Source organism: Lolium perenne, chromosome 7, assembly GCF_019359855.2.
Source record: "Lolium perenne isolate Kyuss_39 chromosome 7, Kyuss_2.0, whole genome shotgun sequence".
Taxonomy (NCBI): domain Eukaryota; kingdom Viridiplantae; phylum Streptophyta; class Magnoliopsida; order Poales; family Poaceae; genus Lolium; species Lolium perenne.
The window spans coordinates 272,268,725-272,340,813 of NC_067250.2; the positions used below are offsets into that span (position 1 = coordinate 272,268,725).

The 72,089-nt window shown below is 43.2% G+C and overlaps 1 protein-coding gene and 1 long non-coding RNA gene across 5 annotated transcripts; one reads left to right on the forward strand and one right to left on the reverse strand.

The window, feature by feature from the left end:
• The first annotated feature begins 5,618 nt into the window (after positions 1-5,618).
• LOC127312893 (MADS-box transcription factor 16) lies at positions 5,619-13,403 on the forward strand. The gene is made up of 7 exons (XM_051343435.2): positions 5,619-6,113; positions 6,240-6,306; positions 6,530-6,591; positions 6,711-6,810; positions 7,129-7,170; positions 12,806-12,850; positions 12,932-13,403. The coding sequence occupies exons 1-7, from the start codon at positions 5,926-5,928 to the stop codon at positions 13,115-13,117; spliced, it is 690 nt and encodes a 229-aa protein (XP_051199395.1). The 5' UTR covers positions 5,619-5,925; the 3' UTR covers positions 13,118-13,403.
• Positions 13,404-44,876: 31,473 nt separating this feature from the next.
• On the reverse strand, positions 44,877-51,056 carry LOC127312894 (uncharacterized). 4 transcript variants are annotated; one of them, XR_007858654.2, is made up of 6 exons: positions 49,586-51,056; positions 48,928-49,148; positions 48,643-48,837; positions 48,337-48,511; positions 46,220-47,799; positions 44,877-45,328 (listed from the first exon to the last, which is right to left on the reverse strand). It is a non-coding gene; the product is annotated as an uncharacterized lncRNA (long non-coding RNA). The 4 variants fall into 4 exon arrangements; XR_007858655.2 differs by having other exon boundaries at positions 46,220-47,022; positions 47,595-48,511; XR_007858656.2 differs by having other exon boundaries at positions 46,220-46,312; positions 46,938-48,511.
• Positions 51,057-72,089: the final 21,033 nt, after the last annotated feature.

A 72,089-nucleotide genomic window follows, 5' to 3' on the forward strand; every position in this document is an offset into this window, starting at 1 on the left:
CCACGCGTCAGTGGCTGTTAAAACCCGAAGCGGTACGTTTTAAAGGGAGGCGTTGGATTAGAAGCAAATCGGACGGTCGAGGTTCATCGTCTTCTCCGACGAGAACCCGACGTGCTGGCAGCGAGGGTAGGGGGTCGGAGAGCTCACCGTGGCTCCAGCTAGGGTGGGTAGTGTGCGTGATGACGTTGTGGACGACGGTGAAGCTTCTGGTACCGGCGGCAGCTCCTGGAACGGCTCCAATCGACGACGGCGACCTCCGGGTACTGGCGGCTCCGATCTTCAAATTGGGGCAGCTCCGGCGATGATTGAGTGAGTGGTGGGGTGGTGGAGAGGCAGTGAAGGGTGGTGAGTGAGGTGGTGTGCTCCGTTGCTTCTAGGGAACTCGCTATTTATAGGATTGAGTGAGGGTGGCGGGGCAGTGATGCGGTCGACAATGGCGCGGCTCCTCCGGCAAGCTATCGAGCTAAGCGAGGGCGCAGGGGTGTTCACGACGTCACCACGGTCCTCTGGGTGGCGACAGCTAGGGTAGGTGGTGCCTAACGCGGTCGCATTGTTTCCTTGTCTAGCGGTGTCCGCGGCGGGGTTTCGTCTTCGTCTCCGGCGGCGGCGGTCACGGGTTGGGGTTGAGAGCGTGTCTGGCGGTGTCGCGGTGGCGTGCTGAGGCTTGACGAGCAGCGGGAGGGTCCAGGGCGTGCGTGAGGTGGCCGTGCGGCGCGTGTCCAGGGCGCGTCTGCGGGCATGCACGCGCAACGGCTTCGGCATGGCGTGGCCACCACTGGGCGCGCGTTGTCCGGTGGCTGTCGTGCTCCTCCTTGACCAAGGCTTGCTCTAGGAGGTCCAGTAGGGTGCGGTGGCAAGCAATGGCACGGTGGCCAGGGTTGAGGAAGGAAGGAGGAGAGGGGGAGGTTGTCGGGTTGGTGATATGGCCGGCATGGCCATGTCCTAGGCTTGCTCCTCCTCTCTCTTAGGGTTACTATGCTTCATTTAGAGTTAGAGGGGACCAGGGGACCATTTAGACTAGGTTTGAGGTAGATTAGATGAGGTAGATCACTATTGCAAATAGTGTCAAATAGTTCCATAGTTGCTATTTGTGAATTTTGTCTAAATTTGATTGAATTCAAAAGGTTGGACAATTTGAATTGTGTGTGTTTAGTTGAGTTATATTTGACCAGAGATGATGAGAGGGGGTGGTGGAATTTTCAAATTCAAAGAAGTGCAAAATGGGATAAGTGGAGATTGTTGCACATAACAAAAAGTTGCAACTTTGCATGATCCTAGCATTTGATCCAAAGTGAATTTGGCATGGTTGCCTTTACCAAAGTTGTTAACCTTGATGTGCTCTTGGATGACATGCAAAGAGTTGACAAGGTTTAGTTTGGAAAATTTGAAATATAAGGGCTCAAAGTAGTGACCAGATTGTAATTGGCAGTTTTGACCATAATCACATGTGATCACTAATTGAGTTTGAAATTCATTTGATTTGTGTTTCTTTGATTCCAAAAGTTGTAATAAGTGTTTAGTAACATATTACAACTAATGGTGAAGACCAAAATGGTCTAGGGTAAAGATTTGCAAAAATGGCATAAACCATATGTGAGGGTTTTAGGGTTTTTCTTTTATTTGATTTCTTTCTGTTTTTATTTCTTTGATTGGTGATCTTCACATGATCACCTTAGGGTTTTAGGGTTAAACCCAACACATAATAACAATCATCATGGCATAGCACTCAAATGCACAAGTCCTATGCATGGCACTATATGCAATTGAAAAGTTTTTGTTGGTTTGAAATTTTGATCTCTGGAATTCTTCTTCTCTCATTTATTAAAATTTGGGATGTTACACCTTGAGGGCGGCGTGGAGTGCTAGAGGGTTTTTGCCACCGGAGAGGTCTCCAAAGCCAGGGCTTGCACCATCAAGGACCGAGCTGGCGAGGCGGTCGAGGAAGTGGCCTCGTTCTCTTGCATAGTTGGCGTAGGCGAGGCAGCGCTTGGGCGGAGAGAGTCCGGGGCCAGGTCCCCGGCGTTCGCCACCGCGGAGGAAGCTGGCACGTTGGGTAGGCCGGTGGATTCCTTGACGATAGCATCAGACACCCTGGCCGCAACCTCAAGGCTGCGAACCAAGACATCCACTGAGAGGACCGGCCGGCGCAAGGGCCCGACAAGGGCAATGCGGTCAACCAGCCCCACCGAGGTGGTAACAAAGTTGGCCACCATGAGACCCTTGCTCCCAGGGGAAGTGTCCGCCTTGCGCAGCGGAAGGCGGAAGGAGGCGCGCTCGCCGGAAGAGCCGACAACCAGGTCGTCGAAATAACCTAGCCGAAGCTTGACTTGGACACTTGTGGGCTTGGAGAGGATCCCCCCGAGACGGAGGGGAGACGAGGGGCGTTGGCGAGAACCCTGTCCACCAGGGACCCGACAGGTGCAGCACCATGCGGCTCACCGTGAGGCACCAGTGGTGGAGGCACGCCCAGGAGCTCCATCATATCCTGGTAAGAAGTACCTCCCGGCAGGTCCACCAGTTCATCATCATCTCCAACAGAGGATGTGTCATCGGGAATAGCTTCGAAATCCGGCCCGGAGGAGTTGTCCGAGCCCGCAGCCAAGTCTTCGAAGCCGATGATGCTAACCTTGCTGAAGGTGCCGATGCTGCGGTAGTTCTTGACAACAAGGTTCAAAGGGATGTCGGTGATGGACTCGGCTTTGACGGTGACGAGGATGGCCTGGAAGTCCACCCCGGTGAGGCAGACCGGGTCATTGTTGTGGGGGTTGGTGTATGGCACCGAGGAGTGCGTAATGTGATGCCGCTTCCGATGCTCGGGCGGGAAGTGGTTGATGGAGAGGGCGTCCATGGCCTCGTGCTCGAAGAAGAAGCGCTGATCGGTCTCATCATGCCTCCGGAAGTAGACAGAGGCCTCACGGCCCAGGAAGGGCCCGTTGGCGATGGCGTGCTCACAGTCCCCGTCGGTGGCGAAAACAGTGACACGGGAGCCGGCTGCCTAGGGGAATAGGGTGACGCGATCTGGGCCGCAGCCAATGTCGGCAACCAGGTGGATGAAAGCATCGGGGTCTTCGACAGCAGGGACGGTGGTGGGGTTGATGAAGGCGTAGGCGATGTGGTTGAAATGCCTTAGGTTGACGAAGGGCATGAACACGTCCACATGGTCAGGGCGGACCGGCTCTTGCAGGTACACAAAGTCATCAGCCCTGTCGGAAGAAGGAGCCTCACTTTCCTGGCCAGGGGCGGCCAAGAAATCCGCAGCATCGACGATGGGGAGGAAGTGCTCCTCGTCCTCCACCTCAGCTGGCGGCAGCGGAAGGAAATCATCTGCCGCGGCATCCGGCAGGGCTGCCGCGCCACCGTCGATACCATCCTCGAAAACCAACTCCTCAGGATCCTCTTCCTCTTCACTGTCATCAGCCGCAGGGAACACGGCGAGAGCAGCAGCAGCAACGGCCGTCGGCACAACTAGGCAACAGATCGAGTGGTGGTGGTCATGGCCAAAGCACAGGTTGCAGAACAAGGGGGCCGCAGCATCTCCGGCGGCGTCCATGAGGAACCTGGCAAAGCGGGGAGTAGGGGACTGAGAAGGGGAGGAAGGAGCATAGAAGGAGAAGGGAGGGAGCTTATAGACGTTCTCGCGGTGGCCGGAGTGGCGGCAGCGCCGACAACAGACCAGATCGCGGCACCTGGCGACGAGGTGGTCGGTGGAGAGACAGCGGTGGCAACACCGGGAGAGGTGGCTGAGAGGAGGTGGGGTGTGTTTTGGGCGCGTCGGAGAGGGTTTACAAGGGGAGGAGGCCACCTGAGAGTAGGACGGTGGAGGGGGGTCGTCCATGGCAGCTCGTCATCCAAGAGCTCCTAAAGGGGAAAATCGGCCAGACCGAGGCTGCCCATCCGAAAGGAGGAAGGTTGTAGGAGGCGAGCCGGGGTTAGGGAGAGACGTCGGGCGGGGGGAAGAGGGATAAGGAGGTTGGTCACGGGGAGGGATGCAAGGGTAGGGCACGGGCCATGGCATCGGGCCGGGAGGCGTAGGCAAAATGCCAGGAGAGAGGAGGGATAGGCAGAGCGGCGGGTGGTGGTTTCTTCTGGAAGGGAGGGGAACCGTGGATGGATTAGGGCACACGGTTTCCGCTCATTGACCAAGAGGAGCCAGGGGGCCAGGCCAGACCTGGGCTGCGCCAGTGGGTCAGCAGACCAAGTAATAGAGATGGCAGGGTGTGGCATCCTGGTGGACACGGGAGGGGGAAGAGGCCCAAGAAGCGGCCTAGAGAAAGGCGGAGCATCCGAAGCTAGCGGGACGGAGAACAGAGCAACAAGCTTTCCATGGCGGAGACCATCTAGCGTAGCAAGAAACGAAGCAAGCTCTGGGGAGGCAACGACGAGCCGGAAAATGTTGGGACCGACCTCAAAAACAGCAAGACGCTCGAAAGCGAAGCCTAGCCAAAACTGAAGCATAGCAAAGACTGGGGGAGGAAGAGAAGGGTTGGCGGTGCTCATGGCGCACCGCGATATGCACCGGCGACGGTGCAAACAACGACGAACCAAGGGCGGCCGGAGTACATACCGGAGTGCGGAAGTTTTGGAGGGTAAACTGGAGGATACAGTCTCCAGGGGTGGTGAACGGCGGCGGTAGGGCCTGCGGGTTGAGGGCGAGGGCGTGCGGCGTCCGCGCCGAGAGGAAACCCTACGCATCTGTCGACCGGGAGGGCGCACCAGCATCGAGCTCCAGGAGGGAGGGGTCGCCGGCGGGTGGGAGGTGGCTAGTCCTAGGGTTGGTGAGGTTGAAGGAGACCGCCGACGCTTGGCCGAGCTCGGGGCCGTCCGGGTCACCCGCGTCACCTTGGGGCTCGCGGGAGCTCATCCTCGCTAGTAGAACGTCATAGCGCCGCCCTTACTGCCCTTACCAACATACTTGGTCAAACTTTACGTTGTTTGACTTATGGAAACTTATATGCAGTATACATACCTTATCTAGGAGGGAGTAATGTGGGACTTAGGTAGGATCCCAGTTGACACCCTAGGAGAGAGTACTTAGTGAACAAAGTCGATGTAATGTGGAACTTAGGTAGGATCCCACATGACACCCTAGGGTAGAGTACTTGCTCAAGAACGGCGACTATTTTACGAAAAACTGAATTTCAAGCTTCTTTCCTTAGAAACAAAATGCACTCTAAACCTGAATCTTAAAGCAATTAACTTGACGATCGCAAAACTAATTTTGGACTAATGGAGTTTTCTCCTTTATTTCATAATAGTTGTCGCAGACTCCGATGTATATGTACATAAAATGTATGTAGATATATCCAGAATAGCGATAACTAATATGCATGTAACCCATGAAGTAGACGAGAGAATGTTTTTCTTTGAAAAACAGAATGAGAGAATGCTAGGTAATCCATTGTCTCTTCCTGCATACGCGTTCGTGGAGTCGAGACAGGCAAGCTAGCAAAGCAATGATGATCGCAGTGCCCGAACCGTGCTAACCGTTGTGCCGATCGCTGCCACACCTCCCGCCCCGGCACGCCACAATACCCCCGGGGCAAACGCCTGCACCCGGCGCTCAAAACCACGGCCCGGACGGACGTCGCACAGAAGCAGACGCGCGTCGTCGTCGCGTTCGGGCAGGGCTGCTGCTGCTGGCACGGCGCCCCACGCCTTTCACGGATTCGGCAACCGTCCCCCTCCATTGCCACCCACCACCTCCGTCCTCACCACCCCGAAATGTCCACACAGGCACTCGCCACCACCACCACCTCCCACTCCTCCTTTACTAAACCAGCTGAAGAGAGGAAGCTCGCCTCCTTCTCCTTCCCCATTTCTTCTTCTTCCCCGTCGTCGCGCCGCGCCGGTCGATCTAGCTAGCTAGCCAGCTCGCGCGCGTGCACGATTGCTGGATTGGAGGTGAATTGGGAGGGTGGTGGAGCGATGGGGCGGGGCAAGATCGAGATCAAGCGGATCGAGAACGCGACCAACCGGCAGGTGACCTACTCCAAGCGCCGGTCGGGCATCATGAAGAAGGCCAAGGAGCTCACCGTCCTCTGCGACGCGCAGGTCGCCATCATCATGTTCTCCTCCACCGGCAAGTACCACGAGTTCATCAGCTCAGGCTCCGAGTACGTACAATCTGCGTTCATCCATATCTCTTGGTTAACCAATTCCCTCGCCGCTTGTTTGATTCGCGGTAGCTGTTTGCTAGCTCTCTAAGCTTCTTGTGCTTCTTCTTCCTCCTCTACCTGCAGCATCAAGGGGATCTTTGACCGCTACCAGCAGGCGCTCGGGACCAGCCTGTGGACCGAGCAGTATGAGGTTCGTCCTTCTGCTTGCCTCCATCCGTCTCCGTCTCTTCCGATCTTTGATCTTTTTCTTTAGCTAAAACACTCCCCCTTCCCCTTTTTGCCTGTTAGCTAGCTGTAATCGATTTCTTTCTTTCGGGTGATTCGACATAAGATCTGATATTTTTCCAGTCCTCCATCGCTTCTTTGAATTTGCTGATTCGTGTTGCTTTTGGTTTGGATCGATCTCGTCGCAGAATATGCAGCGCACTCTCAGCCATCTCAAGGACATCAACCGGAACCTGCGCACCGAGATCAGGTCATTCACTTATTTCCCTCTTTTCCTCTTTCTTTTCTGAAAGATTCTTTCAAGGGGATGATCCTTGAACAAGTAAGCTAGAGTGATTTGATGTTGAAAATCCAATATATGTACCGCAGGCAAAGGATGGGTGAAGATCTGGACGTGCTGGAGTTCGATGAGCTGCGCGGCCTTGAGCAAAATGTCGACGCCGCTCTCAAGGAGGTTCGCCAGAGGAAGGTATGCACGCACAAACCCTAGCCAGCCGATTAATTAATTGTACCGGGCTTCGATTCCTAGCTAGATCCTGCTCACTGATCTGCCGTTCATATTTCATGCTCCTCGATAGATCTATATGCGTTGTTCATCTCTAAGACAGAATTAACAAGTGACTGATTTTATTGGTTTCAAAGATATGGTTTGGGTTTTCTTCATCGATTTCATCTCATGTGCATGTACTGGTAACATACGGAGTATAAAATAACATCTTAATTCCTCTTTCTTGCATTCTACAGTTCTATTTCCTATTTCTTGATTCTTGTCGTTTTGATTTTGCAGTATCATGTGATCACCACGCAGACTGAAACCTACAAGAAGAAGGTAAGAGCATCACTTGTCATGTACTGTCATCTCTTCAGAATTTCAGCAGTTTCCATAGCACGGTTAATTCAGGAGCTTCCCAATTTGGTATGTATGCCAGTTCTGCTGCACATACATGTCCATGCATAAAACTAGGATCTTTCCCCAATTCATTTGTCTTTCCTCGTGTTAGCTGCCACTTCTTATAGTTTCTTAATTTGGTTATTTCTCCATGTCACTGTACAAAAACCATGTGTTGACAAATCCACATATATATAGTGTCGTCATTTGATCACATTAATTTGATTTGATGTTCTGTCTAGATATGACCACTGATTGAACTACTCAAAAGTTCCATCAGGATTCTTGCGTTGCCATTACTAGCGAATGACTAACCACTCCATAACCTAGCTCGCTAGCTAGCTTTGGAGCCTTAGACATATATCCATCTCCCAACCCTCAAATGGTTGAAGATTCAACCTAGTGACCGATCGAAGCAAAGATCTGACAGACACAACCACGCCCCAAACGGAAGAATTGCATGCCAATGTACACTGTGCACTACCATGCGTGTTCGTCCTTATTTTACAAACACTCAACTCCTTCACTTCGACAGCTTGAGACTCTACACACATATCTATAGTTCTAGATCCAAATCTCGGGGTAGCTTAGCTATAGTAGTGGAGCCTTCAAAAAAGTCTCGGAGTAGAGTATGCCTGTCATGTGCTTACATGCACGCACACGTACACGAACATGTTGCTGATTAGCAATAGATGCAGTGCTGTGTCTCCTTTGGACAGAAATAAGCTAGAAGTGAGAAAGAGTAAAGGACAATAATCTTCGGGCTATCTCTCATGCATCTACCCGTACGTGTCTCGTGTTACTCTAGGTGATCAGTAGCTGGCTGGCCTAGAGATCGAGGATGCATGAGCATGCATTGCATTGCATGGTTGCTTTATTTGGTCCCCCGGCTATCTGGGAGTAGCATGTCAAACACGGATTTTTATGAGATTGCACACTGGCTTGATACCCCTTCTAGATGAGGACCGGCGATGAGGCTTTATGGTTTGCGGAGCTATGGAAGCAAAAACCTTTAGTTGAAGCTGTTGGCTTTCTTGATCTGAATGCATGGTAGAAAACTTTGGCCTTTCTTTTTCTTTTGTACTGAGATATGATCCTGTCTTCAGCTTTTACGTAGTCCTGTGTGTAATGCTTTATGCCAGTCGTAAATGTGAAGCTATGTTTCATATTGAGGGGAGGACATGTGTACTGTATAGGTTGTGCGTAGTGAATTTGTCTATTTGTTTTTCTTACACGGGGTAGATAACGCTTGGAAATCTGAATTATTTTGATAAGAGCGAATTCCACTTTTTACCTTATAGTTATGCATTTCTGACACATATTACTCCATTTAGTGGAACTTTTACAAAAATGAGTCTTTAAACATGATTTTGCGCCAATTTAGCATTTTATTCGTTTTTGTAAGATATGATTGGCGTATTTCGTCAATGTGGTGCGACAAAATGTGTAAATATCGGAGGTCATCATCTACCATTATGTCCATACTTTTCTTATCCAATTGCTCCATTCCTTGTTCCCGTATTGATATTTTTGGAAGTAGGTAATCACCTCACAGCTTGCCCAATGAATACGCACCAGAAATCGAGGGTTCAAATATTCTAAAATGCATAATGTAGATGATTTTTTATTCAACGGGGCAATTAGTGTCACAAATCACAGAACTACGAGGTAAAAAGTGGAATTCACTCTTTTGATAAACTCTAGCATATTTGATAAACTTAAGGTTTTCTGCATCCACCGATGTAGAATCTTAGATATTTAACCTACCTTTCGGAAAAAGGAAAAAAATAAAGATAAAGTGGATATTATAGTCTAGTCTACTACATCATTATCTTCTGGTTGCCAAGAATTCCATGGCATGGCCATGGATGGCCTAGTATTAGTGCTAGTTGAAAAATTGCTTATGCATATAACATCGAAGACGTTATAAACATTAAAAAAGTGCTTGCACTATGTGATGCTACTATTATATGATGATATTTGATGAATGAATTTATAATTTCTCCAATCATCCATGTAAAGGCAGCTTGTAGGTAGATGAATATATACCAAAATAACCAAGTTAAATTAAATATATTTTACATTATATTTTCTGGAAACTCCTTTCAGAGTCATTTTTTGTGTGGTTAACTTTCTTTGACTTTGACTGTGACCAATGCATCGAAAAAATTGGAGTACCTAGGCAGATCAAAATGACATCATCAAATTTGATTTGAAAAATATTCATGTAAAAAGCTAACAGCTGAAGGTGCATAAGGCCATGCCTATGTACAAAGGCCATATAGTTACGGATGGCATTGTTAGAGAAAGATGCATTGTTGCTCGTTTATGTTCTTTCCGTCAACATTTTTTGTCATACACCATACTAGGCCAGGTTCCACTATCATCAATAACCAAACACATATGGATGCCAGTTACTGCCTACTCCTAGAGTCCAAGTAAAGACCAACATAGAAGTCAAAACTCTTCAAACTAAATTAATGTAAGATGGAACTTTGAAGCATAGTTATTACTTCTGCTTGTGCATGTACTAAGTTAAAACTTATGGACAATTGTAAATTGACCATGACTGATGCTCTAAGAGTTCCTCACAACACTTTCCAGTAGGGAACTAGTAGTAGGCAGTAGCTAAACACATAAGCTACACGCCTAGACATATAGCGAGCCCTTCGATGGACCAACCCTTAGTAGTTAGAACCAATCAGCTTAGTGCTAAAATCAATGGCGTCCCAAAATTGGTGGCCAAATTTCATTGACTTCGTGCATATAAAATGAGAAAAACTAATCAATTTCACTAAGTAAAAATATTATCATTACATTTTTAATGCAAGTATATATCTCCATGACATTTATTATGGAACTTTGAATAAGATAGAGGTATGAAATGTAAGGTAATAATTACAGTTTGGTCACCATGACAACATCAAAAGCACACATACTGTTCAATTGAGGGATTAGATATATTTGAACATACATTAATTTAGCTATTTTTGTTGTGATTTTAGCGTGAAAGTACTCATAATTTTATGTGCCTGTTTGATCGCTGAAGCTAAACTTACACTATTGTGTTACTTCACACCAGGAATGCTCTATATGCCAAAATTTATTTAGTACAAAATATATAAAAGTTTTGCATGTTCTCAAAAAGGGATAATCTACAGCTTGATTATGTGTGATTGTTTACTAATCCGTTTCTTATTTCCATTTCCTTCTATGGAAGTTCATGTGAGACTTATCCTAGTGAGTAGATATATTTCCCCATTTAGCTCTATAATCATCACTAGTAGAAAAAGAGGCTTCCGTTCACCCCCATTAGTCCCGGAAATATTCGAACCGCGACTAAAGGGGGCTTTAGTCGCGGTTCGGGAGGCGACCCGCGACTAATGCTCCATCCGCGACGAAAGGGTACCCCTTTAGTCGCGGTTGGTAACACCAACCGGGACTAAAGGGCTATGGAGGGATGCGGCCGGCGGAAAAACCTTTAGTCGCGGTTGGGGACACCAACCGCGACTAAAGGGTACCCCTTTAGAACCGCGACTAAAGGTTTTTCCGATTTTTTTTACTCCCACGCACCCTCCACCCCCCCCCCCCCCCCCCGTGGATCGCCTTTTTTTGCTTTGTAAAATACAAATGAAAATGATAGAAAATTCAAAAAAATAAAATGTTTTCAGATTCTTGTATGTTATGCAACCTAGTATTGGGGAAAATTAACAAATTTGAATTTTCACTTTTTTTGCAAAAAAGTTTTGGAAAATGGTAAAACCGCAAGAACTTTTGCGTACGACGTCGAAAAAAAACGTATAATATATCAAAATCATCGTGGGAAAAAGTTACATCCGAATTCACCAGGGTTTACCCGGTTAGCCAAATTTTTAGATTCTCAAAATTCCAAATGGAAATACAAAAGCAGGAAGATTTTAGTTTTTTCTGTAAATTATGGATTTTATATTTTTTAATTTTTTTAAAACCTAAAATTAATAATTTCATTCTGCATAAAGATTACTATCATTTTTACCCAATTTTTAGATTTTCAAATTTTTAGATTTTAGGTTTGGCAAAAAAAATATTTAATTAATTAATAAAATTAAAAATAATACAAATTAAAAAGTTAATGTTTATTTATTTATTCAATATTATTATTACATCATTACTAGTATTGGGGAAAATTAACAAATTTGAATTTTCACTTTTTTTGCAAAAAAGTTTTGGAAAATGGTAAAACCGCAAGAACTTTTGCGTACGACGTCGAAAAAAAACGTATAATATATCAAAATCATCGTGGGAAAAAGTTACATCCGAATTCACCAGGGTTTACCCGGTTAGCCAAATTTTTAGATTCTCAAAATTCCAAATGGAAATACAAAAGCAGGAAGATTTTAGTTTTTTCTGTAAATTATGGATTTTATATTTTTTAATTTTTTTAAAACCTAAAATTAATAATTTCATTCTGCATAAAGATTACTATCATTTTTACCCAATTTTTAGATTTTCAAATTTTTAGATTTTAGGTTTGGCAAAAAAAATATTTAATTAATTAATAAAATTAAAAATAATACAAATTAAAAAGTTAATGTTTATTTATTTATTCAATATTATTATTACATCATTACTTTTGTTTATTAAAATAATTATTTGAAATTCAAACAATAAAGAAATATGAGATCGATCAACATGTTAATAGGATTGATATGATACTACTATCACATACATGCGCGCGAAGCACTTGGATGCAGAACGGAATGGAACTTGGAAGTTAAGCGTGCTAGAGGTGGAGTAGTGGGAGGATGGGTGACCGAGCGGGAAGTTTGACCACGAGTAAGTAATTTGACTAGAGATAAGTGTAGTTAGAGATAGAGACTAAGCTATGCAAATAACTGAAATGAGAGAAATTCTGAAAAAAAAAGAAAAAAAATACGGAGTGAAAAGAAATTAGAAATCCAAATGAATTTAAAAAATTTAACGAAATAGCCTTTAGTCCCGGTTGGGGACACCAACCGCGACTAAAGGTCCTTCGCCCAGGCGCACGGTAGCCACCCACGTGGACGGGCCTTTAGTCGCGGTTCGTAAGCAACCGCGACTAAAGGGGGGGCCTTTAGTCGCGCTTAATTAGTCGCGGTTGCGCAACCGCGACTAATGGCAGTTGCGAACCGCGACTAAAGGCCATTTTTCTACCAGTGCATACTGATTTTCATAGACTTAACCAGTTCTCCAGCATTTTGGTAGACTAGATTATTGTAGTGAACTGACTTACCTATCAAAAGGGGCCAAATTAATAAAACAGCCTATACGAAGCCCTCGGTCCTTATTTTGTATGGCATATGGTTTCCTACTTACTCTGAATGCTTCCTTTTACTTGAGAGGTTACTTAATGCAGTTATGAAAATCACAGCATATCTATGTTTTTGTTGCAATAAAACCTCATATGCATTAGTTGATGCAAAGGCCAGGGTACGCCCCCATTTTGAGAAAAAATCTAGGATTTTGTCATTCGGAATTTCCTAGTGTATGATCAATGCATAATCCTGCAGCTCGTTACAGTCTGGTACTAATATGTGTTTTTTTCAATATATTGCAGGTGAAGCACTCCCAGGAGGCATACAAGAACCTGCAGCAGGAACTGGTGACCTCTCGCTCTCTAGCTAGCTAGCAACAATCATATATGAATCTGATATGACTATGAGATGCACGCGTATATATGCAGGGCATGCGCGAGGACCCGGCGTATGGGTTTGTGGACAACCCGGCGGCGGGAGGGTGGGATGGTGTGGCGGCGGTGGCTATGGGCGGCAGCTCCGCGGCGGACATGTACGCGTTTCGCGTGGTGCCCAGCCAGCCAAACCTGCACGGCATGGCCTACGGCGGTTCCCACGACCTGCGTCTCGGTTGAATCTCCATCACAACGATCGCTTCTAAATTTTACGTCTCAAGTGCTCAATCGACAAACTGCAATAAAGAAAATCCGTGTATTGTATTATGACATGTTTGTGATGCCTTGTATCGATCTTGTGCATGCGTGTATGCACACGCGTGGTTGGCCCCGATTCAGTTCATAGGTAATTGTGTATTGTATCAGCCTGCAATGACTTGGTTTGGTTGTCATAATTTCTACTGCTACCATATATATTTTGTACCTGTAACAATCATTTCATATGTATATATATGTTTGATGGTTATATATTTAGTAGTCCTAGAAAATTCTATATTATTCTCTTACAACATTTAGTTTCACCTTTTACCTTTTTTATATGGGTTTGACCAATTCACAATTGATTATTTTCAATCAATTGATGTCATTACTAATTTTTTACTACATGAACCATTTTTTCTTTTACATCTCACTTGCGGTTTAAAAATCTTAGATTTTTTTCGATAAAGACAATATATTAATATCAAAAGATACCAATTACACCCAGCCTCTGCAACAACGCCCCACCCTAGTGTCAATAAGGATGCATATAGCCAAAAAAGAGTAAATAAAACTAAGAAATAAAAGTCCCGTTACAGCATTTTTGTCATCGCCCGACCAAAGGTTTTAGGTTTTCACCCTGAAGATAGTCCCTCACTCTCAAAACAATGCCTCCAACAAGGTCATTGCCACGCACAACCAGTTAAGGCCAGACCTTGGGTTTTCACCCTGAAAGGTGAGACTCTGTACTTCACATGTGTTGCCGCCTCCACTTGCATACGACTGCTGCGGAGCACGGAATGCCAAACAAGTCCCTCAGCATAACGGAGACTCGAACCTCCTTTAGTTAGTCCACCAATCCGGCCTTCATGATATTCCTTCTATTGACTTTACCATGGACCAAAAAGTCATCTCATGTCAACACAGAATAGAGCTTCGCGCCCTTCCTCTGGAACCAAACGGTCGGAATAAAACCATGGGTGCGCGTGACCAAATACCACCCGATCTAGCGAACTCTAGACAAAATATGCACTGTTCCATTCGCCGGTGGAGCTTTTCGGAACTCATCTCTCCAACTAGATCATGGCAAACTGACCTCCGGTCGATCTTCATCTTCGCTTGCGAGAAACCCGAGGACCGCCACCAAAACAAAGCAAGACCAGCAGCCCCATGCCACCAGTCCCTCATGCCAGATCACCCGGGAAGAAGACGGTGGCGTGGATCATGCGTACCACTGCCGAACCACTGTCGGGGGCGGAGGCCGCCACCGCTCCATCCACTCCACCATGGCTACCGACGAAGGGCATCAGGCCCCGACCAAGCAGCCGTGCCGCCCAGTGTTGACGCGTAAAGCACACGCCCGTTGGGAACTCCAAGTGGAAGGTGTGATGCGTACATCAGCAAGTTCCCCTCAGTAAGAAACCAAGGTTTGATCGAACTAGTAGGAGTCAAGGAGCACGTGAAAGTTGTTGGTGACGGAGTGTAGTGTGGCGCAACACCAGGGATTCCGGCGCCAACGTGGAACCTGCACAACACAATCGAAATACTTTGCCCCAACTTAACAGTGAGGTTGTCAATCTCACCGGCTTCCTGTAAACAAAGGATTAAATGTATGGTGTGGAAAATGATGTTTGTATGCGAAGAACAGTAAAGAACAATGTTTGCAGTAGATTGTATTCAGATGTAAAAAAATGGACCGGGGTCCACAGTTCACTAGTGGTGTCTCTCCAATAAGAAATAGCATGTTGGGTGAACAAATTACAGTTGGGCAATTGACAAATAAAGAGGGCATAACAATGCACATACATATCATGATGAGTAGAGTGAAATTCAATTGGGCATTACGACAAAGTACATAGACCGCTATCGAGCATGCATCTATGCCTAAAAAGTCCACCTTCGGGTTACCATCCGCACCCCTTCCAGTATTAAGTTGCAAACAACAGACAATTGCATTAAGTATGATGCGTAATGTAATCAACACAAATATCCTTAGACAAAGCATCGATGTTTTATCCCTAGTGGCAACAACACATCCACAACCTTAGAACTTTATGTCACTGTCCCAGATTTAATGGAGGCATGAACCCACTATCGAGCATAAATACTCCCTCTTGGAGTTACAAGTATCAACTTGGCCAGAGCCTCTACTAGCAACGGAGAGCATGCAAGATCATAAACAACACATATATGATAGATTGATAATAAAGTTGACATAGTATTCCATATTCATCGGATCCCAACAAACACAACATGTAGCATTACAAATAGATGATCTTGATCATGATAGGCAGCTCACAAGATCTAACATGATAGCACATGAGGAGAAGACAACCATCTAGCTACTGCTATGGACCCATAGTCCACGGGTGAACTACTCACACATCAATCCGGAGGCGATCATGGCGATGAAGAGCCCTCCGGGAGATGATTCCCCTCTCCGGCAGGGTGCCGGAGGCGATCTCCTGAATCCCCCGAGATGGGATTGGCGGCGGCAGCATCTCTGGAAGGTTTTCCGTATCGTGACTCTCGGTCTTCTGGAAGCTCCGTGGAAAAATAAGACCCTGGGCGTTGATTTCGTCCAATTCCGAGAATATTTCCTTTGTAGGATTTCTGAAACCAAAAACAGCAGAAAACAGCAACTGGCTCTTCGGCATCTTGTCAATAGGTTAGTGCCGGAAAATGCATAATAATGACATAAAGTGTGTATAAAACATGTGAGTATCATCATAAAAGTAGCATGGAACATAAGAAATTATAGATACGTTTGAGACGTATCAAGCATCTCCAAGCTTAGTTCCTACTCGCCCTCGAGTAGGTAAACGATAACAAGGATAATTTCTGAAGTGACATGCTATCATAATCTTGATCAATACTATTGTAAAGCATATGAGATGAATGCAGTGATTCGAAGCAATGGTAAAGACAATGAATAAACAACTGGATCATATAGAAAAGACTTTTCATGAATAGTACTTTCAAGACAAGCATCAATAAGACTTGCATAAGAGTTAACTCATAAAGCAATAGATTTTTAGTAGAAAGTTTTGAAGCAACACAAAGGAAGATATAAGTTTCAGCGGTTGCTTTCAACTTCAACATGTTTATCTCATGAATAATTGTCAACACAAAGTAATATGATGAATGCAAATAAGCAAGCATGTAGGAATCAATGCACACAGTTGACACAAGTGTTTGCTTCTAAGATAGAAAGAAGTAGGTAAACTGACTCTACATAAAAGTAAAATAATGGGCCTTCGCAGAGGGAAGTATGGATTGCTATATTTGTGCTAGAGCTTTTATTTTGAAAACATAGAAACAATTTTGTCAACGGTAGTAATAATTCATATGTGTTATGTATAAGACATCCTATAAGTTGCAAGCCTCATGCATAGATTACCAATAGTGCCCGCACCTTGTCCTAATTAGCTTGAATTTACATGGATTATCATTGCATAGCATATGTTTCAACCAAGTGTCACAAAGGGGTACCTCTATGCCGCCTGTACAAAGGTCTAAGGAGAAAGTTCGCATTGGATTTCTCGCTTTTGATTATTCTCAACTTAGACATCCATACCGGGACAACATAGACAACAGATAATGGACTCCTCTTTAATGCATAAGCATTCAACAACAGATAATATTCTCATAAGAGATTGAATATTTGTTGTCCAAACTGAAACTTCCACCATGGATCATGGCTTTAGTTAGCGGCCCAATGTTCTTCTCTAACAATATGCATACTCAAACCATTTGATCATGATAAATCACCCTTACTCCAGACAAGACGAACATGCATAGCAACTCACAAGATATTCAACAAAAGGTGAAATAGTTGATGGCGTCCCCAGAAACATGGTTACCGCTCAACAAGCAACTTATAAGAAATAAGATACATAAGTACATATTCAATACCACAATAGTTTTTAAGCTATTTTTCCCATGAGCTATATATTGCAAAGACAAAGAATGGAATTTTAAAGGTAGCACTCAAGCAATTTACTTTGGAATGGCAGAAAAATACCATGTAGTAGGTAAGTATGGTGGACACAAATGGCATAGTTTTTGGCTCAAGGATTTTGGATGCACGAGAAGTAATCCCTCTCAATACGAGGCTTAGGCTAGCAAGGTTGTTTGAAGCAAATACAAGTATGAACCGGTACAGCAAAACTTACATAAGAACATATTGCAAGCATTATAAGACTCTACACTGTCTTCCTTGTTGTTCAAACCCTCACCAGAAAATATCTAGACTTTAGAGAGACCAATCATGCAAACCAAATTTCAACAAGCTCTATGGTGTTTCTTCATTAATAGGTACAAAGTACATGATGCAAGAGCTTAAACATGATCTATTTGAGCACAACAATTGCCAAGTATCATTATACCAATTACCACATGAAGTATTTTCTGTTTCCAACCATATAACAATGAATGAAGCAGTTTCAACCTTCGCCATGAACATTAAGAGTAAAGCTAAGAACACATGTGTTCATATGCAACAGCGGAGCGTGTCTCTCTCCCACATAAAGAATACTAGAATCCGATTTTATTCAAACAAAAACGAAAATAAAAACATAAAGACGCTCCAAGTAAAGCACATAAGATGTGACGGAATAAAAATATAGTTTCACTAGAGGTGACCTGATAAGTTGTCGATGAAGAAGGGGATGCCTTGGGCATCCCCAAGTTTAGATGCTTGAATCTTCTTGAAATATGCAGGGATGAACCACGGGGGCATCCCCAAGCTTAGAGTTTTCACTCTCCTTGATCATATTGTATCATCCTCCTCTCTTGATCCTTGAAAACTTCCTCCACACCAAACTCAAAACAAACTCATTAGAGGGTTAGTGCATAATCAAAAATTCACATATTCAGAGGTGACATAATCATTCTTAACACTTCTGGACATTGCACAAAGCTACTGAAAGTTAATGGAACAAAGAAATCCATCAAACATAGCAAAACAGGCAATGCGAAATAAAATGCAGAATCTGTCAAAACAGAACAGTACGTAAAGACGAATTTTTCTGGGGCACTTAACTTGCTCAGATGAAAATGCTCAAATTGAATGAAAGATGCGTACATATCTGAGGATCACGCACGTAAATTGGCAGATTTTTATGAGTTACCTACAGACGGAGCTACTCAATTTCGTGACAGTAAGAATTCTGTTTCTGCGCAGTAATCCAAATCTAGTATCATCTTTACTATCAAAGACTTTACTTGGCACAACAATGCAATAAAATAAATATAAGGAGAGGTTTCTACAGTAGTAAAAACTTCTAAGACTCAAATATAAAACAAAAGTGATGTAGAAAAATAATGGGTTGTCTCCCATAAGCGCTTTTCTTTAACGCCTTTCAGCTAGGCGCAGAAAGTGTGAATCAAGTATTATCAAGAGATGAAGCATCAACATCATAATTTTTTTAAATAATCGAATCAAAAGGTAACTTCATTCTCTTTCCAGGGAAGTGTTCCATACCTTTCTTGAGAGGAAATTGATATTTAATATTACCTTCCTTCATATCAATAATAGCACCAACAGTTCGAAGAAAAAGTCTTCCCAAAATAATGGGACAAGATGCATTGCATTCAATATCCAAGACAACAAAATCAACGGGGACAAGGTTATTGTTAACCGTAATGCGAACATTATCAATCCTCCCCAAAGGTTTCTTCAGAGAATTATCAGCAAGATTAACATCCAAATAACAATTTTTCAATGGTGGCAAGTCAAGCATATTATAGATTTTCTTAGGCATAACAGAAATACTTGCACCAAGATCACATAAAGCATTACAATCAAAATCATTGACCTTCATCTTAATGATGGGCTCCCAACCATCTTCTAACTTCCTAGGAATAGAAGTTTCAAGTTTTAATTTATCTTCTCTAGCTTTAATGAGAGCATTTGTAATATGTTTTGTAAAGGCCAAATTTATAGCACTAGCATTAGGACTTCTAGAAAGTTTTTGTAAGAACTTTATAACTTCAGAGATGTGACAATCATCAAAATCTAAACCATTATGATCTAAAGCAATGGGATCATTGTCCCGATATTTTGAAAAATTTCAGCAGTTTTAGCACATGCAGTTTCAACAGTTTTAACAGTTTCAAGCAGTTTTGCACGCTTTGCATTAGGAGTAGAAACATTGCCAACACCAATTATTTTACCATTGTTAGTAGGAGGTGTAGCAACATGTGAAGCATTATCATTACTAGTGGTGGTAATAGTCCAAACTTTAGCTACATTATTCTTTTTAGCATTTTCTTCTCTTTCCCACCTAGCATGCAATTCAGCCACTAATCTAATATTCTCATTAATTCGAACTTGGATAGCATTTGCTGTATCAAATGACTTAATATCTTTAGTTTCATTAGGCATAAATTTCAATTTTAAAAGATCAACATCAGCAGCAAGACTATCAACTTTAGAAGCAAGAATATCAATTTTACGAAGCTTTTCTTCAACAGTTTTGTTAAAAGCAGTTTGTGTACTAATAAATTCTTTAAGCATGGCTTCAAGACCAGAGGGTACACTCCTATTATTTTTGTAAGAATTACCATAATAATTACCATAACCGTTACTATTATTAGAAGGATATGACCTATAGTTGTTACCAGAATTATTTCTATAAGCATTGTTGTATTATTTTTTTAATGAAGTTCACATCAACATGCTCTTCTTGAGCAACCAATGAAGCTAAAGGAACATTATTAGGATCAACATTAGATCTACCATTAACAAGCATAGACATAATAGCATCAATCTTATCACTCAAGGAGGAGGTTTCTTCAACAGAATTTACCTTCTTACCTTGTGGAGCTCTTTCCGTGTGCCATTCAGAGTAATTAATCATCATATCATCAAGAAGCTTTGTTGCGGCGCCTAGAGTGATGGACATAAAAGTACCTCCAGCAGCTGAATCCAATAGGTTCCGCGAAGAAAAATTCAATCCTGCATTAAAGGTTTGGATGATCATCCAAGTAGTCAGTCCATGGGTAGGGCAATTTTTAACCAAAGATTTCATTCTTTCCCATGCTTGAGCAACATGCGCATTATCCAATTGCTTAAAATTCATTGTGCTACTTCTCACAGATATAATTTTACCAGGAGGATAATATCTACCAATGAAAGCATCCTTACATTTATTCCATGAATCAATACTATTCTTAGGCAAAGATAGCAACCAATCTTTAGCTCTTCCTCTTAAGGAGAAAGGAAACAATTTTAATTTTATAATGTCACCATCTACATCCTTATATTTTTGCATTTCACAAAGTTCAACAAAATTATTAAGATGGGCAGCAGCATCATCAGAACTAACACCAGAAAATTGCTCTCTCATAACAAGATTCGGTAAAGCAGGTTTAATTTCAAAAAATTCTGCTGTAGTAGCAGGTGGAGCAATAGGTGTGCGTAGGAAATCATTATTATTTGTGCTAGTGAAGTCACACAACTTAGTATTTTCAGGAATACCTATTTTAGCAATAGTAAATAAAGCAAACTAAATAAAGTAAATGCAAGTAACTAATTTTTTTTTGTGTTTTTGATATGGAGAACGCAAACCAGACAGTAAATAAAGTAAAGCAAATAACTAATTTTTTTGTGTTTTGATATAAGAAAGCAAACAAAGCAGTAAATAAAATAAAGTAAAGCAAGACAAAAACAAAGTAAAGAGATTGGAAGTGGGAGACTCCCCTTGCAGCGTGTCTTGATCTCCCCGGCAACGGCGCCAGAAATTTAGCTTGTTGACGCGTAAAGCACACGCCCGCTAGGGACCCCAAATGGAAGGTGTGATGCGTACAGCAGCAAGTTTCCCTCAGTAAGAAACCAAGGTTTATCGAACCAGTAGGAGTCAAGGAGCACGTGAAGGTTGTTGGTGAGGGAGTGTAGTGCGGCGCAACACCAGAGATTCCGGCGCCAACGTGGAACCTGCACAACTGATGTCTACGTTCCCCCTCCTTTCCTGTAGACAGTGTTGGGCCTCCAAGAGCAGAGGTTTGTAGAACAGCAGCAAGTTTTCCCTTAAGTGGATCACCCAAGGTTTATCGAACTCAGGGAGGAAGAGGTCAAAGATATCCCTCTCATGCAACCCTGCAACCACAAAGCAAGAAGTCTCTTGTGTCCCCAACACACCAAATAGGTGCACTAGTTCGGCGAAGAGATAGTGAAATACAGGTGGTATGAATATATATGAGCAGTAGCAACGGTGCCAGAAAATAACTTGCTGGCGTGTAGTTGATGGTGGTAGTATTGCAGCAGTAGTAACACAAGAAACAAAGAAACAAGCAGTAGTAACGCAGCAGTATTTAGGAACAAGGCCTAGGGATTAGACTTTCACTAGTGGACACTCTCAACATTGATCACATAACAGAATAGATAAATGCATACTCTACACTTTTGTTGGATGATGAACGCATTGCGTAGGATTACACGAACCCTCAATGCCGGAGTTAACAAGCTCCACAATTTGTTCATATTTAAGTAACCTTATAGTGTAAGATAGATCAACAGATTAAACCAAGTACTAACATAGCATGCACACTGTCACCTTCATGCATATGTAGGAGGAATAGATCACATCAACATTATCATAGCAATAGTTAACTTCGCAATCTACAAGAGATCATGATCATAGCATAAACCAAGTACTAACACGGTGCACACACTGTCACCTTTACACACGTGCATGAGGAATAGAACTACTTTAATAACATTGCTAGAGTAGCACATAGATAAATTGTGATACAAACTCATATGAATCTCAATCATGTAAAGCAGCTCATGAGATTATTGTATTGAGGTACATAGGAGAGAGATGAACCACATAGCTACCGGTACAGCCCCGAGCCTCGATGGAGAACTACTCCCTCCTCATGGGAGCAGCAGCGGTGATGAAGATGGCGGTGGAGATGGCAGCGGTGTCGATGGAGAAGCCTTCCGGGGGCACTTCCCCGCTCCGGCAGGGTGCCGGAACAGAGACTCCTGTCCCCCAGATCTTGGCCTCGTGATGGCGGCGGCTCTGGAAGGTTTCTGTGGGTTTCGTCGAACGTCTCAGGGTTTTCGATCCAGGGGCTTTAAATAGGCGAAGAGGCGGCGCAGGAGGGTCGAAGGGGCGACGACACCATAGGGCGGCGCGGCCAGGGCCTGGGCCGCGCCGGCCTATGGTCTGGGGGCCCAGTGCCCCCTCCGGTCCTTCCCGGTGTTCTGGATGCTTCCGGTGAAAATAGGAACTTGGGCGTTGATTTCGTCCGATTCCGAGAATATTTCGTTACTAGGATTTCTGAAACCAAAAACAGCAGAAAACAGGAACTGGCACTTCGGCATCTTGTTAATAGGTTAGTTCCAGAAAATGCACGAATATGACATAAAGTGTGCATATAACATGTAGAAATCATCAATAATGTGGCATGGAACATAAGAAATTATCGATACGTCGGAGACGTATCAGCATCCCCAAGCTTAGTTCTGCTCGTCCCGAGCAGGTAAAACGATAACACAGATAATTTCTGGAGTGACATGCCATCATAATCTTGATCATACTATTTGTAAAGCATATGTAGTGAATGCAGCGATCAAAACAATGTATATGACATGGGTAAACAAGTGAATCATATAGCAAAGACTTTTCATGAATAGCACTTCAAGACAAGCATCAATAAGTCTTGCATAAAAGTTAACTCATAAAGCAATAATTCAAAGTAAAGGTATTGAAGCAACACAAAAGAAGATTAAGTTTCAGCGGTGGCTTTCAACTTTTAACATGTATATCTCATGGATATTGTCAACATAGAGTAATATAACAAGTGCAATATGCAAATATGTAGGAATCAATGCACAGTTCACACAAGCGTTTGCTTCTTGAGGTGGAGAGAAATAGGTGAACTGACTCAACAATAAAAGTAAAAGAATGGTCCTCCATAGAGGAAAAGCATCGATTGCTATATTTGTGCTAGAGCTTTGATTTTGAAAACATGAAACAATTTTGTCAACGGTAGTAATAAAGCATATGCATCATGTAAATTATATCTTATAAGTTGCAAGCCTCATGCATAGTGTACTAATAGTGCCCGCACCTTGTCCTAATTAGCTTGGACTACCGGATCATCACAATGCACTATTTTTACCAAGTGTCACAAAGGGGTACCTCTATGCCGCCTGTACAAAGGTCTAAGGAGAAAGCTCGCATTGGATTTCTCGCTATTGATTATTCTTCAACTTAGACATCCATACCGGGACAACATAGACAACAGATAATGGACTCCTCTTTTATGCATAAGCATGTAACAACAATTAATAATTTTCTCATTTGAGATTGAGGATATATGTCCAAAACTGAAACTTCCACCATGGATCATGGCTTTAGTTAGCGGCCCAATGTTCTTCTCTAACATACGCATGCTTAACCATAAGGTGGTAGATCTCTCTTACTTCAGACAAGACGGACTTGCATAGCAACTCACATGAAATTCAACAATGAATAGTTGATGGCGTCCCCAGTGAACATGGTTATCGCACAACAAGCAACTTAATAAGAGATAAAGTGCATAATTACATATTCAATACCACAATAGTTTTTTTAAGCTATTTGTCCCATGAGCTATATATTGCAAAGGTGAAGAATGGAATTTTAAAGGTAGCACTCAAGCAATTTACTTTGGAATAGCGGAAAATACCATGTAGTAGGTAGGTATGGTGGACACAAATGGCATAGTGGTTGGCTCAAGTATTTTGGATGCATGAGAAGTATTCCCTCTCGATACAAGGTTTAGGCTAGCAAGGTTTATTTGAAACAAACACAAGGATGAACCGGTGCAGCAAAACTCACATAAAAGACATATTGTAAACATTATAAGAATCTACATCGTCTTCCTTGTTGTTCAAACTCAATACTAGAAATTATCTAGACCTTCGAGAAACCAAATATGCAAACCAAATTTTAGCATGCTCTATGTATTTCTTCATTAATGGGTGCAAAGCATATGATGCAAGAGCTTAAACATGAGCACAACAATTGCCAAGTATCACATTACCCAAGACATTTATAGCAATTACTACATGTATCATTTTCCAATTCCAACCATATAACAATTTAACGAAGAAGAAACTTCGCCATGAATACTATGAGCTAAGAACACATGTGTTCATACGAACCAGCGGAGCGTGTCTCTCTCCCACACAAGCATGATGTAATCCAATTTATTCAAACACAAACAAAAACAAAAACAAACATACGCTCCAAGTAAGGCACATAAGATGTGATGGAATAAAAATATAGTTTCAGGGGAGGAACCTGATAATGTTGTCGATGAAGAAGGGGATGCCTTGGGCATCCCCAAGCTTAGACGCTTGAGTCTTCTTGATATATGAAAGGGTGAACCACCGGGGCATCCCCAAGCTTAGACTTTTCACTCTTCTTGATCGTAGTATATCATCCTCCTCTCTTGATCCTTGAAAACTTCCTCCACACCAAACTCGAAACAAACTCATTAGAGGGTTAGTGCATAATCAAAAACTCACATGTTCAGAGGTGACACAATCACTCTTAACACTTCTGGACATTGCCTAAAGCTACTGGAAGGTAATGGAACAAAGAAATCCACCCAACACAGCGAAAGAAGCAATGCGAAATAAAAGGCAGAATCTGTCAAAACAGAACAGTCCGTAAAGACGAATTTTAAAATGGCACCAGACTTGCTCAGATGAAAATGCTCAAATTGAATGAAAGTTGCGTACATATCTGGGGATCACTCACGTAAATTGGCATAATTTTCTGAGTTACCTACAGAGAATTTTGCCCAGATTCGTGACAGCAAAGAAAACAGTTTCTGCGCAGTAATCCAAATCTAGTATTGACTTTACTATCAAAGACTTTACTTGGCACAACAAAACACAAAACTAAGATAAGGAGAGGTTGCTACAGTAGTAAACAACTTCCAAGACACAAATATAAAACAAAGTACTGTAGCAAAATAACACATGGGTTATCTCCCAAGAAGTTCTTTTCTTTATAGCCATTAAGATGGGCTCAGCAGTTTTAATGATGCACTCGCAAGAAATAGTATTTGAGGCAAAAGAGAGCATCAAGAGGCAAATTCAAAGCACATTTAAGTCTAACATGCTTCCTATGAAGAGGAATGTTGTACACAAATGAATTCATGAAGAACAAAGTGACAAGCATAAGAGGATAAAACACGAGTAACTTCAAGATTCTCAACATAAAGAGGGGAAACTTAATATTATTAAGATGCATATAACCATATTTCCCTCTCTCATAATAACTTTCAGTAGCATCATTGATGAAATCCACAATATACACATCACTTAAAACATTCTTATCATGGTTCATATGCATAGAAGTATCATTAATTTTGGCATAAGGAGAGTTCTTTTCATAAATAGTAATTGGAGCAGGATTATTATCAAGAATTTGAACATGGTAAACAAGTTGCATATTAAGGGAATTGTTTTTAGTAACCCAATCATGACTATGACAAGTTTCATAAGGATAGTTAGAACCTATATCATAGCATTCTTTGTAATGATCATCAGAGATCGGAGGTACAGTGTCATCATAAGAAATAGAATAGTTATCTTTCACAATCGGTTTATCTGGGTCCACACCATTATTGTTATTAGAAGGAGATGTATCAAGAACATGATGACCAGTAGCTAAAGGATTTGCAAATACCTCTTCCCCAAGCTTAGAGCTTTCTATATAATTATGGGAGGAAGCATGGATAGCACTGACACTATGGCAATCATTATCATCATCATTTTCAGAATTAATTTCCCAGAGATTTGCAATATCAAAAGTAGTGTGCTCATTCAAATCATGATTGCTAATGTATGTAGAGGGCATAGGAAGATCATCGTATTCAGATTCATTATCACAATAATCATCAGGAGCAACACACTTACGGTTACCTATCATTATCTCATATACGCGGGGATATGCTGTTACCTATTTCTTTTTATTCCCCTTATTCTTCTTCTTCTTCTTCTTCGTTCCCTTCTTCTTCTTCTCCTTCTCCTTTTCCTCGTTGACATAGGCATCCCAAATGGGCCTGCCGGAGATAGTACCCGGGGTTTACTGAAGGCCCACTACCCGAAGAATAAGAAGATTCGAGAGCCCAAGATGTATTTAAGGAAAGATAGAGTTGTAATAGGAAGTGTTATTTTGTAATCTGGCGGGATGAGTTAGAAACCGTCCCGGACTCTGTAATTTGTACTACACGAATCCCTCGGCTCCACCTCCTATATAAGGGGGGAGTCGAGGGACGAAGAGATCATCGAATCATTGTCTACAAACCCTAGTTTTCATAATCGTCGAGTACTTTTCGGCTGAAACCTTCGAGATCTACTTACCCTCTACTTCCAACTAAACCCTAGCCTACAATCCATAGGCATTGACAAGTTGATACCTTGTCAATTGGCGCCGTCCGTGGGGACTAGAGGCGTAAGGATCCGATCTCGATGGCACGTTCAAGATCTTCGACATCATCAACTGCAAGCAACACAATGGATCGAGGTAAACAGATCGCCGCTGGTCTTGTCGATTTTATTCCTCACCCACCCTCCCGTTTGGATGCATATGCGTATCTGGCGGAGCCCATGGAGATGACGTTCGGAAGGTTTCACTTTCGCGTCGAGAAGGAAGGATCGTATCGTGTCGAGGTTCCGATTTCGTCGGGATCGTCGAAGGTCGATTCCGACTTTTCAAGCTATGCATCATCAGCCGAGTCAGAAGAAGAAGCAACTTCGCTGACACGCTACGTCAGCACCAGAGCAAGAGAAAAACTCACCAAGATCTTCAACGACATGTCGTTTGAGTCATCCGCGGACTCATATATAAGCGATGGCTCAAGCGATGTCGACAGTTATGACTTCATCGACAAATCTATTACAGTGGGCAAGGTCTCCATCAATCTCAACGATGGTGTCACCAAACCCAACATAGATCTGAGTACAAAGTACCATCAGATTTATGCCATTGAAGATCAAGAGGAAACATCTGAGGCTTTCGACGATCTGGGAAATCCATACGTCGATCCCTCCAATCTACGACAAGGCCTGGGAAACAAATACGTCGGGCCAGAGCCACGAGATAGAGTTCAACTTTCACAAGCAGCGTGGGATAGAGCAGCGAGAGCTATGAACGGTACAGAACCAATGGCTACCACGGCCACACCAGAAGAATTACAAGCATATCAATATAGGCTCGCACGAGCAGCCAGGGAATTGGAAAAACAGACAGTTGAATTGAACAGGAGAAAGGAGGCAGCCTCTGCATCCAGCAGGAGAAGGGCAGATCTAAGTCGACAATCTAGAACTTCGGGTGATAGCCACAGGGAGGCTCGGAACAGAGGAAGATCAAGGTTACAACACATACCCGAAGCAGAAAGAGAGCACTTGGTTCAAAACCTCGACATGTCCTTTATGTCGATAGACACAAGAGGAAACATTATCCCTAAGACACCAGAGGCTGGGTATATGGCGACACAAGCTTTTATCCTCGCATCTAAACCACCTCCAGGTGATCCAAGGGAAACACTATACAATATGGCGATAGCAGGAGTTGGAGCTATGGGGACAGCGTTCGTGTCAACGCCTCCTGAAGGAGCGGCAAGGCAAAATAGTCCACGACCTACAGCAGCAACGGCGACAGCCCCTGAAGGGCCAAGCGGAGCAAGAGACACGGCAGCACAAGCAAGAGTCGATAGAGCGCGACAAAGCAGAAGGGATCATCGGCAATCTCCGGAGCCTAACGATGAAGATATGTGCGGCTTGCCATGCTTCACGAGGAGAGTCCGAAAAACTCGAGTCCCCTCAGGATTCAAGTTACCCGACAATTTCAAAAAGTTCGATGGCCTTCAAGATCCAGAGGATTGGCTAGTCGACTATCTGGAGACGGTGAAGCTCACGGGAGGAACCAGGGCAACAGCCATGCAAAGCATTCAGGTGCATTTGAGTGGAGCCGCACGATCGTGGATAAAGAAACTCACGCCAGGATCTATCGACAGCTGGGAAAGTTTCGAGGACGTATTCGTCAAGAACTTCAGATCCACATGCAAAAAACCTGCGTCGTTAGAGGAATTGAGAGCATGTCGACAAAAGCCAGATGAGTCAATGAGAAAATACATCCAAAGATGGAATATCATCAAAAACTCGGCAGAAAATATATCTGACGAAAGAGCAATAGATGCGTTTGTCGCAGGAATCAGGCGTGGAGATTTTGTCGAGGACTTAGGGAGGACCAATCCAAGAACAGTATCTGCGTTAATGGAGATAGCAAACAAATGGGCAGATGGAGAAGATGCTGTCTATAACAAACGACACAGGTCGCCAGAAGAGGACCGGGGTCGAAACTATCAACCAAGGCGACGGTTTCCTCGGCAGTACCAAAATTATGACGCTCCAGGACAAATTTCGGCAGGTTTTCGGACAAATACAGGAGGGAACAACAGAGATGATTATCAGAGAAGCAGTGAGCAGCGAGGCGACAACAGGGACGATTCTCGCAACAACAAACAAAATAGCGGGCCCAGGTTCCCAAGACCTTTCGTGTCTCCTGAAGAGATGATGAACGGGCCGTGTCAGATGCACTTTTTCCTCGACAGCAACGGTAAAAGACAGTCAGGACACCTGCAGAAAGACTGTCGAAATTTTCAGGCAATGTTAAGGTATGCAGAGCACGCTAATGCACGGGCAACACAGAGAAATCCTCGGGAACCCAGGAGTGAAGTTCACCTGCCACCACCTCCCGCGATTACAGATGATAATCGACACCAGCTTAGAATAGCGGCAGCACCACCACCACCACCTTATGTTGATCCCAACTCTCACGGGGCAGTGTCGATGATTCAGAAGGCAAGGCCGTCAAATAGAGCTCAAAAAGTAATCTCACGACAAGTGTTTATGGCAGAAAAAATGCCTCCACCAACTGTCGAGTATCTTAATTGGTCAGGGCAAGATATTGGGTTCACCATAGCAGATCATCCGCAACAAGTTCCCCGACCAGGGCAGTCGGCACTTATTCTACCAGCAGTTATTGCAGGGTTTGATGTCTCTCGGGTATTCATAGACGGCGGCAGCAGCTTAAACCTCATGTATGCAGACACACTGAGGAAGATGAACATATCCTTAGCAAACCTGAAGCCAACAGACACAAGGTTCCACGGTATCACACCAGAGAAGCCAAATTATCCATTGGGAAAAATCAACCTCGACGTCCAGTTCGGAACCCGAGAGAATTATAGAATCGAGAGGCTGGAATTTCAAGTCGTGGATTTTCCGTCGCAATACCACGCGCTGTTGGGACGACCAGCATATGCTAGATTTATGGCAGTGCCACATTACACATACCTGCTGTGGAGATTGCCTGGACCAAAGGGACCAATCACAGTCAAAGGAAGCTTCGCCCTAGCCGATAAGTGCGACAAGGATTTTCATCGACTGTCAGAAACTTTCGGGATGCAAGCTGAGTATTTGGCGTCAAAAAGTATGACTGATTACGACGTGCTGCCAGACGTTGGAAGGCCAAATAAAGAGCCAACTTTTAATACCGAGAAAAATTCTAAGGAGGTGCAGATTCACCCGACAGACCCGAAAAAGACGACATCCATCGCAACAAATATGGATATCGCATAGGAAAGCGCGCTCGTCAAGTTCCTCCGTGAGCACTGGAAAATCTTCGCATGGTGTCCAGCTGACATGCCAGGAGTACCCAGGGAACTTGCCGAGCACCACCTAAACTTGGATCCAGTAGCGAGACCAATCAAACAACCTTTGCGGCGTTTTTCGGAACCAAACCGCAAAGCCATGCTATCAGAAATAAATCGACTTGAGGAGGCTGGTTTTATCAAAGAGATATCTACAGAAGCCACATGGGTAGCCAACCCAGTGATGGTGCCGAAGAAACACACGACAGTCCTTCGCATGTGCGTCGACTTTACGTGCCTCAATAAACATTGTCCTAAGGATCACTTTCCCCTCCCAAGGATCGATCAAATCATCGACTCCACGGCAGGCTGCGAACGTCTTTCCTTTTTGGATGCATACTCTGGTTATAACCAGATCAGATTAAAAGAAGATGATGAAGCCAAAACAGCGTTTATTACACCTTACGGCGTGTTCTGCTACAAAACAATGCCCTTTGGTCTAAAAAACGCGGGAGCAACATATCAGAGGATGATGCAAAAGTGTTTAGCAACACAGATCGGGAAAAACATGCAAGTATACATCGATGATGTCGTCATAACGTCAAAAAAGGGGGCAACACTGATCGAGGATCTCAAAGAAACCTTTGACAACCTCGACAAATTCTGCCTAAAGCTGAACCCGACAAAGTGTTCTTTTGGCGTCCCAGCAGGAGAACTTCTGGGATTCCTAGTTTCAGCAAGAGGGATTGAAGCAAATCCCGAAAAAATACAAGCTATAGTAACAATGAGGAAGCCAACAAAGTTGAAAGAGATACAGCAGCTAACTGGGCGAGTCGCAGCATTGAGCAGATTCGTCGCCGGGCTAGGAGAAAAAGCGTTACCATTTTACGCTTTGATAAAGCAAGGAGATAAATTCCAATGGAACGAAGAGGCCGATAGAGCTTTCGAGGATTTGAAACGCAAAATTTCGACACCACCAATTTTGGTGGCGCCAAAAGAAAAGGAACCTCTCCTGCTGTATATTGCAGCCACACCTCAAGTGGTTAGCACGGTGCTAGTAGTCGAAAGAGAAGAAGAAGGCAAAATCCATGGAGTACAGAGGCCAGTATACTTCGTGAGCGAAGTTTTGTCGCCCTCAAAACAAAGGTACCCTCAGTACCAAAAGCTAGCATATGGAGTATTCACAACAGCACGAAAATTGCGCCATTATTTTTCGGCACATCCGATCATAGTGGTCAATGAAGCTCCTTTGTCAAATATACTAAACAATCCAGAAGCTACGGGTCGTGTCTCCCTTTGGGGAATAGAACTTTCCCCTCGGGACATCACATATGAAAAAAGAAAAGCAATCAAGTCGCAAGTTTTGCCAGATTTCATCGCAGAATGGATGGAGTTGCAAAACACAGGACCTCCAGACTTGTCGAGAACCTGGACCATGAACTTTGATGGGTCCAAAAGACTAGAAGGAGCTGGCGCAGGAGTAGTACTCATATCACCTGAAGGCGACAAGTTGAAGTACATCCTTCGGATGACGTTCCCTAACGCATCTAACAATGAAGCAGAATATGAGGCTCTCATACACGGGATGAAGATGGCGAAAGCCTGCGGTGCAACTCGACTAAAAATCTTTGGCGACTCACAATTGGTGGCTCAGCAAGTTATGAACCAATGTGACGCAATCAATGATAGCATGATGGCATACAAGGAGGTGTACAACGAACTCGAAAAGCTGTTCGATGGATGCGAAGTAAATCATATTAGTAGATTGAGCAACGACGAAGCCGACGTTCTTGCAAACATCGGGTCGCAATGCCTTACAGTCCCGCCAGGTGTATTCTGGGAAGAGATAACAGAGAGATCCACCAAATCGACAAAATCAAAAAAGAAGGAGAAGAAACCCTCGGGGGCTACCAAGGAAGAGCAAGAAGAAGAAGAAGAAGATCAGAACCTGATCATGATGATACAGATACCATGGATGCAGACGTATATATCATACATCCTCAGGAAAGAAATACCTGATGATCCAGTTGAAGCAAGGCGAGTAATTCGACGCTCCAAAGCTTTCACGGTGATTAAAGGCGAATTGTACAAACGGAGTATCTCAGGCGTCCTGCAAAGATGCGTCACACCCGAAGAAGGAAGAATAATTCTGAAAGATGTACACGAAGGAGTATGTGGCCACCACGCAAGTAGTCGAGCTATTGCAGCCAAGGTTTTTCGGGCAGGATTCTACTGGTTAACAGCTATCGAGGACGCTAAGGAAATAGTAAGAATTTGCGACGCGTGTCAAAGGTTTGCCGCAAAACCTCATTCTCCAGCAGCAGAGCTAGCACCAATACCATTGTCATGGCCCTTTGCCCAATGGGGACTTGATATGGTGGGCAAGTTACACAAATCCTGGCCAGGAGGAAAGGAGTACATGCTAGTAGCTGTCGACAAATTTACAAAGTGGATAGAAGCGAAGCCGATAAATTCACCAGACGGAGCATCTGCAGTAAAATTCATAAAAGGCCTCGTCTTCAGATTTGGCGTGCCCCACAGCATCGTCACGGACAATGGCAGTAACTTCACATCCAACGAATTCAAAGATTATTGCAAGGAAGTGGGTATCAAGCTACACTTTGCGTCGGTTGCACATCCGCAAACCAACGGCCAAGTCGAGAAAGCTAATGGAATCATCTGCAACGGCATTAAGAAACGGTTATTAGGGCCATTGGAAAAAGCTCGACACACCTGGCCAGAGGAGTTGCCCAGTGTACTATGGAGCATACGAACAACACCAAATACAGCAACACAAGAAACTCCGTTCTTTTTGGTTCATGGAGCAGAAGCAGTATTGCCGATCGAAATAGAGCATGACTCTCCACGAGTCGCAGAATATGATGAAGAGGTGTCGCGAAAAGCACTAGAAGACGACGTCGATGCACTTGATGAAGCCAGAGATGAAGTATTATCTCGGGTAACCAAATACCAACAGGATTTGAAAAATTACCACAGTCGACGTTTACGGCCAAGGTCCTTTCAAGTGGGAGACCTAGTTCTTCGGCTCACGCAAAAAAGTCATGAAAAACTCGAGTCACCATGGCTTGGCCCTTACATCGTAACAGAAGTAATCGGAGGAGGAGCATACAAAATAAAGGACAAGAAGACAGGGGTGGAGGAGCAAAACCCCTGGAACGTGGCGCAACTTAGGCGGTTCTATGCCTAGAGCTGAAATATAGTCCTTATAAAACTTCAATGTACTGAAATGCCCGCAAGTTTTCAGACGCACTCTTTTCCTTTTTCGGGGCACCGAGTGGGGCCGGGAAAGGTTTTTAATGAGGCGGGCTCGCGGTGCTGCAATATAATAAAGATAGTGCTCATATACCTTTTCTTTATCGACATACTACCAGTTTCCAACCCGACGAATTTCAATATAGTTCATCGAAAAAGAAAAGCCTCGCCTTGGTATTAAAATACCTCGTGAGCTAATCAAAATACAAAATAGTACTCAATAAAGAGGCTCGGGGGCTAATACCCGCCGTAAATACATATGAAATAAAGGCCTTGGTTCAAAAAAACCTCGCAGTATACAAATACAGTAAATAGCTACCGAAATACTCGGGGGCTAGTCAAATATAGAAATATGACGATCGCTTCACAATATATAAAGTAATGAGTTACAAAGAAGAGTTATCTACAAAAGGAAAATAATTACTCATGATGCAGTATGTCATCAAGGGTAATTCTGTTTTCTTCAGGAGCAGCGCCAAGAAAGTCAGCATAATGACCGTCGGCAAAAAAGTCGGCATCCATCCGAAGGAGGTCTTCAATCATTTCTTCGGCGATAGGCGTAACCTTCGTGTTAATTCGGTCGACACCAATTCTTCGGTGCTTTACCTTCTCATGAACTTTCGCAACAACCTCAGACAGGTCAAGTTTCGAGTGGCAGATCTGAAGCATGATAAGAGCAAATCTGGCGCCAGCTACCAGTTGAGCTTTGACAAAATCATGGATCTTTTGGGCATCCTTAAACTTTTCCATTAACTCGGGAAGAGTTTTTGGTTGAACGTTCCGAGGGAACATGGAATTGTAAACCATGAACAGGGTCTTGGTACAGAAATCAAGGAAATCGTGAGTTTGAGAAGCGCGATCTTGAAATCTGACAATTTGGCGGGTTCTCTCTGGCGTAGCCCAAAACAAGGAACCATGATCAAGGGAAAGGTTAACAAGGAAGTTCGTCCTAGTATTTACCCTCTCCTCTTCCGCAACAGCATCAGTAAAAGAACCTATTAAAGCAAAGGAGCAGAAAAACTTCAAGAGGCATAGCATGAAGACGCAAGATATAGGAGGATGAAACAAGCATACCCGACATATCTGCACTGGCTTCATTCATTAACTCGAGCATGAAATTTTCTCGAGTAATCGCTCCTTCAGCTTCAGAAGCAGCAATTTCCTTAGCAGCCACGGCCTCGCGAGCTTGCTGAAGTGCAATTTTTTCGGCTTCAGATGACTTATGAGACTTTTCCATCATCACAAGTGTTTGCTTCTTCGCATACTGAAGTTGCTGTCGAAGTTCGTCCAGTTCTTGCGACAAGGTATCTTCGACAGGTGCAGTACCAACAAAAGCTCTCCTCGAACGAGAAGAAGAAGGCGAAATATTCGGAGGAGCGGAAGACGGAGTATAGTTATCAAATATCAACTGAAATTTAGACAAGACAAACATCAAACAACAAGCAAAGATAGAGTTTTCATTAATCTCTCGGAATAATTACAAAGGCATTACAGTGGAACTAAGGAAGTACGTGTCGCCAAATGACTACTTTGGCGACAAGAGCAAAAGAAACATAGAAAGAAAAATAAAGAGGCATGCGACTAGACCTCCGGCCTTGATGAGCTAGGAGTCGACGCTGGTTTGATCCCGAGATAGGCCAAGATTTTCTTCGTGTTAGGCTTGGCTGCCTTAATCAGCGACCTCCATCTTGGCTGCTCTATCTGCTCGGTGTCGCCAACTTTCGTCCAATCAACAGCCTGTTGACTCTCAGCAACCAAAGCGACAGTGCTTTCGACGACAATTTTCATATTTTCTTGGCGCATCTTTAGCCCAAGGTCCTCTGGTGATTTGAACATCTTAGCAAGGTTAAGGAAAGTCGAGGGCTCCTCTTTCTTCGGGAAGAAGTAGGGGAACAACGCCGACAATCCTGCATTAGCATTGGCCACGCCTTCACGAATTTCGGACCCATGCAGCTCCAGATAGGAAAGTGCGTCAATGAGAGGGTCGTCGACAGGATTCGCCAGATCAAAATCTTGGTTTGTTTGGTCTGCCAAGGAAATAAAACGCTGGTCAAACAACAAGAAACAGCGGTTCTTATAAAAATAGAAGGGAAACAATAATATTACTGAAAGTGCGTCGACTCTGGGACTTCAAGCGCTTGAGGATTCCTTGTTCACGAGAAGCTTGTGCAGCTTTGTGCTCGTCTAAAGCAGTTACAGCATCCTCAAACTTTTTCTGCAACTCCTCGACACTAGCAGCCTTTGCTCTAGCGTCATCAGCCTCGGCTTTGGCCTCGCTAGCAACAAGCTCGGCTTTCTTACAAGCCGCCTCACTTTGCTCAAGTTTTTGAGCAAGTGCGTCGGCACGTTTGTTGGCCTCTGCAAGTTTCTCTGTCGAGATAAAAAAAAGAGGAAAGAAAGATCAAAAATCGCGACAAGCAACAGGAGAAAAGAATCAAGGAAAAAACGGCAAGTATAAAAGTTGTTACCTTCGGCTCTGCTAGCATACTCACGATACCCAATAAATTGGGATCCAATGCGGAGAAGCTCTTTGATCATGGGCTGTTTTTTTTTTTTTTAAAAAAAAGAGAAGAACACAGCAAAAGAAACGCAGGCATGAAAAAAAGAGTGAAGGCGCGAAGAAACAAAATAGTGGAAATATAGATATCGACAAACTTACATCATCTAAGAGCAGAGTCGACGAGCTGCCCAATTGGAGAGCAGGTTCAAGACTTGTTTCAACCCTTGTCCTTTTTGGGGAAGGAGCAAGGGGGCTTGCTGGTGGAGTTGTGGTGACAACGTTTCGTTGAGGAGGCGAGGATTCTTCTCCTTCAACTAGCGTGTCTGAGGCAAGTACAGTATGTGACGTGCTTGTTCGAGGAGCCACGTCAACACTTGGTACTTCTTCTTCGTCATCACTGTCGGTTAAAAATCGATAGCTTAAAAAGCAAGACAAGATAAACATTTCGAGTACAGAAATAAGAGGAAAAGTAAAAAGGACTTACGAGCTGACAAAGGATCCAAGATAAGGATCGTAAGCTGCCTTCTGACGTGAAGGATCAACTTCTTCGGCTTTGGAGGTGCCGGAATCTTCGACATCATTCCTTTTCCTTTTGCCTTTTGGGGAGACAGCAGGAGGAGGAGATTGTGCCGATAAAGTATCTTCGGAATTACCCGCAGATTTTCGAGAATCCACAGGTTCGTTCACAAAAGATGGAGCTTCCTGATTGTCATCCGTGACAATGTTCCTTTCTTCGACTTCTCCATCCTCAGGAAGAGGAGGAAGGGAAGCCATAGTAGGATGATTCTGCAAGAAAAATAGCGACAAAAGATAATTAGCGAGATACCAATACAGTGAGATGCAAGGAAAGTTTAGAACAAGACAGAAACTCGAGAAGACAAAATACCTCGGGAAGAGGATTGGTAGCACTGTATGGTTCCACTCGACAAGAGGAGGGAATAGGATCCTTCTTGGCTAGTCGAGAAACTCTTCGAACCAATTTCTCCAAGTCCTTTATAGAAAGATCACTGGAGATTCTGTTGGCGTCGTTTTCACCAGAATACGTCCAAAGGGGATTTTTGCGAGCCTGAAGAGGCTGCACTCTAATCCTAAGGAAGTAGGCAGTAATTTGAACACCAGATAGTTCTTTGCCTCGAGTATTTTGGAGCTGACGAATACGAGACATAAGAGCTTCTGTCGCCTTTTTCTCCTCTTCGGAAGCTTCAGCGTCCCAGGAACGGCGGCATTGGATCTTGGCACTTCCATCGAAAGGAATTATGTTGTGCTCCACAGAGTTAGCACTTTCTTCATGAATGTAGAGCCATCTTTTGCGCCATCCTTGGACAGAATCAGGAAACTTAACGTCGAAATAATCGACATCAGTTCGGACACAGATAACAACGCCGCCTATGTTATAGGTGGCGTTGTGGGAGCCATTACGGCGGAGGCAGAAAATGCGTTTCCACAGAGCCCAATTAGGAGGGATTCCGAGGAAGCATTCGCAAAGAGTGATAAAAATGGAAATGTGAAGGATGGAATTGGGGGTCAACTGGTGCAGTTGAATCCCGTAAACAAAAAGAAGGCCGCAGAGGAAATCATGAATTGGGGCCGAAAGGCCGCGAATGAGGTGATCAACGAAACTAACCCGGTACTCCATTGGAGGGTTGGGGTAGCTTTCTTTGCTAGGAAAACGGATGGCGTCTTCCTTCTTCATGAGGCCAAGCCTCTTCAGCGTATTGACATCCTGGTTGGAGATTTTGGATCTCTCCCACTCAAGATCTTCGGCGGCCATCTTGGATTCTGGCGTGCTGTGGCGAGTAAGTCGCGTGCGCGGTGGCATCAACAGCAATGGGCAAAGCAGTGATCGTAAGTGCGGAAGAACAGAGAGAGTTGGGCGCAGGGGAAGCTTTTGCGAAGAGAAACAGATGTGCGGCGCAAGCGAGGGAGTGCACGGAGGTTGAAGAAAGGTTTATATAAGAATCGGGTGAAGCAATGAACCGTTGGATGAAGAAATCGTGTGGTGACAGCAAATCTTCTAGATAAAAGGGTAAAAAGGTATTTTACTGAGATAAGCGTTACCATACGTGCGCCAGGAAAAGCGGAGGACGTGTGTCCCCCACTTGCACGACGTGTCAACGTGGAAAAAGCAATGGACCCACAGGGCAGAAAAATCACGACTATTAAACAGAGATGAAGTAAATTTGATTAAGAGAAGCATGCCGACAAAAATTCGAGAAGATTGGCGACAGGAGAAGTTATTCGAATACTTCGGGAGCCTTTGATCAAATACAAGTTTTTGCCCAAATGCTCGGGGGCTACTTCGACAAAAAGTAAAATTTCGAGTATGGCAATATAGAAAATGTTGAGCCTACAACCAAGCACAAGTCCTTGGCTGTAGCCTCGGGGGCTACTCCCATCGGGAGCGCTGTTCGCGCACCCGAGAGATAAAAAGAAGGTCCCATTGACAATATAGTGACAAGGTGGACTAAAATGTTGAGCCTACAACCAAGCACAAGTTCTTGGCTGTAGCCTCGGGGGCTACTCCCATCGGGAACGCTGTTCGCGTACCCGATGAAGTTCAAAAAATAAAAGATAAAAAAGCAAGAGAGTATATTTCGAGTTATAATTAACTCTACATATACTCCCATCGGGAACGCAATATAAGTCATATTTGACTCGATAAAATGTGCCATTCCAACAGCCGGAAAAGCACTCGACAATATATTCTCAGAACGCCAAAGTTGCGAACAATTTCTGAATGCCGCAAATTTGCGAAGGTAAGACCCCAGATCCGTTCTGCTGGGCGTGGCATCGCCAAAGACTGCGCTCTGCTACTTTTATCCGTATCAACAGATGCGAAGAAAAATCCTAACGGACGCGTTAGGTACTCGATAAATTTGACTGGGACTCGGCAGAATGGTAAGACCTTAAGCGGCACCTGTCGAAGTTTACACCAGTATCCCGAGATCATGTCCAGGGACGTGATCTTGAAGTAGGTTTTTGCGGATTGCCACTAGAGCAGTTAACTAGTACCTGATCCGTCAGATGAACTAGCCCCAACTACCATTATCCCTGTACAATATAGAATTTTATATGAAGAAGTATAAAAAGGTTAAAGCTTTCGAATAAAAATAAACAGTGGAGATTTTCCCTGACTCTACGATTCAAGCAAAATCTCGGGGGCTACTGACATAGGCATCCCAAATGGGCCTGCCGGAGATAGTACCCGGGGTTTAATGAAGGCCCACTACCCGAAGAATAAGAAGATTCGAGAGCCCAAGATGTATTTAAGGAAAGATAGAGTTGTAATAGGAAGTGTTATTTTGTAATCTGGCGGGATGAGTTAGAAACCGTCCCGGACTCTGTAATTTGTACTACACGAATCCCTCGGCTCCACCTCCTATATAAGGGGGGAGTCGAGGGACGAAGAGATCATCGAATCATTGTCTACAAACCCTAGTTTTCATAATCGTCGAGTACTTTTCGGCTGAAACCTTCGAGATCTACTTACCCTCTACTTCCAACTAAACCCTAGCCTACAATCCATAGGCATTGACAAGTTGATACCTTGTCACTCGTTCCCTTCTTCAGGAGGGAGAGGCTTGAAGGGTGGCTTGTCCGCATAACCTGATTTTCTTTCAGAAACAATAGAAGAAACTTGGGAGGATCCCTCCTTTTCATTAATTAGTTGAAAACACACAGCGGTCCTATCATATTTTGGCAAGGTGTCATCTTCTAAAATATTTTGTATGTAAGTATTTGTATGGATATTATCAATGCAATAAGAAAAACACCCATGCAGGACATCATCAATATCAAGATCACTCATATGTAACAAAGAGATTTTTCTCGACAGTTCTTCACACCCCAAAAATAAAGTAAGTTCATCATGCTGATTAGGAGTAATTTCATCATCACAATACAAATTTGCAGCACTCATTGGGTTCAAATTATCATTGGAGGAGCATTGAAAATTAAAATGACCCACTTCATGGCAAACTTCACAAATAAAAGGATAGAGGGCACAAACTTTTTTACCAAGATCATCTAGAGCCCTAAACCACTTTCTAGTTTTTTCATTAGCATGATGGATACAATACTCATCTTTGATTTGATTAATTCCACAAGGTCTATGTATTCCACAAAAATTAACATGCTTATAGGAAATAGCATTCTTAGGAGTTTGAGCATGCTTATTGCAATCATTAACAACAATTTCATCCTTCATACAAGCCTCTTTAAAAGGTTCATGATACTTATCAAAATTCTTCCTAGGCAATTCAAAATGAGAAGCAAAAGCTTTATAAAGATTTGCAGCAACTTGAGAGTCAAGACCATAGGTAGCACTCTTATTTCGAAATTTATCGGTATCCATAAAAGCTTCAATGCATTCATAATCATAATTTATACCTGACTCTTTACCTTTGTCGTTCTCCCATCCTTCAGCGTTGTCCTCAATCCGATCAAGAAGATCCCACCTAGCTTCAACCTCCTTGCTTGTGAAAGATCCCTCCGAACACGCGTCCAGATAGTCCTTGTGTTGTCCTGAAAGCCTCGCATAAAAATTATTAACAATAACATTACGGGGGAGCTCATGAATGGGACATTTGAGCATTAGTGATTTCAATCTCCCCCACGCTTGAGAAATACTCTCTCCATCACGAGGATAAAAGTTATAAATATAATTCCTATCAATATGCACTTCATGAGGAGGATAAAATTTAGAATAAAAGAGAGATGCAATTTCCTCCCAACCAAGAGAATGACTATTCTCCAACAATTTATACCAATGGGCCGCTTTACCAGACAGCGAAACAGAGAATAGCTTCTTCCTCACTTCATCCATAGAGATACCTGCACACTTGAATAACCCGCATAATTCGTGCAAAAACAGTAAATGATCTCTAGGATGGACAGTTCCATCCCCTTTATAGTGGTTGTCCATAACACGTTCAATAATTTTCATAGGTATTTTATACGAAATACTTTCAGCAGGTGGATTCAAAATATCAGAAGCATCATTAGAGTTATCGCATATGGGAGATAAAGCATTATCAGAACAAATTTTCTCCCCTAAAGATGGGAAGCTAAAAATATCACAAAAACTAGCTTCCCCAAGCTTAGAATTCTCCATAGCATTAGCAGTAATTGCATTCATACTAATAACATCACTACTAGCATGCAAATAAGGTTCCATAGGTTTTTTAATTTTCGCATCAAACAATTCTAAATCATGAAAAAGATTAAAAAGCTCACCAATTTTTTTATTGTTTTCCATTATGCCTAACTAGTGTAAAACAAGAAACAAAAAGTTGCAATTGCAGGATCTAAAGGAAATAGCTTCGAGCACAAACACAATGGCGCCAGAAAAGTACTGTTACCTGGAACCGAAGTATGAGTGCCTTTTTACCTTTCCTCCCCGGCAACGGCGCCAGAAAATTAGCTTGATGTCTACGTTCCCCCTCCTTTCCTGTAGACAGTGTTGGGCCTCCAAGTGCAGAGGTTTGTAGAACAGCAGCAAGTTTTCCCTTAAGTGGATCACCCAAGGTTTATCGAACTCAGGGAGGAAGAGGTCAAAGATATCCCTCTCATGCAACCCTGCAACCACAAAGCAAGAAGTCTCTTGTGTCCCCAACACACCAAATAGGTGCACTAGTTCGGCGAAGAGATAGTGAAATACAGGTGGTATGAATATATATGAGCAGTAGCAACGGTGCCGAGAAAATAACTATTTGGCGTGTAGTTGATGGTGGTAGTATTGCAGCAGTAGTAACACAGTAAAACAGTAAACAAGCAGTAGTAACGCAGCAGTATTTAGGAACAAGGCCTAGGGATTAGACTTTCACTAGTGGACACTCTCAACATTGATCACATAACAGAATACATAAATGCATACTCTACACTTTTGTTGGATGATGAACGCATTGCGTAGGATTACACGAACCCTCAATGCCGGAGTTAACAAGCTCCACAATTTGTTCATATTTAAGTAACCTTATAGTGTAAGATAGATCAACAGATTAAACCAAGTACTAACATAGCATGCACACTGTCACCTTCATGCATATGTAGGAGGAATAGATCACATCAATATTATCATAGCAATAGTTAACTTCGCAATCTACAAGAGATCATGATCATAGCATAAACCAAGTACTAACACGGTGCACACACTGTCACCTTTACACACGTGCAGGAGGAATAGAACTACTTTAATAACATTGCTAGAGTAGCACATAGATAAATTGTGATACAAACTCATATGAATCTCAATCATGTAAAGCAGCTCATGAGATTATTGTATTGAGGTACATAGGAGAGAGATGAACCACATAGCTACCGGTACAGCCCCGAGCCTCGATGGAGAACTACTCCCTCCTCATGGGAGCAGCAGCGGTGATGAAGATGGCGGTGGAGATGGCAGCGGTGTCGATGGAGAAGCCTTCCGGGGGCACTTCCCCGCTCCGGCAGGGTGCCGGAACAGAGACTCCTGTCCCCTAGATCTTGGCTTCGTGATGGCGGCGGCTCTGGAAGGTTTCTGTGGGTTTCGTCGAACGTCTCAGGGTTTTCGATCCAGGGGCTTTAAATAGGCGAAGAGGCGGCGCAGGAGGGTCGAAGGGGCGACGACACCATAGGGCGGCGCGGCCAGGGCCTGGGCCGCGCCGGCCTATGGTCTGGGGCCCGATGCCCCCTCCGGTCCTTCCCGGTGTTACGGATGCTTCCGGTGAAAATAGGAACTTGGGCGTTGATTTCGTCCGATTCCGAGAATATTTCATTACTAGGATTTCTGAAACCAAAAACAGCAGAAAACAGGAACTGGCACTTCGGCATCTTGTTAATAGGTTAGTTCCAGAAAATGCACGAATATGACATAAAGTGTGCATATAACATGTAGAAATCATCAATAATGTGGCATGGAACATAAGAAATTATCGATACGTCGGAGACGTATCAACAACACAATCCAAATACTTTGCCCCAACTTAACAGTGAGGTTGTCAATCTCACCGGCTTGCTGTAAACACAGGAATAAATGTATGGTGTGGAAAATGATGTTTGTATGCGAAGAACAGTAAAGAACAATGTTTGCAGTAGATTGTATTCAGATGTAAAAGAATGGACCGGGGTCCACAGTTCACTAGTGGTGTCTCTCCAATAAGAAATAGCATGTTGGGTGAACAAATTACAGTTTGTCAATTGACAAATAAAGAGGGCATAACAATGCACATACATATCATGATGAGTAGAGTGAAATTCAATTGGGCATTACGACAAAGTACATAGACCGCTATCCAGCATGCATCTATGCCTAAAAAGTCCACCTTTGGGTTAGCATCCGCACCCCTTCCAGTATTAAGTTGCAAACAACAGTCAATTGCATTAAGTATGGTGCGTAATGTAATCAACACAAATATCCTTAGACAAAGCATCGATGTTTTATCCTTAGTGGCAACAACACATCCACAACCTTAGAACTTTCTATCACTGTCCCAGATTTAATGGAGGCATGAACCCACTATCGAGCATAAATACTCCCTCTTGGAGTTACAAGTATCAACTTGGCCAGAGCCTCTTCTAGCAACGGAGAGCATGCAAGATCATGAACAACACATATATGATAGATTGATAATCAACTTGACATAGTATTCCATATTCATCGGATCCCAACAAACACAACATGTAGCATTACAAATAGATGATCTTGATCATGATAGGCAGCTCACAAGATCTAACATGATAGCACATGAGGAGAAGACAACCATCTAGCTACTGCTATGGACCCATAGTCCAGGGGTGAACTACTCACACATCAATCTGGAGGCGATCATGGCGATGAAGAGCCCTCCGGGAGATGATTCCCCTCTCCGGCAGGGTGCCGGAGGCGATCTCCTGAATCCCTCGAGATGGGATTGGCGGCAGCGGCATCTCTGGAAGGTTTTCCGTATCGTGGCTCTCGGTCTTCTGGAAGCTCCGTGGAAAAATAAGACCCTGGGCGTTGATTTCGTCCAATTCCGAGAATATTTCCTTTGTAGGATTTTTGAAACCAAAAACAGCAGAAAACAACAACTGGCTCTTCGGCATCTTGTCAATAGGTTAGTGCCGGAAAATGCGTAATAATGACATAAAGTGTGTATAAAACATGTGAGTATCATCATAAAAGTAGCATGGAACATAAGAAATTATAGATACATTTGAGACGTATCACCCAGCTTCCACCACCGGCGCCACATCACCTCCCATGGAGCACCGCCACAGAAACCCCCTCCTTCCCCTCGTCTTCGACGGAAGGGGCGCCACCACCGCCGCCCAGGCCGGCAGCAGCGACGGCCTGTGGGTCGGCGGACTGAGGGGCGGCTGCACGGGAGGGGGGAGATCCTCCGCTACTGCCCGGGAGGGGAGCGGGAAAGGAGGTAGGGTTTTTTTTCTTTCAGCCACACCTAAAAAATCATAGATGCAACCTGACTTTACAACTCCAAAAACTTAGTTATATATTAAGTAGTCCCTAGAAATTTCAATATGATTATGTTTCTTACAAACTTTAGTTTCTCCTTTTTCTTTTTCATATGGGTGTGACTAACTTCTGAGTCGATTAATAATTGGCATAATTCTTAGTCTAGTGATGTCATCCCTAATTTTGTACCACACTAACCATTTTTCGGTTACAACTCACTTCATGTTTAGAAATCTTAGTTGCAACCCAATTTACACCTAAAACAAAAATCAGTTTGCAACTCGACTTGCAACTACCCACTGCTTGCATTTAAAAACTTTCGGATGCAATTCTACTTGCAACTAGTAGTATGCAAAAATAGCGATGCATTGAGCACTAAGCTAATTCTCAGGTGAGAATTATCAATTCCCTTTTTATATAGACTAGCAAAGATGGGCGCGGCGGCACGCCGCGCTAGTATGGTAGATGACTGATGTAAAATTTTATGGAAAAACATGGATACACTATTTAAATTGTAACACATGTTTAGACAAATCCTGAACTCAAAATGGGACAATTATTTCTTTCATTATTGTTCTCACCTTAGTGCGTGAACTGGTGGTGGTAGAGAAAAACAACCGCCAAATCAAAGAAGATAATATAGGGAGCTGAAAACATAAATAATATGAATAGGTATAGGCATTATCTTCCATAAAATATAGGCAGCCACGTTCTTTTTGTCCTTCATTACTTTCAAGAGATTGCAATTTACTCTCAGTACGTTACAAAAATAAAAGTATGTGTTATGAGTGACACATTGTAAAGTAAATCAGTGAATTCACCTGAAAACATTATATCTAGAAATCATTGAAATTTGATTTGTACCACAATTTCTGAACCTGCATATGACGGTGTAACCATATAAATCCAAAAGCAAAATATTTTCGCCAATTCACATATACATGCAATCTTAGCGTATATAAACTCAACAAAGTTGATACACCGAAGACCATAATGTGCTTGAATCCAAAAATGCAGGTACATTATTGGCACGGACATTGTATTATAAAAACGTCTGACATTTTTCTCCAAAAGCAAACGTATCACATTGTGCCACTACCGACTAAGAAGTACTCTCTTCGTAGAGGTTGCACATTTTGAGTAACTTGTGCTCATATCATGTCACTGTACTACCACAGTGGCTACAGATCAATGCAGGTCATCGAAGGAAGCGCGAGCAAGCAACGGCTTCCAGTTGGTGAAAACAATTGTAGCCGACACACTGCACGGGTCAGGGGAGAAGACAATGGGTGGATTCTGAGTTCAACCATCTTCTCTGAACCTGCCAACGCATTGTCAATTGGTGAAGCAGTAGCCACTCTATGAAATTGAGATTACCTACTCTGAATTGTCAGATATGGTAGTGGATCAGAGCTGGCCTAAACATTCATTCTCGAAGAGGCAGAGGATGCAGCACTATGTTTTATTGTCTTTTACTCTGCCTTTCCGTTAGGCATCCCTTCGAAATGAAAGTACTTGTTTCATTTGCCAATGTTGTAAGAGTAAAAAGATATGAAACTATGTATATTTTGTTTAGTTCGTATTGTGTTTCAAGAAGCTAATATATTAATCTGGGCTATGGAACTATTTAGCAATACTTGTTTGATGTAACAGTGCAAATCTATTTCTTTGGGCCATGAAACAACCTCTTTTGCAGCTCTTACTTACACTTGACTCATTTGTTTATTCTAGGTTATCATTTCTTTTTTTTCATAAATTCGGTGCTTTAAATGTGAATGTGTGTATTAGTCACTGAAAACATATGTACTTTTAGGTTTATGGAAAACATGAGAAATTAAGAAATTAAGCTTAGATATGGAAAACATCATAGTACTACTTTTTACCAATTGGCATATTAGGATATACATTGGTTGACTCCGAGGAAAATAAGTTATTACCACCAAAGGTAGATAATAATTAAAGTTCATCCTTTGACATTAATATTACGTACTGTAATTAGCGAGGAGAGGGGATGTCAAAATGACAACCTTAAGCGATAGAAAATCTAAATACGGCAGTAGACCATTCAAAAATAATAATAGCAACGAACTCTTTCAACATATATTACTCCAAAAAAAAAAATTAACGGCACAGCAAGCACCATCAATCTTTCATAATTCACAAACAAATTGAGTAAAATCATGGAAAGGAACAATTTATGAAACAAAATTACCTTGGCTCGTCTGATATATATGAACTCCTAGGGTACTTATAAAAATTGGTATGGGGATGATTTTTTTCCAACACCAGTCTTCTTGCATTGGCACTGAGAAATATTCATGATATATAAGATCCAACCATAAAAATCAGAGGTTTAATATACCATAAAAATTGGAGCTTCGCTGATAATCCATTGCACTACCAAGAACATCAAATATCACAGAAGCACAATATCATTCTCTTCCTTCTCAATGAAATGAAAATTGCGTTTTCTAGAAAAATAATAATGTCATTCTCTGGACACGCACGGTTCTTATTTTGGCTGCTTGTTAACTTGTAGACCAAGGGGAACTAATTTTGGAACAATAATATATTAACACTATTTTCTTTTCAACACAATTAGGAGATTATTTTAGAAAAAGTGAAATAATTTGTTTTTCTCAGATTTTTATACATGTGACATGTGTGTTATTGGCTGGATGCTTATCTAGTACTTAAATTTGACTGCACAAATAAAAGTAGAACAACAAATCCAAAATACAGTTGCATAGCTCTAGAAATCCATCACGGCCCTGAAAACCGTGGGCTACACTAAAGTTCGAAGATCTTATAATATAACATGCGATGAGATTCAATTTCTTGTAGAAAATGTGTAGATAAATAAATGGAAATAGCAAGGCAGGCGAAAGAAAGGAAGGGATTGATGTAGAACACATATGAGAAGAATTCACCTCGTTGATTCAAGTGCTAAACATAAAGAGGAACTCCCTTCTCTAATCCAACTCCAAGTGCTGAACATAAAACGGAATGCCCTTCCTTTCAATACAGAACTACCACTGGGCATTTTCTTGTAAAATATATACACACTATAACCAAAACTGAAGTATGGATGAACAACCAATTCCCCTTTGTGCGATATTTCTTAACTTGTTATGTTACAGAAAAAGTTCAAGTTTATCAAAAGCCTTATTCTTCAAACTATGCATGAAAATTAATCCAACAACATGAAGAGAAACTTGACTTCTTAAGCCAGAGAATCATGAGGCGATAGATGCTAAAGAATGTCTATGTTGCAGAAAATTACTCAACTATGAACCACAGTAGCACATTGTAAGAACATATGGTCAAATATGGTTACTTTAGAAATAGAATTAATTAAGTATTCATTTTGCTTGTTTGATGAACCGAACGAATTAACTGCCCATGTTATACATGTGGACACATTCATCATAGAGGTTGGATGTTGAACAAATGGCCCTCCTATTTAAACAGCTATACACATCTGGCTTATGTTACCTTTTTTTGATAAGAAAAACATTCTAGACTGCAAGGGGAACTAAGAAATCATATATCAAAATGCAATCAATCGTGCACTACTCACTACTCACCTTCTCTGATGGTGACAATCACAAATCTTACATACGCTTCTTTTGTCATCTAGATTCAGATGTCACCACTCAGAATTGGAGAACTCGAACAACACATATCACTGACAGTACTATCATTTATAGATTAATGTACTGTTACCACTTCCATCGTTTTGTGCTTTATTGTTGCTCCCTAAGTTATGCATGTGCATGACACTGATTTAACCTAGACCAAACATGTGTCAGTGTATATTAGAAAAAAGACCATAAAAGGTAATTGAACAGCTAGCTGCAGGACGGAAGCAGAAAGCAAAAGATCGGTACTATTTAGACATATATGAACATGCAAGGCATTAATAAATTCATTGAAGTAAGAAAATTTTCCTTTTGGAATATTTAGAAGGTTGTCAAGAAGCAATGCTTCAATGAAGTCCACTTTTTGGGATTAAATTTTTGTTGGGTGTTTGATCCTAAACCATATACTGGAGGATTCAGAGAAATCACAGAATATGGAGGGAAGTAATGAGCTGATGAGAGGAAGATGGGCACATCCAATTTTTTTCAATATGCTCACATCTACAAACTGGAACGCTAAGTAATTATATGTCGGTGTTTCTTAGAACGCACCAGTCTAGTGTTGCTGTTAGGGCCATTTGCAATCATATGTCCGTATGGAAACAAAACTGACAGATCAATGAGAAATACCCAGATCAAACAGGAACAAAATATCAATTAATACAGAAATAGCAAAGAATGAAGATACCGGATGCAATATGCGTTGGATAATGGTTTCCATGCTGCCATGCCTTCTTTTCATAGTTTTGACGCAGCACTGACTTGAACAATCAATCAATGAGCAAAAATATCGCACCATACTGAGGGAATATGAAGACAAGGTTGAATTCATCCTCCAATTTTCACTGAAGATGTTTACCATCCTACAATACAAATCAAGTCAATTAGCATTGAGTTGGAACACATTACCATACCTAAGAACAATATTTCGAGCATAAGTAGAACTTGCTATGAAGTATTTCAATGAGAAGTTTGGCATGTGCACGCAGCTCACCTTCTCAATCAGCGATCCATAGCAGGAGCACATCCTCCTCGAGGATGTCGCCCATGATCAACAGCCGTTGTAGCCCCGCAGCCAATCTCTACATGAAGCAGCAGACCTTGCAGGTCACACCGGAGGAGCAAATACACATGTTGCGCTGCCTATAATATCTTTGTTCTCCTTGATCCGAAGGTATCCCAACTAAAGCTGAGATGAAGAAGTCGTCATCAGACTGCAAAGGAGAATTACAAATCGAATAGTCAAGATGTAATCGATCATGAAATATTCTGTACTCACCTTCCCTTAGTCTACAGAAAATGTTACATATGCTTCTTCTGTCATCTAGATATCAGCTCACATCCAGAGAAGTAGAGAACTCAAACAACAAAATCACCTTAGTAGTACTGTCATTTTTGGCAATTGTACTGATACTACTCCTCCATGTTGTGCTTCGTTGTTTCTCCCGGTGTTGTTCAAGCGCAGGACACTGATTCCCCCCTCCCATTCCGTTTGCGTGACTGACCATGCAGTTGGACAAGGACAGGAAAAAACATAATAAATTAAAGAGAAAATTGAGGATTAGCATTCTGTTAAGCTGCCAGAAACAGAGCATTTTTGAGCTGAATTTTCTTAAACTCAACAAAGTAAGCTCAACACGGGATCACTAAGAGCAAATAAAAATAGCAGAAAGCTAATTTGCTCAAGTAGTGCATAGATAATACATAGACCTAAATCGCATAGAACCATCATATGTTCAATTCATGAGCTAAATACCCTAGAAACTAATAGTGCATATGACTCTAACAACACCAAGAGCTTACAGATTCTTTTTGAGATTGATGGCAGAAGGCCTCAGTAATATATTCACCAAAAAATAAATGATATGTATATTACTTGCTGCCAAATAATCAAAAGTAAGTAAGCATATTTCTCAAAATATTGCAAATAAGCATACGTATTGGTACATCTGTAGGGGAGAGGAAAAATATTCTCTATCGCTCCAATTTTCCTCCAATAACTTGTAGACCAATCTGTAGAAAGTAATCCCAAGTATGTGGTGGAAATCTCGGGACTTCAGCTTACATGGTCCTCTAGATAACAAGAAAAGCAAGAGGAGATTCAAGAAATTAGTCAATTCGAAACTTGCAATGTAGGAGTGATGAAATATAGAAAATTAGATCTACTCCAGCTAGTGCTAGTAGTTAGTCTACTATACTCCCCTAAAGCTGTAGTGCTAATCAGCTACCGCCAATCTGCTAGATTGATAATGTGAACAAATACGGCTGAAATTTCAAGGAATTAAGAGGAATAAAAGCTGAAGTTACCTGGCCTCGCGGTCGCCAGGCCTGCTGCTCCGGCCGCCCCTCGCGTCGCACGCTCGCGCTCCAGCACTGGCCCGGCCGGCCGGCCCTCGAGTCGCATGCTCGTGCGGCAGCACCCAGCCGCCCTTGTGGCTGTCCGACGGCCAGTGCCCCGCACCAGCTTTTCCCCCGTAGTACTCCGTGCCAAGGATCTCGGACCAGTCCGGGATGTTCAGGGGCATCGCGGCCGGCCCGCTAAGCCGCCACCATCGACGGCCTCCCGCGGCGCCGCGAGGCGCGTCTGAGAGGCTTCGGAAGCGGACCTAGCGTGCCCGCACATGTCGACCTAGGAGGATGCCACCGCGCTTCCTCGCCCCATATGATGTCGGCCTCCTCGAGCTACAGGGCTAGGTCGGCAGCGTGCTGCAGCCGGCGCGCCGCCGCGAGGAGCTAGCACGGCAAGCCGGCTGAACAGCGCTGCTTGTCGGGAGAATCGGCGCAGTCGGCGGGTGAATCCGCGGCGAGCAGGGGATGGAGAAAAAATGAGGTCGGTCGGACCTAGGAGTGGTCAGGGCATCCTGTCCACTCCGCCGTGGTAGTCAACCCCGCGGCACTCCTCCTCGCCGACCTAGAACCGTCCGCCGCCGCCACTTGCCGTGGAGTCCGAACACGCCGACCGCCGTTGTAGCTGACGCTCCCCATAAAGAAGTAATCGCGCCGGCTGCCGTGGAGCGATGACGCGCTGGACGCCACGGAGCTGAGGATGCGCCTCCCACCGTTGCCGCTTCTTTTGTGCGGGTGGGGAGAGAATCTGGAAAGGCCAATTCGAGAAAGACCACGGTGTGCGTGCTTGGTTGGAAAAGGCTAAAATTTAGTCAAAGCGGCGTGACCGCACTGCTGTAGCACATGATTGGGACCCACCATCCGACAAAAAGAACAGCCGAACAGAAAAATGAATAGGCTACACACACCCATGCACGCGACAACCAGCCGTATCAGAACATACAGAAATTGCAAGACACCCCCAAAGCTGTACATGGAACAATAACAGAACATGTAAATACACGTGTCAGCAGGATAGGCATGCAAAAACTAAATCCAAAATTATGAGAAAAATCAAGTCAGTTACACTTTAATATAGTAGTTATATATGTAAAATCAAACTGTTTTGCTAACTCTCAGTTGACTAAGAATTAGCTTAGTTTCCCGTCGACTTCTAAACCATAGAATTGTGTCATGATTTGTACTAGTCACGTTAGGTTGCAACTAAGATTTAAATAGTTACATATAGATGATATCATCTGATTAAGAATTAATTTAACTCTCAATGAACTCAAAATTAGCCACTGCCCAAAATAAAAAAAGAGTATAACAGTATGTAGTAGAATGATACTGTTCCGTTTAAAAAAATACTTTGTAAAATCAACTCTAGGCTTCCGATATCCGTTGCATTTTCAAATGGGCTACGGATGACTCAAACAATGGGTGCATGGGCTTTAGGATCTGATCTCCCGCACGCAGGAAGCAACACAGACGCCTTCTCAAGCTCCGTACAATGGCACCCCCGGAAAGATCACCATTGTCATGTTCCTGGGTCTTTAATCCTGCATCAGCGCAACTGCTATCTCCATCATCTTTGACGTGCCGAACTGAGTCAGCTCCTTGCCTTGTTCTTTCTACAAACCTACCCGATACATCAACAAACATGAGGCTAAAAACTAACTTCACATGGATTCCTCATTCTATGTTTATCAAAAGTCACTTTGTTTCTTGTCTTCCGTATAGCCGAACATATAGCTGTGATCCCAATAATAAAGTAAATGCCGCCAAAAGGGAGCAAAACATGAAACCAGACCCATGCCTGATAGACATTATTAGGACACAAATTTGTTCTCAAAATTTTACCGGCCACACCCCATGCACATCTAGCGACTTTACAATGGAAAAAGAGATGGTTAGAAGTTTCAACTTGATTACAACACAACAAATAGGAGATCCCATTCATTTCCTCTTTATCATATCCCCCTTCTTAGAACCTCATCCTGAAACAATTGCCATAAGGATATATTTATTTTCTGAAGAAACATAGAAGACCAAATCCACCTGAAGTTTGATCCAGCCACGGTTTTCTCCGGGTACTGATAAACATATTTCGTTGAGAACACACCATTCTTGTTCAACTTCTAGGAAATCCTATCTTTTTGGTTAGATGGAGAACTATTGCTCACCGTCTCATGGATAACATTCCATTGTATCAAAGTCTGACCAACCAAATTCCTTCGAAACTACAAATTAACATGAACTAATCTCCCGCCCAAGGAAGTAGCATTGTTGAATGGATCGTTAGCAAACAAGAGGGGAGGGTGAATGGTCGCTACACAAATTTTATAGCTTTTTCAATTTTAGGCGCGATGCGGAAGTAAATGTGGCAACTTTAGTAATGAGGCTGATCCTAGTATGAGCCTATGCGATGCAACAAAGTAAAGGAACCGACAAGATAGTAAGAGAGAGGAAGCGGGACAACCGGGGTTACGGTACCGTAACACATACTGTGAGCTTTTCTTCGTGCAAAGCATGTGGCGGTACTGTTGACCGGTACCAATAGCGATAGCGGTACTACCGCTCTTGGTACCGGTAGTACCGGTCAAGCTGAAACTGGTTTTTCCTCTTTACCTCTCCAACCACGTCACCTCACGACACACACACAAAACAAGAAAACCTATAAGCTACTGACAAGAGATTAACTTATCAATGCCTACAGATTGTAGATTAGGGTTTAGTCGGAAGTAGAGGGCAAGTAGATCTCGAAGGTTTCAGCCGAAAAGTACTCGACAATTATGAAAACTAGGGTTTCGTGAGACAGTGATTCGATGTTTTCTTTGTCCCTCGACTCCCCCCCTTATATAGGAGGCGGAGCCGATGGATTCGTGATACACAAGTTACAGAGTCCGGGAGGGTTTCTGACCCGTCCCGCAATATTACAAATCTATGTTTTCTAATACAACTCTAGCTTTCCTTAATTCTATCTTGGGCTTCCGAACTTCATATTCTTCGAGTCATGGGCCTTCAGTAAACCCCGGGTACCATCTTCGGCAGGCCCATTGGGGATGCCTATGTCAGTAGCCCCCGAGATTTTGCTTGAATCGAAGAGTCAGGGAAAATCTCCAATTTTATATTTTTGCCAAGCTCATCACATATCTTTAGATACACAATTCTATATTGTACAGGGATACTGGTAGTTGGGGCTAGTTCATCTGACGGATCAGGTACTAGTTAACTGCTCTAGTGGCAATCCGCAAAAACCTACTTCAAGATCACGTCCCTAGACATGATCTCGGGATACTGGTGTAAACTTCGACAGGTGCCTCTTAAGGTCTTACCATTCTGTCGAGTCCCAGTCATATTTTATCGGGTACCTAACGCGTCCGTTAGGATTTTTCTTCGTATCTGTTGATACGGAAAAAAGTAGCAATCCGACGTCAGAGACGGTGCCACGCCGCTCAGAACGGATCTGGGATCTTACCTTCGCAAAGTTTTGCGGCATTCAGAGATTATTCGCGACTTTTAGCGCTCTGAGAATGTATTGTCGAGTGTTTTTTCGGCTGTTGGAATAGAACATTCTATTGAGTCACGGATGACTTATATTGACTTCCCGATGTGCGTATATGTCGAGTTATTTTCATGACTCGAAATATGCTCACTTCTTGTATTATTTCATCGGGCACGCGAACAGCGTTCCCGATGGGAGTAGCCCCCGAGGCTACAGCCAAGGACTTGTACTTGGTTGTAGGCTCTACACTTTATGCCGCTATATTGTCATTTTTTCTCGAGCTTTTCATATCTATCGGGTGCGCGAACAGCGCTCCCGATGGGAGTAGCCCCCGAGGCTATGAGCAAATGCTTGCGTTTGATCATAGGCTCCTGATACGTCTCCGACGTATCGATAATTTCTTATGTTTCATGCCACATTATTGATGTTATCTACATGTTTTATGCACACTTTATGTCATATTCTTGCATTTTCTGGAACTAACCTATTAACAAGATGCCGAAGTGCCAGTTGCTGTTTTCTGCTGTTTTTGGTTTCAGAAATCCTAGTAACGAAATATTCTCGGAATTGGACGAAATCAACGCCCAGGGGCCTATTTTTCCACGAAGCTTCCAGAAGTCCGAAGAGGAGACGAAGTGGGGCCACAGGGTGGCCAAACCCTAGGGCGGCGCGGCCCCCCTGGCCGCGCCGACCTATGGTGTGGGGCCCCTGTGCCCCCTCCTGACCTGCCCTTCCGCCTACTTAAAGCCTCCGTGACGAAACCCCCAGTACCGAGAGCCACGATACGAGAAAACATACTGAGACGCCGCCGCCGCCAATCCCATCTCGGGGGTTCTGGAGATCACCTCCGGCACCCTGCCGGAGAGGGGATTCATCTCCCGGAGGACTCTACACCGCCATGGTCGCCTCCGGAGTGATGAGTGAGTAGTCTACCCCTGGACTATGGGTCCATAGCAGTAGCTAGATGGTTGTCTTCTCCCCATTGTGCTATCATTGTTGGATCTTGTGAGCTGCCTAACATGATTAAGATCATCTATCTGTAATTCTATATGTTGCGTTTGTTGGGATCCGATGAATAGAGAATACTTGTTATGTTGATTATCAAAGTTATATCTACGTGTTGTTTATGATCTTGCATGCTTTCCGTTACTAGTAGATGCTCTGGCCAAGTAGATGCTTGTAACTCCAAGAGGGAGTACTTATGCTCGATAGTGGGTTCATGCCTGCATTGACACAGGACGATGTGAGAAAGTTCTAAGGTTGTGTTGTGCTGTTGCCACTAGGGATAAAACATTGATGCTATGTCTAAGAATGTAGTTGTTGATTACATTACGCACCATACTTAATGCAATTGTCTGTTGCTTTGCAACTTAATATTGGAGGGGGTTCGGATGATAACCTGAAGGTGGACTTTTTAGGCATAGATGCAGTTGGATGGCGGTCTATGTACTTTGTCGTAATGCCCAATTAAATCTCACTATAATCATCATGATATGTATGTGCATGGTCATGCTCTCTTTATTTGTCAATTGCCCAACTGTAATTTGTTCACCCAACATGCTGTTCGTCTTATGGGAGAGACACCTCTAGTGAACTGTGGACCCCGGTCCAATTCTCTTTACTGAAATACAATCTACTGCAATACTTGTTCTACTGTTTTCTGCAAACAATCATCTTCCACACAATACGGTTAATCCTTTGTTACAGCAAGCCGGAGATTGACAACCTCACTGTTTCGTTGGGGCAAAGTACTTTGGTTGTGTTGTGCAGGTTCCACGTTGGCGCCGGAATCTCTGGTGTTGCGCCGCACTACATCCCGCCGCCATCAACCTTCAACGTGCTTCTTGGCTCCTCCTGGTTCGATAAACCTTGGTTTCTTTCTGAGGGAAAACTTGCTGCTGTGCGCATCATACCTTCCTCTTGGGGTTCCCAACGAACGTGTGAGTTACATGCCATCAAGCTCTTTTTCTGGCGCCGTTGCCGGGGAGATCAAGACACGCTGCAAGGGGAGTCTCCACTTCTCAATCTCTTTACTTTGTTTTTGTCTTGCTTTATTTTATTTACTATTTTGTTTGCTGCATTATATCAAAATACAAAAAAAATTAGTTACTTGTTTTACTTTACTTAATATCATGCATGTTTTTATTTCACTAGTTAGGCATAATGGAAAACAACAAAAATATGAGAGATATTTATGAACTTTATCTTGAATTAGGACATGATGTGTTTGAAGAGAGAATTAAAAAACCCATGGAACTTTATATGCATGCTAATGGGAATGTTATTACTATGAATGCTTTGAACACCATTGTTGCTAATGCTATGGAAAATTCTAAGCTTGGGGAAGCTGGCTCTGATGAGCATGATCTTTTTAGTCCCCCAAGCATTGAGGAGAAAATTTTCTTTTATGATTACAATATGCCTCCTATATATGATGATAGCCACTTTGTTGAATTTGCTCCCACTACAACTAATAAAATTGATTATGCTTATGTGGAGAGTAATAATTTTATGCATGAGACTCATGATAAGAATGCTTTATGTGATAGTTATATTGTTGAGTTTGCTCATGATACTATTGAAAGTTATTATGAGAGAGGAAAATATGGTTGTAGAAATTTTCATGTTACTAAAATGCCTCTCTATATGCTGAAATTTTTGAAGCTACACTTGTTTTATCTTCCTATGCTTGTCACTTTGCTCTTCATGAACTTGTTTATTTACAAGATTCCTATGCATAGGAAGCATGTTAGACTTAAATGTGTTTTGAATTTGCCTCTTGATGTTCTCTTTTGCTTCAAATACTATTTCTTGCGAGTGCATCATTAAAATTGCTGAGCCCATCTTAATGGCTATAAAGAAAGAACTTCTTGGGAGACAACCCATGTTTTTACCTACAGTACTTTGTTTTTATTTTGTGTCTTGGAAGTTTTTTACTACTGTAGCAACCTCTCCTTATCTTAGTTTTGTGTTTTGTTGTGCCAAGTTAAGCCGTTGATAGAAAAGTAAGTACTAGATTTGGATTACTGCGCAGTTCCAGATTTCTTTGCTGTCACGAATCTGGGTCCACCTCCCTGTAGGTAACTCAGAAAATTATGCCAATTTACGTGCATGATCCTCAGATATGTACGCAACTTTCATTCAATTTGAGCATTTTCATTTGAGCAAGTCTGGTGCCATTTTAAAATTCGTCAATACGAACTGTTCTGTTTTGACAGATTCTGCCTTTTATTTCGCATTGCCTCTTTTATGTTGGATGAATTTCTTTGATCCACTAATGTCCAGTAGCATTATGCAATGTCCAGAAGTGTTAAGAATGATTGTGTCACCTCTGAATATGTCAATTTATATTGTGCACTAACCCTCTAATGAGTTGTTTCGAGTTTGGTGTGGAGGAAGTTTTCAAGGATCAAGAGAGGAGTATGATGCAACATGATCAAGGAGAGTGAAAGCTCTAAGCTTGGGGATGCCCCGGTGGTTCACCCCTGCATATATTAAGAAGACTCAAGCATCTAAGCTTGGGGATGCCCAAGGCATCCCCTTCTTCATCGACAACATTATCAGGTTCCTCCCCTGAAACTATATTTTTATTCGGTCACATCTTATGTGCTTTACTTGGAGCGTCTGTGTGCTTTTATTTTTGTTTGTGTTTGAATAAATTGTATTACATCATGCTTGTGTGGGAGAGAGACACGCTCCGCTGGTTCGTATGAACACATGTGTTCTTAGCTCATAGTATTCATGGCGAAGTTTCTTCTTCGTTAAATTGTTATATGGTTGGAATTGGAAAATGATACATGTAGTAATTGCTATAAATGTCTTGGGTAATGTGATACTTGGCAATTGTTGTGCTCATGTTTAAGCTCTTGCATCATATGCTTTGCACCTATTAATGAAGAAATACATAGAGCATGCTAAAATTTGGTTTGCATATTTGGTTTCTCTAAGGTCTAGATAATTTCTAGTATTGAGTTTGAACAACAAGGAAGACGGTGTAGAGTCTTATAATGTTTACAATATGTCTTTCATGTGAGTTTTGCTGCACCGGTTCATCCTTGTGTTTGTTTCAAATAACCTTGCTAGCCTAAACCTTGTATCGAGAGGGAATACTTCTCATGCATCCAAAATACTTGAGCCAACCACTATGCCATTTGTGTCCACCATACCTACCTACTACATGGTATTTTCCGCCATTCCAAAGTAAATTGCTTGAGTGCTACCTTTAAAATTCCATTCTTCACCTTTACAATATATAGCTCATGGGACAAATAGCTTAAAAACTATTGTGGTATTGAATATGTAATTATGCACTTTATCTCTTATTAAGTTGCCTGTTGTGCGATAACCATGTTTACTGGGGACGCCATCAACTATTCATTGTTGAATTTCATGTGAGTTGCTATGCATGTTCGTCTTGTCTGAAGTAAGAGCGATCTACCACCTTATGGTTAAGCATGCATATGTTAGAGAAGAACATTGGGCCGCTAACTAAAGCCATGATCCATGGTGGAAGTTTCAGTTTTGGACATATATCCTCAATCTCAAATGAGAAAATTACTAATTGTTGTTACATGCTTATGCATAAAAGAGGAGTCCATTATCTGTTGTCTATGTTGTCCCGGTATGGATGTCTAAGTTGAAGAATAATCAATAGCGAGAAATCCAATGCGAGCTTTCTCCTTAGACCTTTGTACAGGCGGCATAGAGGTACCCCTTTGTGATACTTGGTAAAAACAGTGCATTGTGATGATCCGGTAGTCCAAGCTAATTAGGACAAGGTGCGGGCACTATTAGTATACTATGCATGAGGCTTGCAACTTATAAGATATAATTTACATGATGCATATGCTTTATTACTACCGTTGACAAAATTGTTTCATGTTTTCAAAATCAAAGCTCTAGCACAAATATAGCAATCGATGCTTTTCCTCTATGAGGACCATTCTTTTACTTTCAATGTTGAGTCAGTTCACCTATTTCTCTCCACCTCAAGAAGCAAACACTTGTGTGAACTATGCATTGATTCCTACATACTTGCTTATTGCACTTATTATATTACTCTATGTTGACAATATCCATGAGATATACATGTTACAAGTTGAAAGCAACCGCTGAAACTTAATCTTCTTTTGTGTTGCTTTAATACCTTTACTTTGAATTGTTGCTTTATGAGTTAACTCTTATGCAAGACTTATTGATGCTTGTCTTGAAGTGCTATTCATGAAAAGTCTTTGCTTTATGATTCACTTGTTTACTCATGTCATACACATTGTTTTGATCGCTGCATTCACTACATATGCTTTACAAATAGTATGATCAAGATTATGATGGCATGTCACTCCAGAAATTATCTGTGTTATCGTTTTACCTGCTCGGGACGAGCAGAACTAAGCTTGGGGATGCTGATACGTCTCCGATGTATCGATAATTTCTTATGTTCCATGCCACATTATTGATGTTATCTACATATTTTATGCACACTTTATGTCATATTCGTGCATTTTCTGGAACTAACCTATTAACAAGATGCCGAAGTGCCAGTTGCTGTTTTCTGCTGTTTTTGGTTTCAGAAATCCTAGTAACGAAATATTCTCGGAATTGGACGAAATCAACGCCCAGGGGCCTATTTTTCCACGAAGCTTCCAGAAGTCCGAAGAGGAGACGAAGTGGGGCCACAGGGTGGCCAAACCCTAGGGCGGCGCGAACCCCCCTGGCCGCGCCGACCTATGGTGTGGGGCCCCTGTGCCCCCTCCTGACCTGCCCTTCCGCCTACTTAAAGCCTCCGTGATGAAACCCCCAGTACCGAGAGCCACGATACGAGAAAACATACTGAGACGCCGCCGCCGCCAATCCCATCTCGGGGGATTCTGGAGATCACCTCCGGCACCCTGCCGGAGAGGGGATTCATCTCCCGGAGGACTCTACACCGCCATGGTCGCCTCCGGAGTGATGAGTGAGTAGTCTACCCCTGGACTATGGGTCCATAGCAGTAGCTAGATGGTTGTCTTCTCCCCATTGTGCTATCATTGTCGGATCTTGTGAGCTGCCTAACATGATCAAGATCATCTATCTGTAATTCTATATGTTGCGTTTGTTGGGATCCGATGAATAGAGAATACTTGTTATGTTGATTATCAAAGTTATATCTACGTGTTGTTTATCATCTTGCATGCTTTCGGTTACTAGTAGATGCTCTGGCCAAGTAGATGCTTGTAACTCCAAGAGGGAGTACTTATGCTCGATAGTGGGTTCATGCCTGCATTGACACACAGGACGATGTGAGAAAGTTCTAAGGTTGTGTTGTGCTGTTGCCACTAGGGATAAAACATTGATGCTATGTCTAAGGATGTAGTTGTTGATTACATTACGCACCATACTTAATGCAATTGTCTGTTGCTTTGCAACTTAATACTGGAGGGGGTTCGGATGATAACCTGAAGGTGGACTTTTTAGGCATACATGCAGTTGGATGGCGGTCTATGTACTTTGTCGTAATGCCCAATTAAATCTCACTATAATCATCATGATATGTATGTGCATGGTCATGCTCTCTTTATTTGTCAATTGCCCAACTGTAATTTGTTCACCCAACATGCTGTTCGTCTTATGGGAGAGACACCTCTAGTGAACTGTGGACCCCGGTCCAATTCTCTTTACTGAAATACAATCTACTGCAATACTTGTTCTACTGTTTTCTGCAAACAATCATCTTCCACACAATACGGTTAATCCTTTGTTACAGCAAGCCGGTGAGATTGACAACCTCACTGTTTCGTTGGGGCAAAGTACTTTGGTTGTGTTGTGCAGGTTCCACGTTGGCGCCGGAATCTCTGGTGTTGCGCCGCACTACATCCCGCCGCCATCAACCTTCAACGTGCTTCTTGGCTCCTCCTGGTTCGATAAACCTTGGTTTCTTTCTGAGGGAAAACTTGCTGCTGTGCGCATCATACCTTCCTCTTGGGGTTCCCAACGAACGTGTGAGTTACACGCCATCAGCTCCCGCAATTTCTATATTGGCATACTTGAATTTTTCTTTTTTTCCAAAGTAGCCCCCGAGCATTTGGGCAAAAACTTGTATTTGATCAAAGGATCCCTAAATAATCGATAATTTTTCCTGCCGCCAATCTTCTTGTTCTTTACTGTCGAGATTTTTCCCTTGGTCAAAGTGACCTCATTACTGACGATAGCCACGATCGTTGCATCCGGAAAGCGCGAGTGCTGCCCTCTCTCTGTCTTGTGGGTCCAAGTTCCTTGTCAATTTGACACGTCGTGCAAGTGGGGGACACACGTCCTCCGCTTTTCCTGGCGCACGTACTGTAGCTCCTGTTCTGTTCCTTCACAGTAAAAATACCTTTTTACCCCTTAATTATGAGTTCATTGACCACCGCACGATTTCTCCATCCAACGGTACATTGCTTCGCCAAATCCCTATATAAGTCCTTCTTCTTCCTTCGTTCACACCTTCGCTCGCGCCGCACCTCTGCTCTCCTCTGCAAAAAACCTCCATTGCGCCCAGTGCTTCCTGAGCTCGTCCACGCACACACTTCGCTCTTTCGCCACCATTGATGCCACCACGCGCGCGGCTTACTCGCCACAGCACGCCCGAATCCAAGATGGCCGCTGAAGATCTGGAGTGGGAGAGATCGAAAATCTCCAACCAAGACGTGAATTTGATGAAGAAGCTCGGACTGATGAAGAAGGAAGGCGCCATTCGCTTCCCCAGCGAAGAAAGCTACCCCTCTCCTCCAATCGAATATCGGGTTAGTTTCGTCGACCACCTCATCCGCGGTCTCTCCACCCCCATTCATGATTTCCTCTGCGGCCTCCTCTTTGTCTATGGGGTTCAGCTGCATGAGCTGACCCCTAACTCCATCATCCATGTCGCCATTTTCATCACCCTCTGCGAGTGCTTCCTCGGAGTTCCTCCTAACTGGGCTCTGTGGAAGCGCATCTTCTGCCTTCTCCGCAATGGCTCCCACAACATCGCCTACAACATAGGCGGTGTTGTTATCTGCGTCCGCTCTGACGTCGAGTATTTTGACGTCAAATTCCCGACTCCGTCCAAGGGTGGCGCAAAAGATGGCTCTATGTGCACGAAGAAAGTGCCAACTCGGTGGAGCACAACATAGCTCCTTTCGATGGAAGCGCCAAGATTCTTCGCCGCCGTTCCTGGGATGCTGAAGCTACCGAAGAAGAAAAAACGGCGACAGAGGCCCTGATGTCCCGTATCCATGAGCTTCAGAACACCCGTGGCAAGGAATTGTCGGGCATCCAGATCACAACATACTTCCTTAGGATTAGGGTGCAGCCTCTGCAAGCCCGCAAAAATCCCCTTTAGACGTATGCTGGCGAAAAAGATGCTAATAGGCTCTCCAAGGATCTTTCTGTAAAGGACTTGGAGAAACTTATTCGAAGAATTTCATCGCTCAGCAAGAAGGATCCTATTCCATCCTCTTGCCGCGTGGAGCCATACAGCTCCACCAATCCTCTCCCCCATGTATTTTCTTCTTGTATTTTGTCCTCTCGACTTTTTTGTCTTCCCGAACTTTTTCTGTTTTGTCGACTGCTTTTTTTACTGACACCCCTCCATAATTTCTCTTGTCGACATTTTTCTGTAGAATCATCCAATCCTAGCTTCTCTTCCTCCTCTTCCTGAAGATGGAGAAGTTGAAGAACAGGCTGTTGTCACTGACGACAACCAGGGTACTTCTCTCCCTGAAAGTGAAGTCGCAGGTTCTCGCAAATCCGCGGCTTCCTCTGAAAAAGAAGCTGAATCTGACGCCAGCGAGTCGACACAGTCCCTTCCTTCTGCTGTTTCCCCAGGGAACAAAAGAAAGATGATTGACGTTGTCGACACTGGCACGTCCAGAGCCGGCACATCTCATGCCGAAGAAGTTGCTCCTACTGAAGAAAGGACAACTTTAAACCCTTATGAGGCCGCCCTTATCAGCTCGTAAGTTTTCTGTTACTCTTTGCTCTCTATATTTTATCTATGTTGTCTCTTTACCCTATAACATGTTCATTGTAGTGGCGATGAGGATGAAACTCCCCCCATTGATGTGACTGCTCGAACGAGCACGTCTCGTACTTTGGTTATCTCGGAAGCTCAACCTGATGGGGGATGAAACCTCATCTCCTCGACAAGACACCGAGCTTACTGCTTGATACGTCCAATTTGCATCACTATTTTATATCATAATTTGCTGTTATTCATTGATATATTTCATATTGGGACACAATACTTATGTTATTTCATCTATTTTGCATGTTTCATCATTATTGGAGGATCAAGCACCAGAGCCAGGATTCTGCTGGAAAAAGCACCGTCAGAATGCAATATTTCGGAAGATCAACTGTGGGAGGAAATTATACCAAAAATCCTATTTTTCAAGATAACGGAGGAAGCCAGAAGGAGAGACCAGGAGGACCCAGGGTGGGCCCACACCCTAGGGCGGCGCGGCCCATGCCCTAGCCGCGCCGCCATGTGGTCTGGGGGGCCCACGACCCCTTTTGCCTCCTTTTCTTCGCGAAACCCTTCGTCCCGAAGACCTAAGCCACAGAGGGTTCCTCACGAAGAGTTACAGCCGCCTCTGCGGGGCGGAGAACACCAGAGAGAAAAGAGCTCTCCGGCGGGCAGGAATCCGCCGGGGAAATTCCCTCCGGGAGGGGGAAATCGACGCCATCGTCACCGTCATCGAGCTGGACATCATCGCCATCACCATCATCATCATCTCCACCATCATCACCGCCATCTCCTCCGCAGCACCTCGTCACCGCCGTAGCAATTTGGGTTTGATCTTGATTGTTTGATAGGGGAAACTCTCCCGGTATCGATTTCTACTTGTTGTTGATGCTATTGAGTGAAACCATTGAACCAAGTTTATGTTCAGATTGTTATTCATCATCATATCACCTCTGATCATGTTCCGTATGATGTCTCGTGAGTAGTTCGTTTAGTTCTTGAGGACATGGGTGAAGTCTAAATGTTAGTAGTGAACTATGGATGAGTAATATTCAATGGTGTGATATTTAAGTTGTGGTGTTATTCTTCTAGTGGTGTTATGTGAACGTCGACTACATGACACTTCACCATTTATGGGCCTAGGGGAATGCATCTTGTATTCGTTTGCTAATTGCGGGGTTGCCGGAGTGACAGAAACCTGAACCCCCGTTGGTATATCGATGCAGGAGGGATCGCAGGATCTCAGAGTTTAAGGCTGTGGTTAGATTTATTCTTAATTACTTTCTTGTAGTTGCGGATGCTTGCAAGGGGTATAATCACAAGTATGTATTAGTCCTAGGAAGGGCGGTACATTAGCATAGGTTCACCCACACAACACTTATCATAACAATGAAGATTATTTAGCCGTATGTAGCGAAAGCACTAGACTAAAATCCCGTGTGTCCTCGAGAACGCTTGGTCATTATAAGTAGACAAACCGGCTTGTCCTTTGTGCTAAAAAGGATTGGGCCACTCGCTGCAATTATTACTCTCGCACTTTACTTACTCGTACTTTATTCAACTGTTACATCAAAACCCCCTGAATACTTGTCTGTGAGCATTTACAGTGAATCCTTCATCGAAACTGCTTGTCAACACCTTCTGCTCCTCGTTGGGATCGACATTCTTACTTATCGAAGATACTACGATACACCCCCTATACTTGTGGGTCATCACTGCTCCAGTCCGGAGCCCCCGTGCCTCTTCACCGAAAAGAGCTAGGGTTGAGCCAGTCGAAGAACCCACCCAATTAATTGGTGGTTTCACGACTCCTTCATTGAATGATGTAAGTTTTCCCTTTGTTCTTCTGTGTGTTACCTCTTTTTTGCTTGTTGCCGTCGAACTTTTTCCGCACTATATTTGATTTTTCTTTCTTTGGCTCTCTCTTCAGCCTTTGATGAAGGAATTTTTACGTCTCGGTACCCAATGTAGGATAACGTTGCATAGAAAACAAAAAATTTCCTACCACGAACACGAAATCCAAGCCAAGATGCAATCTAGAAGACGGTAGCAACGAGGGGATTATCGAGTCTCACCCTTGAAGAGATTCCAAAGCCTACAAGATGAGGCTCTTGTTGCTGCAGTAGACGTTCACTTGCCGCTTGCAAAAGCGCGTAGAAGATCTTGATCACGATCGCTTCCGGCGCCACGAACGGGCAGCACCTCCGTACTCGGTCACACGTTCGGTTGTTGATGAAGACGACGTCCACCTCCCCGTTCCAGCGGGCAGCGGAAGTAGTAGCTCCTCTTGAATCCGACAGCACGACGGCATGGTGTCGGTGGTGGTGGAGAAATCCGGCGGAGCTTCGCTAAGCGTGCGGGAAGTGGAGGAGCGGGGCGGCTAGGGTTTGGGAAGGGGTGGCCGGCCACTCAAGGGGGGCGGCCAGGTTGTGGTCTTGGGGTGGCCGGCCCCCTCCCCTTGGCCCCTCATTATATAGGTGGAAGCCGCAAGTGTTGGTCTCCAAGTCTTCGAATAAGACCCGAACCAAAAACCTTCCATATGGTGGGGAAACCTAGCCAAGCTAGGACTCCCACTAGAGGTGGGAGTTCCACCTCCCATATGGGGGGGTTGGCCGGCCCCTAAGGGGGAGTCCACTTGGGACTCCTCCCCCACTAGGGTTGGCCGGCCATGGAGGTGGAGTCCCATATGGACTCCACCTTCCTTGGTGGTTTCTTCCGGACTTTTCTAGAACCTTCTAGAACCTTCCATAGAACCTTCCGCGTCAATTTAATTCACATAAAATGACATCCTATATATGAATCTTATTCTCCGGACCATTCCAGAACTCCTCGTGATGTCCGGGATCTCATCCGGGACTCCGAACAAATATTCGAACTCCATTCCATATTCAAGTTTTACCATTTCAACATCCAACTTTAAGTGTGTCACCCTACGGTTCGCGAACTATGCGGACATGGTTGAGTACTCACTCCGACCAATAACCAATAGCGGGATCTGGAGATCCATAATGGCTCCCACATATTCAACGATGACTTTAGTGATTGAATGAACCATTCACATACGATACCAATTCCCTTTGTCACGCGATATTTTACTTGTCCGAGGTTTGATCATCGGTATCACTCTATACCTTGTTCAACCTCGTCTCCTGACAAGTACTCTTTACTCGTACCGTGGTATGTGGTCTCTTATGAACTCATTCATATGCTTGCAAGACATTAGACGACATTCCACCGAGAGGGCCCAGAGTATATCTATCCGTCATCGGGATGGACAAATCCCACTGTTGATCCATATGCCTCAACTCATACTTTCCGGATACTTAATCCCACCTTTATAACCACCCATTTACGCAGTGGCGTTTGGTGTAATCAAAGTACCTTTCCGGTATAAGTGATTTACATGATCTCATGGTCATAAGGACTAGGTAACTATGTATCGAAAGCTTATAGCAAATAACTTAATGACGAGATCTTATGCTACGCTTAATTGGGTGTGTCCATTACATCATTCATACAATGATATAACCTTGTTATTAATAACATCCAATGTTCATGATTATGAAACTAATCATCCATTAATCAACAAGCTAGTTAAGAGGCATACTAGGGACTCTTTGTTGTTTACATATCACACATGTATCAATGTTTCAGTTAATACAATTATAGCATGGTATATAAACATTTATCATAAACATAAAGATATATAATAACCACTTTTATTATTGCCTCTTGGGCATATCTCCAACAGTCTCCCACTTGCACTAGAGTCAATAATCTAGATTACATTGTAAGGTACCTAACACCCATGGCATTCTGGTGTTGGTCATGCTTTGCCCTAGGGAGAGCTTTAGTCAACGGATCTGCTACATTCAGATCAGTGTGTACTTTGCAAATCTTTACTTCTCCATCTTCGATGTACTCGCGAATCGAGTGGTAACGCAGCTTGATATGCTTCAGCCTCTTGTGTGACCTTGGCTCTTGTGCATTGGCGATGGCACCCATGTTATCACAGTAGATGATTAATGGGTCCAATGCACTAGGAACCACACCGAGCTCTACAATGAACCTCTTCATCCATACCGCTTCTGATGAAGCCTCTGAAGCCGCTATGTACTCTGATTCTGTTGAAGACTTCGCCACCGTGCACTGCTTCGAGCTTGCCCAGCTTACTGCAGCACCATTCAATATAAACACGTACCCAGACTGTGACTTAGAGTCATCAGGATCAGTGTTCCAACTTGCATCGGTGTAACTTGTTACAACGAGCTCTTGGTCACCTCCATAACAAAGAAACATATCCTTAGTTCTTTTCAAGTACTTCAGGATATTCTTGACCGCTGTCCAGTGTTCCATTCCTGGATCACTTTGATATCTGCTAGTCAAACTAACATCATGTGTTATATCCGGTCTAGTACATAGCATGGCATACATGATAGAGCCTACTGCCGAGGCATAGGGGATCTGACTCATCCTTTCTCTTTCTTCTGCCGTAGCCGGACCTTGAGTCTTACTCAAGACCTTGCCTGGTAACATAGGTAAGAATCCTTTCTTACTTTCGTCCATTCTAAACTTCTTTAGAATCTTGTCCAGGTATGTACTCTGTGATAGCCCTATTAGGCGTCTTGATCTATCTCTATAAATCTTGATGCCTAATATATACGATGCTTCACCAAGGTCTTTCATTGAAAAACTATTATTCAAATAACCTTTAACACTTCTTAATAGTTCTATATCATTCCCGATCAATAATATGTCATCTACATATAATATCAGGAATGCTACAGAGCTCCCACTCACTTTCTTGTAAATACAGGCCTCTCCATGACACTGTATAAACCTGAAGTCTTTGATCACCTTATCAAAACGTCGGTTCCAACTTCTTGATGCTTGCTTCAGTCCATAGATTGAACGCTGAAGTTTGCATACTTTGTCAGCATTTTTAGGATCGACAAAACCTTTGGGTTGTACCATATACAACTCTTTCTCAATGTCTCCATTAAGGAATGCTGTTTTGACATCCATCTGCCAAATCTCATAATCGAAAAATGCAGCTATTGCTAACAAAATCCTCACAGATTTTAGCTTCGCTACAGGTGAGAAAGTCTCATCGTAGTCAACTCCTTGAATTTGTCGGAAACCCTTTGCGACAAGTCGAGCTTTATAGACAGTAATATTACCATCAGCATCTGTTTTTCTCTTGAAGATCCATTTATTCTCGACAGCCTTTCGGCTATCAGGTAAGTCTACCAAAGTCCATACTTTGTTATCATACATGGATCCCATTTCGGATTTCATGGCCTCTTGCCATTTGTTGGAATCTGGGCTCATCATTGCTCCTTCATACGTCGCAGGGTCCTCATCATTGTTATCTACAATCATGACATTTAGACAAGGATCATACCAATCAGGAGTGGCACGTTCCCTTGTCGATCTGCGAGGTTCAGTAGTTTCCTCGTTCGAAGTTTCATGATCATTACCACTAGCTTCCTCTGTTGCTGGTGTAGGCGGTATAGGTACAACTTCCGGTACTGCGCTACTCTGATCAACGAGTATAGATTCATCAATCTCATCGAGTTCTACTTTTCTTCTAGTCACTTCTTTAGTGAGAAATTCTTTCTCAAGAAAGGTTCCGTTCTTAGCAACAAAGATTTTGCCTTCGGATTTGTGATAGAAGGTGTACCCTATAGTTTCCTTAGGGTATCCTATGAAGAAGCATTTCTCCGCTTTGGGTTCTAGCTTGTCCGGTTGTAAATTCTTTACATAGGCTTCGCAACCCCAAACTTTAAGAAATGACAGCTGATGCGTGTGGTTGACACGTTCGTTGGGAACCCCAAGAGGAAGGTGTGATGCGCACAGCGGCAAGTTTCCCTCAGTAAGAAACCAAGGTTTAATCGAACCAGTAGGAGTCAAGAAGCACGTTGAAGGTTGATGGCGGCGAGATGTAGTGCGGCGCAACACCAGGGATTCCGGCGCCAACGTGGAACCTGCACAACACAACCAAAGTACTTTGCCCCAACGAAACAGTGAGGTTGTCAATCTCACCGGCTTGCTGTAACAAAGGATTAGATGTATAGTGTGGATGATGATTGTTTGCAGAGAACAAGAGAAACAGATTGCAGATGGGTGTATTCGATGTAAAAGAATGGACCGGGGTCCACAGTTCACTAGAGGTGTCTCTCCCATAAGAAATAGCATATTGGGTAAACAAATTACAGTTGGGCAATTGACAAATAGAGAGGGCATGACAATGCACATACATGACATGATGAGTATTGTGAGATTTAATTGGGCATTACGACAAAGTACATAGACCGCTATCCAGCATGCATCTATGCCTAAAAAGTCCACTTTCAGGTTATCATCCGAACCCCTTCCGGTATTAAGTTGTAAACAACAGACAATTGCATTAAGTATGGTGCGTAATGTAATCAATAACTATATCCTCGAACATAGCATCAATGTTTTATCCCTAGTGGCAACAGCACATCCATAATCTTAGAGGTTCTTTGTCACTCCCAGTTCACGGAGACATGAACCCACTATCGAGCATAAATACTCCCTCTTGGAGTTACAAGCAATGACTTGGCCAGAGCCTCTACTAGCAACGGAGAGCATGCAAGATCATAAACAACACATAGATAGATTGATAATCAACATAACATAGTATTCTCTATTCATCGGATCCCAACAAACACACATGTAGCATTACAGATAGATGATCTTGATCATGGTAGGCAGCTCACAAGATCAGACAATGAAGCACAATGGGGAGAAGACAACCATCTAGCTACTGCTATGGACCCATAGTCCAGGGGTGAACTACTCACACATCAATCCGGAGGCGACCATGGCGGTGTAGAGTCCTCCGGGAGATGATTCCCCTCTCCGGCAGGGTGCCGGAGGTGATCTCTAGAATCCCCCGAGATGGGATTGGCGGCGGCGGCGTCTCAGTATGTTTTCTCGTATCGTGGCTCTCGTCTTCGGGGGTTTCTCGACGAAGGCTTTAAGTAGGCGGAGGAGATAGGTCGAGAGGGCCGCCCGAGGGCCCACACCATAGGCCGGCGCGGCCAGGGCCTGGGCCGCGCCGCTGGTGGTGTGGCCACCTCGTGGCCCCACTTCCTTTCCCCTCGGGTGTTGGAAGCTTCGTCCAAAAATAGGACCACTGGCGTTGATTTCGTCCAATTCCGAGAATATTTCCTTACTAGGATTTCTGAAACCAAAAACAGCAGAACAGCAACTGGCTCTTCGACATCTCGTTAATAGGTTAGTGCCGGAAAATGCATAATAATGACATATAATGTGTATAAAACATGTGAGTATCATCATAAAAGTAGCATGGAACATAAGAAATTATAGATACGTTTCAGACGTATCAAGCATCCCCAAGCTTAGTTCCTACTCGTCCCGAGTAGGTAAACGATAACAAAGATAATTTCTTAAGTGACAATGCTACCAACATAATCTTGATCATACTATTGTAAGCACATGTAATGAATGCAGCGATCAAAACAATGGTAATGACATGAGTAAACAACTGAATCATAAAGCAAAGACTTTTCATGAATAGTACTTAAAGACAAGCATCAATAAGTCTTGCATAAGAGTTAACTCATAAAGCAATAATTCAAAGTAGAAAGTATTGAAGCAACACAAAGGAAGATAAAGTTTCAGCGGTTGCTTTCAACTTGTAACATGTATATCTCATGGATATTGTCAACATAGAGTAATATAACAAGTGCAATATGCAAGTATGTAGGAATCAATGCACAGTTCACACAAGTGTTTGCTTCTTAAGGTGGAGAGAAATAGGTGAACTGACTCAACATAAAAGTAAAAGAATGGTCCTTCAAAGAGGAAAGTATCGATTGCTATATTTGTGCTAGAGCTTTTATTTTGAAAACAAGAAACAATTTTGTCAACGGTAGTAATAAAGCATATGAGTTATGTAAATTATATCTTACAAGTTGCAAGCCTCATGCATAGTATACTAATAGTGCCCGCACCTTGTCCTAATTAGCTTGGACTACCGGATCATTGCAATACACATGTTTTAACCAAGTGTCACAATGGGGTACCTCTATGCCGCCTGTACAAAGGTCTAAGGAGAAAGCTCGCATTGGATTTCTCGCTTTTGGTTATTCTCAACTTAGACATCCATACCGGGACAACATAGACAACAGATAATGGACTCCTCTTTAATGCATAAGCATGTAGCAACAGTTAATGTTCTCATATGAGATTGAGGATATATGTCCAAAACTGAAACTTCCACCATGGATCATGGCTTTAGTTAGCGGCCCAATGTTCTTCTCTAACAATATGCATGCTTAACCATAAGGTGGTAGATCTCTCTTACTTCAGACAAGACGGACATGCATAGAAACCCACATGATATTCAACAAAGAAATAGTTGATGGCGTCCCCAGAAACATGGTTATCGCACAACAAGCAACTTAATAAGAGATAAAGTGCATAAGTACATATTCAATACCACAATAGTTTTTAAGCTATTTGTCCCATGAGCTATATATTGTAAAGGTGAAGAATGGAAATTTTAAAGGTAGCACTCAAGCAATTTACTTTGGAATGGCGGAGAAATACCATGTGGTAGGTAGGTATGGTGGACACAAATGGCATAGTGGTTGGCTCAAGGATTTTGGATGCATGAGAAGTATTCCCTCTCGATACAAGGTTTAGGCTAGCAAGGTTGTTTGAAACAAACACAAGGATGAACCGGTACAGCAAAACTCACATAAAAGACATATTGTAAACATTATAAGACTCTATACCGTCTTCCTTGTTGTTCAAACTCAATACTAGAAATTATCTAGACCTTAGAGAAACCAAACATGCAAATCAGATTTTAGCATGCTCTATGTATTTCTTCATTAATAGGTGCAGAGTATATGATGCAAGAGCTTAAACATGAGCACAACAATTTCCAAGTATCACATTATTCAAGATGTTATACCAATTACCACATATATCATTTTCCAATTCCAACCATATAACAATTTAACGAAGAAGAAACTTTCGCCATGAATACTATGAGTAAAGCTAAGGACATACTTGTCCATATGCTACAGCGGAGCGTGTCTTTCTCCCATACAATGAATGCTAGGATCCATTTTATTCAAACAAAACAAAAACAAAAAACAAACAGACGCTCCAAGCAAAGTACATAAGATGTGATGGAATAAAAATATAGTTTCAGGGGAGGAACCTGATAATGTTGTCGATGAAGAAGGGGATGCCTTGGGCATCCCCAAGCTTAGACGCTTGAGTCTTCTTGATATATGCTGGGGTGAACCACCGGGGCATCCCCAAGCTTAGATCTTTCACTCTCCTTGATCATGGTGTATATCATCCTCCTCTCTTGATCCTTGAAAACTTCCTCCACACCAAACTTAAAGCAACTCATTAGAGGGTTAGTGCACAATTAAGATTCACATATTCAGAGGTGACACAATCATTCTTTATACTTCTGGACATTGCACAAAGCTACTGAAAGTCAATGGAATAAAGAAATCCATCAAGCATGACAAAACAGGCAATGCAAAATAAAAGACAGAATCTGTCAAAACAGAACAGTTCGTAAATAAGAATTTCTAACAGGCACCAGACTTGCTCAAATGAAAAAACA

Excerpts from the sequence above, each read along its gene's own strand:
- LOC127312893 (XM_051343435.2), top strand. The coding sequence starts at position 5,926 with ATGGGGCGGGGCAAGATCGAGATCAAGCGGATCGAGAACGCGACCAAC. Across the intron at positions 6,307-6,529 it reads TGTGGACCGAGCAGTATGAG|AATATGCAGCGCACTCTCAG; the intron begins GTTCGTCCTTCT and ends ATCTCGTCGCAG. Across the intron at positions 12,851-12,931 it reads AGAACCTGCAGCAGGAACTG|GGCATGCGCGAGGACCCGGC; the intron begins GTGACCTCTCGC and ends GTATATATGCAG.